Source organism: Zea mays, chromosome 1 (genome assembly GCF_902167145.1).
Source record: "Zea mays cultivar B73 chromosome 1, Zm-B73-REFERENCE-NAM-5.0, whole genome shotgun sequence".
In the NCBI taxonomy this organism is placed as follows: Eukaryota; Viridiplantae; Streptophyta; class Magnoliopsida; order Poales; family Poaceae; genus Zea; species Zea mays.
In genome coordinates this window covers 66,530,890-66,602,978 of record NC_050096.1, presented here as the reverse complement: position 1 = coordinate 66,602,978, position 72,089 = coordinate 66,530,890, and the positions used below count along the sequence as shown (strand labels likewise).

The window sequence follows — 72,089 nt, the reverse complement described above, 5'->3', positions numbered from 1 at the left end:
GGACCGCAGGACTTATAACTCTAGATGCTTAGTCCCCGTCACGGGGTGGCGGAGCATGTAGGCCCACGGTACGGGACCTGGCTGAGCGGCTACACAGGCTCCGGACCACCCTATGGAACGGGGTCCCATTCTCTAGAGCCGACCCCTAGGCTGTCGGACCTCCCTACTTTCGCATCAGGGGCCCTAATCTGCAAGTCTGGCTGTTCAATTCGGATGTCGCCATGTCAGACAGATGGAAACCGTACGGGTGGGTTAGCTGAAAGGTATTATCTGAAAAATTGCAAGATAGGACCATGGAGCAGCAAGATGGAACTATCACAAGAGCATGGCTGAGGGGGTAGTTTCTTCTTCATAACTTATCGTGCATGTGTGCAGACCAATAGTCCAGGTTCATGGGGGCAGACCCACCGGGTTGTCGTACACGTATGTGTTATCTAGTTACAAAAAAGAAGGAAACAGACTCGACCCCTTAGTCTTGCTCTATGGATAGAAATTACAGAGATATTTGGCATCAGGGTAAGGTACTCCTCCAGTCGTAGCTAGATGGTTCCCCCTGGGTCGGTGTACTCCCGTTACCTTGAAGGGTCCTTCCCAGCTGGGGGAGAGTTGCAGAGCCCCTCTTGGTATGGTATCTGTCGTGGGGCTAAGCCTCGACCCAGGGTTCCCATCTGTATTTGACACGGGAGCCCTCGTCTCTGGCTGTGATCACTTCTGCGTATACCTGTCTGCAGCTCGGACGCGTGGGGGGTCCGGAAGGGCCTCCGAAGGAAAGGCGTGCTTCAGCTCCGTAGACCGGGGAACACGGGGTCCCTCTAGGGTCCGTCTAGTTTTCTTCACCGGAGTAGGAGCCTCCGGTGAAGATATCTTTCAGGTCCCCCTCGGGCGACTGGTACCCGAGGCCCTGCTCAGCCGCGGCTACCTCGCCGTCGTCCACCTTCTCTTTGCCGGGCCGACGGCGAGGCGGGGAGCCGTCTTTGGAAGACTGCTCGCGCCGCTCGCTGACGTGTTTTGCGAGGTCAATGATCTCACGACACTCCACGGTGTTGTGGCGACCATGCGGGTGCACATGGCATGGACCGCTGCTACCCTTCCGCGGTCGTGGGCGTTTGTTGCGGTCGCCCTGGCCTCTAGTCGTTGTTGTGGCCACCAGAGCAGTGGACCACGACTTCTGGTAGTCGTGGTCCTTCTTCTTTTTCTTCTTTCTGTCCCGGTGGACGACCCCCGAGCCACCCGACTGGGCAGCTCCAGTTTATGGTGCCGAGTGCCATGCATGGCCCTCGGCGGCTCTGGCGCACTTGTCGGCCAGAGCGAAGAGCGTGGGGACAGTTTCCACATCATGTGTGGCCAACTTCTCCAACATTTTTTCATCATGTATTCCCTGTCGGAAGGCCGTGATGATGGAAGCATCAGAAATACGAGGTATCGTACCTCGCACCTTGGTGAAGCGGGAGATGAACTTCCGGAGGATCTCCCCGGGTTCCTGCCTCACCGCATGGAGGTGGGCCTCCACACCGTGCTGTTGGTAAGCACTAGCAAAGTTCGCAACGAACCGCACGCATAGCTCTTCCCAAGAATAGACTGACCCCAGGGTGAGGTTCATGAGCCAGGTCCGGGCAGGTCCTGACAAGGCCACATGAAAATATGTTGCCATCACAGTGGTGTTTCCACCTGCTGCCGTGATGGCGGTGACGTACACCTGCAGGAACTCCGACGGGTTTGATGTTCTGTCGTATTTTTCCGGCAGGTGTGGCCGGAACTTGGCGGGGGACCAGGATGCCGTGCGGAGATGATCCACTAGTGCGGCGCAACCCACTCCGTCCAAGGGGACACCCGTCTGGGACCGGGTGCCCATTGGTGTCTGCGGTGCAACCGCAGCGAAGTCTTGATCGAGGTCGCGTCCATTGATATTTTGGCGGCGCTCGCACGCCCTTTCCAAGGATACCCGGGCATCCTCTCCCGCACGCCTGCGGTTGAGTTCTGCCCGGAGGTCGTTGGTCCACGCGCCCCTTACTGAGGGCGAGCACACCGATGCTGATGCCTTGTGTTGGCGCCATGATGACCACGCCTTCGACCTGGTCGAGGTAGAATGCGCCATACTGAGCAGTCGGTCGACGTCGTCCCGCCACTGCTTCATGGCTCCTGGTGAACCGTGGAGCTTGGATGGTGTCGCAACAACTCCCTGGCTGCTGACAACGCCCCCGGAGACGCCCTTGATGGAGTCCAGGATGTTTGCGCTACCGTGTGCTGCCGTGCGGCGTGCACAACAGGAGTGACTGGTGCCGGGCGACTGGGAGCCTACGGTGTGGAGGAAGCAGCTTCTCCCTCCACCGCAAAGTCTACCGAAGTCTCAGCGCGGTGCTCTACGATCTGCACCATCATGCTTGGGTAAGGGATCAAGCGAAAACCTAATGCCTGGCCCCTACCTGGCGCGCCAAATGTCGGAGAGTAGATCTGCAGTGGGGTGGCAGAGTGCACCCGCCCTAAGTCCTGAGATGAGGAGGGGCTTAGGCGTTTCGCTTGATCGTTGGAGTGAAGGGGAAGAACACAAGAACACACAAGGGTTTAGAGTGGTTCAGGCCGCCGGAGCGTAATACCCTACTTCACTGTGAGATGTATTGCTTGAGAGCGTGTATGAGCTAGCGAGTCTAAGGTTGTGTGTGAAGTTGCCTAAAGCTAGGACTGAGAGCCTGTCTGTAACGTCGCATGCCTCCCCTTTTATAGCTGAAGGGGGGCATGCACAAAGGGACTGGGCCCCGACATGTGGGCCCAGGGACATAAAGAATATAGTGCTTGGAGCCTACTAATGTCTTGTTGGGGCGAAGGCGAAGACACTACCCTTCGCTCGATGCCTTCGCCAGTCTCGCTGTACCAACGGAGACAAGACGACTGGTAGTCTCCACCCTTCGTCCAATACGCTGCAAGACGAAGGCCTACGACGAGGTCGCTCCATCTCGCGACCTCGTCCAACGCGAAGGCCCACGTAGAATTCGGCCCATTGTAACAGGCCCCGCGTGGCCGCTGCGCATTACGGGCCCGGTTTGTGAGGGCTTTTCTGTAATGACAGTTTGTAACCCTGCTTTATGGGAATATTCCGGGGATGACCTAGGCGCCTGAGGGCACATGCGTCCTTAATCCACGACGCTGGGCACTCAGGCACCTATAAATACCCCCACACAGTGCCCTTGAGAGGCTAGATTAACAGAGCAATTGCCTTCTTGAGCTAAAACCCTGTCTGCATTACTTTCACTCCCCCGTTGGATCATCTTGCTCCGGAGAGCAAGTTCCAACATTTGGCGCCCACCGTTCGTGCTACGAAAAACCACCCGCGATGGCACCCAAGAGAGCTAGCTCGAAGGCAGCCCCATCCGTTGACGAAGCTGCGAAGGCAGCGCTGCTGGCTGAGAAAAAGGGCAAGGCCCTTGTCGACACCACCCACCAAGAAGCCTGCGAAGACGACGCACTTAGCAAGAGACAGCGCAATGAACAACTCACAACCGAAGGCAGTCTCCACACCTGCAGCTCCGGAGGACAACCGCAACCTCCCCCAGGCTTTGCTCAACCGGAGGGCGCGGACGCCACCGAGGACGGCGAAGTCATTGGCGTTTCAGCAGAGGAACAACTACAGTTGTGTGCCTTGCGCATCAAGAACCGCAACTTCCAGAAGCAAAAAGAGATCCTCGATGCCAAGCACCAACATGTGTCTGCACAAGCCAAGGTGCGCCAGATGATACGCGACGAAGAGCAAAAGGCTCAAGAGCTTGAGCAAGAGATCACGCTCATGCAGCGCGAAGGCCAACTCGGTCTACAACATGGCCCACCCCTCCAACAGCGCGCGCAAATCGAAGACTTGTTCATCCCTCAGCGCGGACACGCCATTCTGCACACCGCAGCATTCCAAGGTGTCAACTACCTTGACGAGCGGAGTCCCCTGGTGCCCCACCTGCAAGTGTCACCATAGCCCGCCAACTTCAGGGCAGGGACCTATCCCAAGTACAACGGAAGCACTAACCCAGCACAGTATATCATGAGCTATCAGGTCGCCGTTGCATCATCCGGAGGGGACGACGCCACGATGGCCAAGTCATTCATCATCGCCCTCGAAGGCCCGGCCCTCACCTGGTACACTAGGTTGCCCCCGCTGTCCATCGACTCCTGGAGAAGTCTCCGGGACAAATTCCTGCTCAACTTCCAAGGGTACCGCCCAGACACCGACGCCTTGGCTGAACTTTCACTCTGCAAGCAGCTGGAAAGGGAAACTCTGTGGGAGTACTACCGCAAGTTTCTGACTCTCAAGTCACAACTGCCTTCGGTCGATGACCAAATCGCTATTCACTACGCCATCAGTGGCCTTCGGGCTGGCGTCCTTTACAGCCACTGTATCAGAGATCCGCCTAGGAACCTCCAGGAGCTGTATCAGCTATTCGAAAAATACGCCAGATCCGAAGAGCTCCACCAACGCAAAGTCGAGTCTCAGAGGAAACCCAAAGACCCTCTGCAGTCCAGCCGTACGTGGACGAGGCCTTCGCAGACAGACTCCGGTCGGGACGGTCGCAGTCAGCAACAGGTACACAACATCACCAACCAGCACCCCGCTGGTGAGGCCCCTCGCCGCCAGGAGTATCCCCCCCATGGCCGCGGAAACGGAACTCGTGGTCAGGGCCGGGGACGTGCGCAGCAGCCGCGCAGATTTTACTGCTTATTCCACGGCGAAGACTGCGCGCACCCTACAAGAGACTGCCCAGAGACGAAGGCCAACAGAGACAGGATGGCACGGGCGCAACCAGCCGATAACCCCAGAGTTGTCGCGCACACATATCAACAACCCCCTCCGCCATACAACCACGGCCCCGCTCCGCATCCACCCCACCACGCATACCAACACCACCAGGAGGTACAAATCGTACCTCCCCCACCCCCACCTCCTCATCCGCAACAACAAATCATCCACCACCCCACCACCCCCAAGCCCCAAAGCAAGAAGACTTTGTCGATCAGCCGTATCGCGGAGTCATTCACATGATCACTGGGGGGTCCAGCGTCGACTTCGACATGAAGCGACAGAAGAGAGACCACTACCACAACATCAACCACGTCGCCGTCACTGGTCCAGTCGTGCAGACAAAGTGGTCCCATGTGCCATTGACCTTCGACGCCCGAGACGTCGACCTGCGCAGCGCACCCCACATCGACGCCATGGTTACCAACTGCAGCGTGGCAGGCTGGGACCTGCACAAAGTCTTAGTCAACAATGGCAGCCAGGCGGATATCATTTTCCTCCATGCCTTCGACCGCATGGGCATCAGTCACAGCTTGCTTAAGCCTTCAGACAACCCATATGGCTTCGGCGGCAAGGGCACCTTTCCTGTCGGCAAAATAGAGTTACCCCTCTCCTTCGGTGTAGCGCCCAATGCACGAAGCGAGCAAGTCACGTTCAACATTGTCGACATGGTGTACCCATACAATGCCATAATGGGTCGGGGCTCCATCAACAAGTTTGAGGCAGCCATTCACGGACTTTACCTGTGCATGAAGATCCCAGGTCCGCAAGGCACGATCATAGTCTACGGCAACCAGCAGGCCGCGCGCAACATAGAAAGAGACTTCGTTCCTGGGCAAAGGAATGTACACTGCCTCATGGCCCAGTGCGAGGTCCCCGAGTCTGCCAGCCCAACCGCCAAAGAACATGACAAGGCACAGTTGCAGAGCAACGACGGGACCAAGACTGTTCCCCTCGACCAGGCAACGCCCAAACAAACAGTCACCATCAGCGAAGACCTCACTTCACATGACGAGGAGAGACTCCTCTGCTGTCTGTCAAAAAATAAAGGCGTCTTCGCCTGGTCCACCCTCGACCTGGTCGGAGTTAGTCGCTCCATCATCGAGCACAGCTTGGGAATCGACCCTTCGGTGAGGCCGAAGAAACAGCGGTTGCGCAAGATGTCTGATGAGAAGACAGAAGCCGCCAAGGCCGAGGTACATCGCCTGCTTGAGGCTAAATTTATCGAGCCAGTCGCCAATCCTACATGGCTCGCCAATGTAGTGATGGTGCAAAAGAAGAGCGACAAATGGCGGATGTGCATTGACTTCACCAGTCTCAACAAGGCCTGCCCCAAGGACAACTTCCCGCTGCCTCGGATCGACAAAATCGTCGATAGTGCGGCCGGGTGCGAAGCCATGTCTCTCCTTGATTGCTTCTCCGGCTACCATCAAATATATATGAAGGAGGAAGACAAGGCAAGCACCAGTTTCATAACACCCTTCGGCACGTACTGCTTCATCAGAATGCCGGAGGGACTTAAAAACGCCGGGTCCACATTCTCTCGGCTCACCAAAACGGTGCTCGAGAGCCAAGTCGGCAGAAACATATTCACATATGTGGACGACATCGTCGTCGCCAGCAGAAGGAAGACCATCTGGCTGACCTCGCCGAAACGTTTCCGAACATGCGGGACGCACGACTTCGCTTAAACCCCGAAAAGTGCGTTTTCGGCGTTCGCCAGAGGAAAATATTGGGCTACCTGTTGTCGCACCGCGGGATCGAAGCCAATTCGACCAAAATCCAAGCCATCATCAACATGACGCCCCCACAGTCAGCCAGAGACGTCCAACGACTGACAGGCAGACTGGCCGCCCTCAACAGATTCATCTCCAAATCCGCAGAGCGAAGTCTCCCTTTCCTCAAAACACTCTGCGGCGCAAAGGACTTCGCATGGGGACCAGAGCAAGCGGCGGCCTTCATTTCATTAAAGCAGTACCTGACAGAGTTGTCGATTCTTACAAGCCCCAACCCCTCGCTACCCCTATTGCTATACATCGCGGCTTCGTCGCATGCGGTCAACGCAGCACTGGTTCAAGAGCAGGACAGAGAGGGCACGATCAAGCAATGTCTAGTTTATTACGTCTCCGAAGTGCTCATGACATCAAAATGCAATATGACGGAACTGGAAAAAATCGCCTACGTAGTTGTTATGGCTTCGCGCAAATTGCGCCATTATTTTGAAGCGTTCAAGGTCCGGGTCACCTCAGATAGGGGACTCGGCAAATTGTTTAGAAACCCGGAGGCATCAGTTCGGATTGCCAAATGGGCAGCCGAACTCTCTGGCTACCATATCACATTCGAGCCCAGGACAGCCATCAAGTCACAAGTCCTGCTAGACTTCATCGTCGACTGGACAAGGCCAATAACACAGCCGGACCCGTCCGCAGAGAGGGTGTGGACAATCCATTGCGACGGCGCATGGTGCCATGCAGGGCAGGCGCCGCTGCAGTCATTACTTCACCCACAGGGGTCAAGCACAGATACGCAGCACGCCTCAGCTTTGCTTTGGAGTCTGATAGATGCACCAGCAATATAGCAGAATACAAAGCTGTCATCCTCGGCCTTCGCAAGCTAAGGGCACTTGGTGTCACCACCTGCATCATCAGAACAGACTCCAAGGTAGTCGCCGGCCAAGTCGAGAAAGACTACGCAGCGAAGGACCCCGCACTTATGCAGTACCTCGCGGCTATCCGTAGTCTCGAACGACAATTCAAAGGTTTTACCTTGCAGCATGTAGACCGCGCCAAGAATGAGGAGGCCGACACATTGGCCAAGGTAGCCTCCAAAGGCGAGGCCCTACCCTCCGACGTATTCTACCATGTCATCGGCACACCAGCCGTCCGTAGCCCAGAGGGGCTCCAAATAACCAATGACAGCGAGGGCCACCGCATAGTCAACCTCATCATGACCGAAGACTGGCGGGCACCAATAACCCTGTTCCTGCAGGGGTACTATCATCCAACCGATATCAATGAGGCCAAGCGCCTCAAACATCGAAGCTGGGACTTCGCACTAATCGAAGGTCAACTTTATAGGAAGGGGTCAGTCAACCCATGCTTAAATGTGTCACCGAGACCGAAGGCGTCCAAATCCTGCGCGAAGTCCATAGCGGGACTTGCGGCTCTCACGCAGGGCCTAGGGCCCTAGCCGCAAAGGTGATCCGTCAAGGTTTCTACAGGCCCGCCATGATCTGCGCCGCAAATCGGGTCACAAGGTCCTGCGAAGCGTGCCAGAAGTTTTCTCCACGCTCAGGAAGCCCTTCGCAATTCACAAAGCTAATCGCCCACACATGGCCTCTTTAGCGCTGGGGCCTGGACATTGTCGGGCCCCTACCCACGGCCCAAGGGAACCTCAAGTTCACCTTCGTCGCCGTCGAGTATTTTACCAAATGGATCGAGGCGAGGGCTGTATCCACGATAACATCGAAGACTGCCCAGAAATTCTTCTGGCAAAACATTGTTTGCCGCTTCGGAGTCCCGTCCGAGCTCACAGTTGACAATGGCAAGCAATTTGACAGCCAAGATTTCAAGGATTTCTGCTTCTCCATTGGCACCAAGCTTGCCTTCGCCTCAGTGTACCACCCGCAATCCAATGGAGTTGTGGAGCGCGCCAATGGTAAAATTTTCACAGCCGTCAAGAAAATGCTCCTCGACGACAAGAAAGGCAAGTGGGCCGACCTGTTACCTAAAGCGGTCTGGGCGCTTGTCGGCGTTTCGACCCCGGGGGTCCCAGGACCGACGAGTAAATTGTCGCCGCGTGTCCCAGCCCAGATGGGTCGGTGCGATACGGAACACAAAGGGGGAGAAACAGCAAAGGGGAAACCCACGACCTCCGTGTTGTCCTGCGCCCAGGTCGGGTGCGCTTGCAGTAGGGGGTTACAAGCATCCGCGAGGGAGAGAGAGAGAGAGAATGTCCGCCAGCTCGTTCTCTCGTGTGGCCAACCTTCTCGTACGATATCCCTGGACCTTCCTTTTATAGACGTAAGGAGAGGGCCCAGGTGTACAATGGGGGGTATAGCAATGCGCTAACGTGTCTAGCAGAGAGGAGCTAGGGCCCTAAGTACATGCCGTCGTGGCAGTCGGAGAGGTTTTGGCACCCTGTTCATGTGATGTCGTGGCCGTCGGAGGAGCGCTTGAGCCCTGTGGAAGGACAACTGTCGGGGCTGTCGGATCCTTGCTGACGTCTCCTTGCTTCCGTAAGGGGCTAAGAGCCGCCGTCGTCATGGAGCACGCGGGGTGCCATCATTACTTGTTTACCGGGGCGAGCCAGATGGGACGCCGGTCTTGTTCCCCGTAGCCTAAGCTAGCTAGGGGTAGGGTAATGATGGCCCCCCCTGTGACGTGGTTGGTCCGAGCCTGAGGTCGGGCGAGGCGGAGGCTCCTCCGAGGTCGAGGCTGAGTCCGAGCCCTAGGGTCGGGCGAGGCGGAGTCTGAGCCCTGGGGTCGGGCGAGGCGGAGTCCGTCTTCCGGCGTCGAGGCTGAGTCCGAGCCCTGGGGTCGGGCGAGGCGAAGTCCGTCTTCCGGCGTCGAGGCTGAGTCCGAGCCCTGGGGTCGGGCGAGGCGGAGTCCGTCTTCCGGCGTCGAGGCTGAGTCCGAGCCCTGGGGTCGGGCGAGGCGGAGTCCGTCTTCCGATGTCGAGGCTGAGTCCGAGCCCTGGGCTCGGGCGAGGCGGGATCGTGTCCCTTGAGTGGACAGAGCCTTGACCTGAATCGCGCCCATCAGGCCTTTGCAGCTTTGTTCTGATGGGGGTTACCAGCTGAGATTAGGAGTCTTGGGGGTACCCCTAATTATGGTCCCTGACAGCGCTGAACACGACTGAGTGCAGGGCGACTGGGTTCACCCCTTTCCGCCTTCTATATGGATCGGAGGCCATCACCCCGCAAGAAATAAAACATGGGTCACCACGGACAGTCACGTCAGCCGTCCCCGACGTAGACGAGCCTACTTCGAAGGACCTCATCGACGGAGACCGTGTCTTCACCCTACAGGCTCTAAACAAATACCAAGCTCAAACAAAAGCATGGCGCGACCACACAGTCATCCCGAGGGAATTCAGCGAAGGAGACGTCATACTCGTCCGGACAGCTCGGACAGAGTCCCGGGGCAAGCTAGAGCCAAAGTGGGAGGGCCCTTTCATCGTCAAGACGAAGGCGTCCCCCAGCGCGTACAGGCTAACAACACAATCTGGCGAAGACCTGGAACATTCCTGAAACATAGACAACCTTCGCAAATTTTTTGTTTGACTCCACAGGGCCAACTCGCCCTTGTAATTCCCCAAACAGTTTTATTCTGGCCCGCACTCTTTTCCTCCTGGGGGTGAGGTTTTTAATGAGGCGGAGCCATGTAATATACACGCAAAAAATCCCCCGCAAAAAATTATAACGTTGAAAAAAGACCGCATTGACGGTCTTCGGCATTCGACAAACACGAAGTCACCGCGAGGGGCAGCGCTGGCTACCCTCGCGTGCGACACTCCACGCAAAAGTCGCCTAAGGGTGCAGCCGGACTAGCACAACAAGTGCGCAAAACCGAAGTCTTCCTCAAAAGACTATCCGTGCAAAAGTCGCCTAAGGGTGCAGCCGGACTAGCACAACAAGCGCGCAAAATCGAAGTCTCCCTCAAAAGACTATCCGTGCAAAAGTCGCCTAAGGGTGCAGCCGGACTAGCACAACAAGCGCGCAAAATCGAAGTCTCCCTCAAAAGACTATCCGTGCAAAAGTCGCCTAAGGGTGCAGCCGGACTAGCACAACAAGTGCGCAAAATCGAAGTCTCCCTCAAAAGACTATCCGTGCAAAAGTCGCCTAAGGGTGCAGCCGGACTAGCACAACAAGCGCGCAAAATCAAAGTCTCCCTCAAAAGACTATCCGTGCAAAGACCGACTACAGGTGCAGCCGGACCGACATAATAAACGCGCTAGACCTAGTGCACAAGTCCCCTACGGCCACGGCCGGATCAGCGAAGGCACACAACCTCATCATACAAATTATAGTTACATACGTACAGCGAGGGCATCACACCTTACATTGGTTCAACCTTCGGGATGATACCCATCTCCCTATAGTTAAACAACATTATCCTCAGCTCCTCACCCTCAAAAAGACTTCGCAACTCCCCCTCACCTACACTCGCCCCAACTGGCAAGGACAACAATTCCCGCTTGCCAGCCCTGTCCACACGAAGACGACCACCCTCCACCTCACTCACTCTACGCTTCGCCACCGCCCTTCGCCGCCTACGCCCAGCACTCGGACCGGGAACTTCAGCACCCATCACACGCGGAGAAGCCTCCGCCGCAGCCACATCCAATGCCGCAAAATAATCCAAATCCTCATCCGAAGACTCTTCCGTCCACACCATCGAACTCCCATAATCATCAGACTCAAAAAACTTAGACACAGAATCACCCGAATCATTTTCCGCAACCACGGTCGAAGCCGCCACAAAATTAGCACTTTCAGTAGCGGTTGCGTGCGCATGCCCAAAACCCTGAACCTGCGCAGCAACCGAGGTTCAGTAACACGTAGACAAAATTTACAACCCCCCTGCACCTATCCAACTACTTAGCCACCTGCGAGGGCGCGTCCGCGGCCGTAGGGCCTTCGACTGCCGGCTCCACCACCACCTCCTGAGCGCCTTCAACCGTCGGCACAGGGGCCGACACAGGGTCTTCGCCGGCAACAGCAGGCACGAGTGCGTCCGATGGGCCTTCACCAGCATCCGAGGGCAGCACCGGTTTGCCCTCCGCAGCCTCGGGCGGCGCGCCGACTAGACCTCCGAAGTCCTCGACGTCCTCGGCGCGCTCCATCTGCAGCAACAGCACATTCATTCAGCAAACACCACACACACCCACGCGTAACAAACCACAGAAAAACAATAACTATCACCTGCTCTCTCGCCCGGTCGGATCGCTCCCTGACAGCCTCCCGACCATGCGCCCCCCACATCCTATCAAAAAGTGCCCCCGCTGACTGCTTCACAATAGGGTCTTCGGCCTTAAAGATCTCGCGTTCAAAGCTCTCGTCTGTTTGGTCGAAGACCTCGTAGTGTCTGCAGCCCTCGCGAGACAGCGCGTTCATGGCCCCTTCGCAGGTGACGAGGGAGGCAAAGGACATGAAACCTTCCACGATGGTCGGGAGTACCAGCAATTCCTCTTGCAACCACTCGAGGAAGCGAAGGCCCGCCTCTCGGTCGGGCGCCTCGAAGTCAGCAGTCCGCGCACCCAACTCGTGGTACGAGTCCACGAGCTGTGCGCGCGTCCGCTCAACTTCCGAGTGCGTAGAGGCCTTGGCCTTCTCCACGCGGCCGCACAGAGCGTTGAACCGCACCTCCCATTCCTCGGCGCGTTGGCTGGCGAGACTTCCCTCCGCCCGCGCCAATTTGGCCTCCACCTGCGCAGCCTGCGCCTCAGCGATGGCCTGGTTGGCCTCCCTCCTTTCCTCCACCAGCTGGCGCTGGAGGTCCGTCTTCTCGGCCTCCAGGGCGGCCACCTTCACCGCCAGCCTGCGGCTCTTGCTCTCCGCAGCCGACTTCTCCCGGACGGTGTCCGCGTGCTGCGCCCGAAGTCTCTCGATTTCGGCAGACACATCTGCAGTAAGGGCACCCGACGCCACGCGGTCGGCGAAGTCGGCCGCCTAACAGAAACACATGAGACCACAATCCCCATGAAAGCGGCAAACACCGAAGTCCAGCTCAACTTACTTGACTTAGCTGCTGCGACAGCTGCTGCGACGCCTACCTCAGCCGGCGGGACATGGTGCCCGCCTCGTCCTTGACGGCAGTGGCCGACGAAATCTCGCCGCCAGCGCAGAAAGCGCCACCCTTCACCCCAAGCACCACGGTTGACGCCATGGTTGCCACCGCAGGCGGGACAACAACCATTTGCCCCTCGCCCGACCCTGCAACGTACCACCGGTCAAAAAAAACTTACCGACGAAATAGTCGTCCACGCTAATATTCGTGGCGAAGTCGGCAACGCGTTTTCCCGGCGAAGGCAGCTCCCGGACCTTCGCAGCTTCGGGTGGACTTGGTTCCGCCGGCGACAACGACCTTCGTGCTCTCCGGCACCTTGCTGGATCCGGGTGCGGCCGGTTTCGCGACCAGCGTTGGCTGGCTACCGTCGGGGGCGGCAGCCTTCGCGCTCCCCCGCGCTCTCTTCGCTTCACGACTAGGATCGGGGAGCCTGATGACCGCCCGGCGCTTCTGCGCAGCATCCTGGCGATCCTTGTTCATCACTGCCGACACAACAGCAACAATATTCCGTCCGTAAGGGAAAATCCTCAATCCACGAGCTATACGAGACATAGACATGTCTTCGCCCTCTGCCCAGGCGATCGGAAGATTCTTTGGCCACCGACTCCCGGTAACCTCCAGCATTCGCGCTGAAGACTCCCGGAGCTCGGGCGAAGACATCCTTCCCCCAGGGGCCGCACATGTCCCCATCAACTCCACAGCAAAATTATCAGACACCCCCTTTCCCCCCACTATAGTACCTAATTTTCTCTTCCTAGTAGCCGGGGCAGCCACCTGTGAAGTCCCTTCCTCGGTCCCGCCCATCGGTTTCTTCCGGCGGCGGTCGGCGGCGTCTTCCCCGGGATAACCACCGTACGACAAACAGTTCAATTCGAAGACCCGATTCAGCCTGTCATTGGACCCACGGATATCCCAGCTCCGCAGACCCTCTGTCTTCGGCACGTAGCGCCCCACGATCCTCGTTGCACCGTCTTCCGCTTCATGCACGAATGCAGCGGGATCTCGGCCATGCAAATCCAGTGTGAAGGCAGGACTCCGCACCAGCATCCCGCCACGGGAGGGCATCTGGCGAGGGCATACTTCGCCCAGCGCCCAGCCATGCGCCAAGGGCCATACTCCATACCCGACAAACTCCTCAACAAGGTCGCGCCCGCTACTCATGCGGGCAGCGCACCGAAGGGCCTCTTCGTTTTCATCATCCTCCGCTACCTCAAACTGTGGGTACGCTGCGTAATAATGTGAGCACATGACGACCACAGGGAGCCCTGGATGGTCTTCGACTGTGCCTTCGGAAACGTAAAACCAAAATTCCCACCAGTTGCCCCATTTATTGCGGGCGCAGGGAACCAACTCCACGACTTCCATCAAAGTCTTGCCGGTCTTCAGCGTAAATGTGCAAGATCCAAATTGTGCAATCTTATGTCCAATTTTCCTTTTCTGCCAATGCAGACAATAATGCTTCACGAAGACTTCGACAGAGGGCTGTCCGCCGTACGAGGTCGTCGCCCAGACATATTTTGCCAGGGCCACCACAACATTCAGTGTCAGCTGGTGGACCTAGACCTCGAATCTACGCAGGACCTCCGCCACAAATCGATGCGCAGGCAGACGAAGGCCAGCGGCGAAAAAGGCCTCGAAGACGACCAACTCGCCTTCTGGGTCGGGGACCTCCTCCGCCCCCGGGACACGCGCCACTCCGCCGCCAAAATATCCAAGCTGTTGCATGTCTTGCACGCAGACCGAGGACATCCGCGACGCGCCGAATTCCACTGTGTCGCTAGGATGCAACTCCTCCGCCGCCACGTTGCTCAGCGTGTCCTCGGATAATGCGCCGGCCGGCGGTGTATCGGCAGCAAAAGAGGAAGAGGACGACATGGCTACGTACCGTCGGCGGCGGCGGGCGGTCTGCTTCACACGGGCCAGATCTCCGACGAGCAGGAGCAAGGAGGGCAGGCGAGCGGCCAAACGGTTTCAAAAGGAGGCTAGGGTTTTGCGGCGCGCAGGAAGAGTACCAAACCCACGCCGCCCCGCCCCCTTTTATACACAGGACGCGGCGCTTCGGGAAACCCGCAATCCAACAGTACCGCGTCCGTCAACGGTCACATCAAAAACCCCTGCGGAACCACTTCGAGCGAGGGCAGCGTCTCCACCATCTAGCGATGCCTTCGGCACCAGATGACTTAGTCGAACTGGTCCCTCGGAGGGCAAATGTTGGGGCGAAGGCGAAGACGCTACCCTTCGCTCGATGCCTTCGCCAGTCTCGCTGTACCAACGGAGACAAGACGACTGGCAGTCTCCACCCTTCGTCCAATACGCTGCAAGACGAAGGCCTACGACGAGGTCGCTCCGTCTCGCGGCCTCGTCCAACGCGAAGGCCCACGTAGAATTCGGCCCATTGTAACAGGCCTCGCGCGGCCGCTGTGCATTACGGGCCCAGTTTGTGAGGGCTTTTCTGTAATGACAGTTTGTAACCCTGATTTATGGGAATAATTCGGGGATGACCTAGGCGCCTGAGGGCACATGCGTCCTTAATCCACGACGCTGGGCACTCAGGCACCTATAAATACCCCCACACAGTGCCCTTGAGAGGCTAGATTAACAGAGCAATTGCCTTCTTGAGCTAAAACCTTGTCTGCATTACTTTCACTCCCCCGTTGGATCATCTTGCTCCGGAGAGCAAGTTCCAACATGTCTGTTGCCGAGAAAATCTTCTTGTGCCCTGGCGCCCAAGATCTCCGTATCCTCGGCGTGCAGGGGAAGCTTCTTGTAGAAGAGAGGACGAGTATAGCGCGCCGCTCTGTACGGGCGCACTGTTTGCCAGCAGACCCAGCAGGCGCGCCGCCTGCTGGATGACCTTGACTCCGCCTGCCAGCGGATGGGACGGGACACAATAAATGCTGAGAGGGCACGTCGCCCGTCAGTGTAGTGACAGGCGGCGCGTCCTTTCCTCAATAAATGCAGGGGCTGCACAACTTTACGTCAGGCTCGGCCCGATAGCTTATGTCATGGGCCACAAGCAGCGGGCCTCCGCCTGAGCGGGAAGTGGAGAGCAAGGCCCGGACACATGTCAGCACCGGACCCCTGCTCATACCAGGGTCCTCCTCGTTCCGGGATCCTGCTGGGGTTCGGACCTATCCGGAGGCTCCATACTTATATGTATAGGGGTCCGGTGTCCTTCTGTGGTGGTCCGGACTTACTGGGATATATTGTCTCTCCTTGCCACGTGGCGCCCTTTGTCCTGCCCATGTGGTGGGGTCAGGCGCCATCCCCCGTGTGGCTAGGAGTCATCGCATGGGCGCGACGTCTTCATGCTGTAGAAGAGGGTACCCCTGATTTAGGGTACCGACAAATACGTTCTGAATATTTTTAGCCCCTTCAACCAAACATGGTAGAGACTAAGTTTGAATCACTCAACTAAACTTTAGGGGAACACATCGTGTGCTCAAAGGGGGTATCGTGCTCACATACACATTTTAAATCTAGAACATCCATTTAACATCCAACAGTAATAGCTAATTTTACGAGTAACACCTCTCAGCAGAGAAGGGAGGTGGCATAGATTATTTATAAAATTGGCGTTGTTGTTAGATATAAGATAGACGTTCTAGATTTAAAATGTGCATGTAAGCACGATACACCTTTAAATACAGTGTACATTACCAAACTTTAGTCCCTATATAAAAAAACAAAAGAGACCATATACATATACCTAGCGCCAGCGGTGCCGCACTGGGAGCGCATGAGCTGCTACTGCCAATCATCTTTTATCCAGACTAGATCCACGTCTTGACTACGTTTTTAAGGATGGAACTGTCAACTGTGCGGCATGGGCAGCTAACATTTTTTTTCCTAACCTGGATCCAGGTTGACTAACGTTTGGGTTTCAACCGTTGAGCGAAGCGAGATGCTGCTACTGACAGCTTGTTTGCTAGATTAGAGGGTGTTTGGTTCCCAACACATTTAGAGCCTACTCAATTCCCCAAATCCATGTGAAGAAAAATTTAGAGTATTCGGTTAGGCTGGGATTGAAGTAAAATTGGAGGAGATTAAATCACTTACCAGTCAAAAAATAAATAAGAAGGTAATTTAATCCTCTCAATTCACTTGGATCCATGAGCAACCGAACAAGCCCGGTAAAATTCGTTCTAATCCTCAATTCTCCTTTAGAGATTCGAGGATAGTGAATCAATTGAACACACTTCCAAGATTTGTTCTACTTTTGGAAGACCTTATGTTATATTTCTGGATCTCAATTTTTCATATATAAACGTAACTAACCTATCTCCTTTGTAAAGGATTTTTTCATAATGACCATGAAGAGTTGCTCCTACAGTGGCCAAATAAGGCTTAGCTTCTCTTAGAACAAAGGAGTCCAAATTAACAATGAAAATTTGACCAGATTTTTATGTGTGATTTAAATAGGCATAAAAATTTTCACAAATAAATTGTGCAAGGTGAACTTGTATGAATCCATGCGCTTCAGATTATTAGCCTGGAGTTCGCCACCAGTAGTATAGCCAACCCTACCCTATAACGCCAATCCCACAAGCCTCTTATTCATTCCCATTCGATCGTAGTGGCGGAGTAAGTCAAAATAAAAAACTCACATTAGGTTTATGGATAATTAGGCTCGAACAGATGACTTCCACCACGTCAAGATGACACTCTACCGCTGAGTAAGCAAATTCTGTTAGTACTATCTCTGTTCTCGAATATTTGTCGTCTGTTAGTTTATTTTTAAACTAAACCGCCACAAATACAAAAGAACAGAAGGAGTACATAAAAATAAATAAATAACCTAAACTAACCTTCTCAGTTTTCCCCTTTTTTATTTCTTCTCCTCCTCTCACTCCATGTCGAGTCCAGCCACGACTAGGGCTGGACAAAATATTCGTGAGCTCGCTCAACTCGTAGTCAGCTTGTCTCGGCTTATTTCAATTTTGTCACGAGATGAGCTAACATCTTGGCTCGGTTAGTTAACGAGCCAGCTCGACACGAGGTCGATCCAGCTCGTTAGCTCGAATGAGCTAACATTTATCAGCAAAACAAAGCCTATACTTGTATTGGATGAATTAATAAGTGGTGGACTATGTTAATTTAGGGTTTAAATGATGTGATATATGAAATTATGAGTATTATTAGTCTTTTCTAGTGTTAAATTAGTATGAAATTAACTAGCAATTGATTATATTGTTATATACATACATGTATATTATTTTTTGTTATAGCTCACGAGCTAAACGAGCTAGTTCGAGCTCGTAAACGAGCCGAACCAAGCTGGTTCTGCTTGGTTGCTTAACCAATCGAGCCGAACCAGCTCGTTTAAAATGACCCAAGTCTCACGAAAAACCCAAGTTCGGTAACCCCCCAAGTTTCACTTGCTTCGTTGTATTTATCGTCCTTTTAACATCACATTCACCCATCACGTTAAAATGACCAAGTATCATTCATAAATACAACGACAAAGCAAGTCCGGTAAAAAAACCAAGTCTCACGAAAACTGTGAATCATTGGATTTGTGTCCGCTGCCTCCAAAAACGAATATATTGTTGATAAAGTTAGTAGCACTTTCATTCTGTAATAAAGAATAAAGTCCATTATTAGAGAATACATTATGAGTTATATCATTATAAGTAACAATTAAATATAGGTATTAAGATCTAACAAACTAACCTGTCTTTAGATGCTACTACCACTTATGAAGTGATTTGGTGTATGTTTGCCATATTTACTCCTAATCTCTAGAATATAAAAGTTCAAATATATTAAATAGCTAGAATTGAATATGTTCAACTAGAACAGAGTATAGTTCTATTCACTAAATTTGTACAAATAAACCTAGAAATTGCTAGGTTTACCTAGATTACTAAATGTATCTAGAATCAACTAAGTTAAACTATATTGGCTAAATTAAACTAAAATTGCACAAGTTCATCAAACCTCAACTCCACAAGATCTAAACTATGACAACAACGATGGCTGTGGCAGTAGTCTCACCAGACTTGTTCACCACAACTCCATGTTGTGCAAACAATAGAGGTTATCTAAGACAACTTTAACATGTCTATATATGGTGACCTCTCCCATTGAAGCACATATCCTGCCATAAGGTGGACGATAAGAAACAAAAAGAAGAGTGTCATATATAGAATGAACTAATCTAAATAATAAAAGATGTGCATACCATCACCAGTTGGCACAATTAGAAATTTTCCATCTGCACGTGTGGGCACCTAAAGAGGTGTGATTACATAACTCTTCCTAATATGCTTCCACATAAATTCTGAACAATTAGCGAAATCACCCATCGAGTCCTCATCATTTGCTCTCCACCCTCATACTTCGTCTCTCCACCCTCGTTCTCCTCATCTATGCCATGTGATCTTTGAAGTGCTTCCTTTCTACATCTCAGCGATGCTTGAAAGAACTCCCCTGAAAAAGGTTCTTACTTGCCTTGCTCACTCTATTCATGAATCTCTTTAATTTGTTGCTTTCTTGAACCTACCACTCACCCTATTTAGTGAAATAATAGAAGTTAGTCCAATAATTATATAAATACCATTGAGGAACATAGTAAAAACTAAATAATACATTAGGAAATAAGTTTTACTTGCTTGTCAAAATTCATCAGGATCATGATCAAGTAATCCCGTCTATCCCAAAATAGACCACCTAAATATTTTCTTTATTGGTTATGATTTCTATTTCTAGATAACAGTGGCATCATCGTGGGTCAACTAAAGAAAGCTTCTGTGGGGCCCATGCACAGTTCCTATGTCAAGTGTGTGTTGGCACTCAGCAAAGGTGACCATTTACCGAGTGTCGTGGGGCCATAGCACTTGGCAAACCATGTTTACTGATGGCCTGACATGCTTCGTTCCGTGGCCATAATACTCTGCAAACCTAGTCGTCCTTCATACGAATTCATGAAACTTCTATGGAGATTCTTTGGTTTGTACATATTGTACGTGTCGGGGAAAATACCCCTAGGACCTACCGGTAAGGGAGAGCGCGCGAGGGAAGAACCTCAGGTTGTGAGGGGCCACCCGTTAGTGAGGATACAAGGGAATTGTCTACCTAGAAAGCACCCACCTCTAGATAAACCCTGCGGCACCGAGCCTAGGTTCGGGTGTGGCAGAGTAGCAGAAGGGGGGCTGGGCGAACCAGAGAGAATCCACTCGAGTGGGCTCCTCGCCTGGTCTGAGATCGACCCATCGTATGTAGCCGATCGCATTAACTATGCCTGACATAGGGCTACAGCAAGGAGCCGATCCGCCCCCACTCATGACCTGCGTAGCCCCTCGTCTTACCGTGCACTCATGACCTGCGCAACCCTCTGGTCAGCGGTGCGCTCATGACCTACGAGCCCCCTCGACCTACGGAGCACTCAAGACCTATCAAGCCTAGGCCTGAGAGCATGAACCATCCACAGAACCCGCAACGCGACAAGGCACACAAAGACCCAGGCTAGGGGTCGGCATGGCGTGGAGATGTAATGATCGCGCTAAGGCCCATGCCAGCAGTCTTAATGAGCACATGTAAAGTCGACAAGGCGCATACGGACAAGTCGCTATGCCATGGTAAAGGCGCTTGGTTTTACCACAGAGTAGTGGCTCCTTCTCAAAGGGGCCACCGACCCCTGCCTTCGTCTATAAAAGGAGGAGGTGGGTCACGAGGGTAAGGAGGCTGATAGACGGAGCTGAGCTGGTGAAGCCCAGACGAACCAAGACGAACCGAAGAAGACTCAAGGTAGAAGACACGCGTTCGAAGAGACCTGGAGGCCGGAGCCAAGCCTTAGTGTAGGACTCCAGTTTCGTAGTCTTTAGGGCCACCCCCTCATAAGAGACTTGGGGAGCCTTTCCACCCTCTCTCGCCCGCTTGTAACCCCTACTACGAGCATCGAGCAACAGAGGTGCCGCTAGCGCGAGCCGCCGAAGACTGGATGTCTAGACGTTCTACACGAAATAGTATAAACCTGCGCCCACCGAACACACTGTCCGAAGCCCAGAACGCGCACATAGAAATTTACTTGTCGGAGGTTCGAAACACAAATAGTACGTGACAACTTTCACAGAACATTGACAATTTTACCACAACCTCTACATATGATATCATGACATCTCAACAAGTTTCATGATTTTCTGACTTCATTTGCTTTTAAACAATTTGAAAACAACTGTATCACAAGTTCGTGTTCATGTTTCGTAGACAGGATGTTCGAAATTTCTGGTCTGTTCTTGATAAAGGTTTGAACTTGTGCTTAATAACATGAATATCATTTTTGCATCCATTATCTTCTATTATTTGAATAACTTGCAGTTCAAATTTGAAGTATCCAAAGAAATTCAATGAACTGAAATAATTTTACCAAATATATCAAAAACTTAGAGAAATGTGCCAAAATTCCATACGTAGGTATAGATACTGTAGGAACACGATAGAGAAAGTTTGGAGGGCAAAAAGAAAAAAATGAAATGAACTTTGTCGAGTATCTCTAGGTGACACTTGGCATAGCATAGTTAACGACCGTTAGGTGCCGTCAGCTGCTGACACCGCTTTGCCGAGAGTTAAACACTAAAAAAGCATTATCTATGGAGAGTTCCCACCACTCAGTACAAAATATCTTTGTCGAGTGCCTTATTATGCCGAATGTTCGGCCCTCGGCAAACACTATCTTTACTGAGTGTGATGTTTTGGCGAGAGTGGCACTCGGTAAACACTATTTGTGCCGAGTACCGATATATTGCGCTCGGCAAACGTCCGAGCACTCAGCAAAAAGCGCTCTTCGGTAGTTTGTGCTGTTTGTTTGCCTCTTAATTTATTTCAGCTGTATTAGAGCAACTCCAACAGGGACCTTATATAGAATGGTATTTTAAAATAAAGGGCTTTCTCTAGAAAAAACACCTCCAACAGGAGCCTTATTTTGCAAAAATTTATCAAATCCTTTTAGGACCCAGCCCATCGGTCCTTAGTTTAGGACTCCAACCAACCGGCCCTATTCCATCTTCCCACGTCGACAGACTCGCCGGAAACTTCCAATCGAGTGATCCCTTCCACGCCGCCGCTACTATTCTTCTACTCTACAGCTTGCCGTTCGCCGGAGCGGATGAACGCCAGACCCTCTTCTCCTCCGCGTCCGCGGCCACTGGCCAGGAATCATCGATCTGGGTTGGCTGCTGCTGTAGATGTGATCGGTGGGGTGCGAATGACGGCAGGTGCGACCCGTGCGTCATCTGATCTTGCGTTCAGGCGTCGAGTGACGGCTACCAATGGTGATTCTCGTTTATCGGTGGCGGCGACGACATACCAGTCCACTTCACCGGCGGCGGCTACGTATGAGGCATCTTTGCCAGTTGTGGATGACTACAGGTACCATTCTTTTTGTTCAGTGATTGTTCTCATTCTACCATCGTTTGCATTGACTGAACCATCATCCAATAGTTTGATGTATGGCCGTACAAATTATGACTGTATCTGAACTCCCGAGATTATCAAGATCATGACATTGTTATTTATAGCAGTATAAACTGCTAGACAGTGCAAGTGTTTTTCCATTTTCCCCAGTCTATGCCACTCAATTTCAATTGTTTTGCAGCACAATGCAATCTGGTTATTACACCAGTCTACTGAACCAAGACCCTGAAAATGTTTTCATTTTTGAGGAAAATATGGACAATGCAAATGAAGTCATGGCATCACCCGCATCAAATTGTTTGAATTCACAATCAAAATCTAGAGGTCGTTCTAAGAATTTTAATGAACCTGAAGACATTTTGTTGATATCAGCATATCTCAATATAAGTAAAGATGCAATTACTGGAAGAGATCAAAAGGATGGTAGATTTTGGGAGAGAGTTGAGAAGTACTTTCATGTCAATAAAACTTTCGAGACAGATCGCAATTGGTCTTCGCTGAAACATCGATGGAGTATAATTCAGAAAGAGGTGAGTATTTTTCAAGGTTTCCATGACAGCATAGAAAGGAGGAATCAAAGCGGAAAAACAAGCAGTGATAAGGTAAATTACACTTGTATAAAAACTACTACTTTGAATTTTACATTTCATATAAAGTTTTTGAGTTTTGTTTCTCACTGTTGTGTATGTAGTTAGCTGAAGCAAATGCAATGTTCCATGAAATGAAAGGAAAGGCTTTTTCGTTGTTCCATGCATGGAACATTCTCAGGCATGAACCAAAGTGGACTGAAGATAAAGTATCCAAGGAAGGTCTAGGATGTAACAATGCCATTGGTGGAGCTCAGCCCAATGCTCAAAGGCCAACAGGTAGAAAAGCTGAAAAGGAGAATATGAAAGAAAAAAAGCGCAGGGATGATGAAGCTGATCCTTTCATTGAAGAAGTTAAAAAAATGAGAGAGTCAAGGGAACAAATTGCGATGGGAAGAAAAGATCGTGATGATAAGTTAATTGAGCTTGAAAACAAAAAACTGCAATTGGAGCAAGATCAACATGACGAGAAGATAATGACAACCGACACCAGCAATATGGATGATCAGGCAAAGAAGTACTTTAAGTTGATGAAAGACGAGATTTTAGCTCGTCGTTTCGGAAGTGGGTAGTCATAGATGTTTTGTTTATTTACAAATAGGATAAGACTTTATGAAATTTGTATTAAGACATCTTGCAGCACAATGAATAAAAGAGTGATATTATGGACTACATATGTCTGACTGAAATCTCTATAGCGCGCAACTATGGACAGATCACATGTATGGACATGTATGGCTCTGTTCACTTTCTATGGCGCGCATGTTGAAAAGCTATTGCTTTCATACAGGATGCAAAAAGGGAAACAAAAAAATTACAGGATAAAAACTGGCAAGACTTTAAACTACTGATCTCCTTTCCGCTCCCATAGATGTTCAACCAAATCTCGCTGTAGTTGGTTGTGCAATTTAGGATCTTGGATTTCTTTATGCTTCTTCAAGAAGAATGAAAATTTTGAAGTCCCTTCATGTGAAACCCAGCCACTTGTGTCATCATCTCCCTTGTCATAGGGTGCCTCTTGGCGACCTAATTCACGTTCGTCTTCAATTATCATATTGTGCATTATTATGCATGCTTGCATAATGTCTCTTAGAGTTGCTTCATCCCACATTCTAGCAGGAACTCGTACAATGGCGAAGCGAGCTTGTAATACTCCAAATGCACGTTCAACATCTTTTCTCTGAGATTCTTGAGCTTTAGCAAAATTTCTGTCCTTCAAATTTACTGGGGCCTTGATTGTTTTCACAAATGTGGACCAAGTTGGATAGATTCCATCTGCTAGATAGTAACCCTGATTGTAATTGTGCCCACCAATTGTATAGTGAACTGTTGGGGCCTCGCCTTGTGCAAGTCTGTCAAAAATAGGAGATCTATGCAAAACATTTATATCATTAAGTGATCCTGGTAGTCCAAAGAAAGCATGCCATATCCATAAATCGGTAGATGCCACTGCCTCTAATATAATGGTTGGTTCCTTCACATGACCACAATAACTGCCTTGCCACGCTGTAGGACAATTCTTCCACTTCCAATGCATACAATCAATACTACCAAGCATTCCCGGAAATCCACGTTGTTCACCAATGTTAAGCAACCTAATTGTATCAGCTTTATTTGGAGCTCGCATATATTCTGGTCCAAAAACCTCACAAACAGCCCTCACAAACTTTCGTAAGCACTCAATTGCAGTGCTTTCCCCAATCCTCAGATACTCGTCAACATAATCTGCTAGGACTCCATAAGCTAATTGCCTAAATGCTGCAGTCACCTTCTGCAAATAGGAAAAACCACTGACACCAATAGCATTTTTTTTCTGAACAAAGTAGTTATCGTGTTGTGCTACTTGTTCAGCTATCCGAATGAAAAGAGGTCTTCTCATCCGAAAACGTCGACGGAAAAATTTCTCAGGATATGTTGGATGTTCAGCAAAGTAGTCTTGATATAATTTCATATCATTCTCAGCTCTACTCCGATCATAGACCTGGTGTCCAAAAACTGAACCTCGACGTCTTTTATACTGCTTATTCTTCCTCTTCTTGTACTCACCCATCATAATAAGCATGTCATGGTCAACTTCCTCGTCTGACTCAGTATCCTCAAGGTGCATTATTGATCTCTTCATTTCAGACATTGTTCTACAATGCTCCAAACGAGTGGGACATAATATATTATTAATCGAAGAGGGAACTACAATAATGCATATTTCAATATGTTCAGTAATTGAAAAATTAGACTATAAATTCTGCACTAACATTGCATATTTCGATATATGCAGAATTCAAGCACGTACAACATAAACTATGGATTACCAATTCGGTACATCAAGCCATGTATTTAGGTGTACCAGCCAAAATACTTCTACATGATAAAAGGCAACAGAGTACTGCTAGGGTACCATTGATTTCCTGACCTGAGGTGTTGAGATCTAGCTTGAGGACAACACGATGGATCGAGGAGGAGAAAATCGTGCTGGTAGGACGTCTCTGTAGACGGAGCGGCGTCGTGATGCAAATCTACCGAAGGGATGAGCAACTGGTGGGGCGACGTGATGCCAGCAGTAGATGATTTCAGAGGGCGGGAATCAGGCGCTTGGGCGCGGGAAGAGTGAGCGCACACGACTAGAATGGCGGCAACAACAACTAAAAACAGAATATACGTGATTTGAGGCCCAAGCATTGGAGATCAATATTTTTTCGAGCCCTAACTGAAACAAGACATTAACTAATACGAATTTTAGGGACTAATTTTAGGGCTCAGCGTTGGAGTTGCTCTTATATAATTTGGAGGGCAAACAAACACATACAGCGCAGCCCAAAACTCTCTTTAGCAGTAATATATAGTAAAAAAATATATTTATTAGCTCTATCTAATTTGATCCAAACTTATTACACTATTTTCAGCGCCGTTTCTAGATGCGTCATTGTCTAAGCATGAGCGGTGTTGTAAAAATGTTTCTCTGTAGCTTCTTTTCGAATCATGACACATATTCACCTCTATCATGCAGCTTGTTGATTTTGACTTTTTTTCTCATCTGATTTGATCGTGCTGGGGCAAAAAAGCACCCCCGATTATTTTAGTAGATATATACATGTCACGAATATAAAAGAATATGCAGAGAAACTTCTCATCTCAGCCGGATTTTCCCCCTTTTCGGCTCGTGGTCGTGGAGCGTTAAGAAGCCGTCCCAAACAGGCATCGAGTATTCTTCCAAGAAAGAACCTTTATTAAAATATTAGAACTACTTTACTGTACGTCAATGCATGCATGTGCAAATGGCTGCTACGCGCCTACGCTGCAGTCGTAGAGACACTATAAATAAACACCAGGTTCCATTCGTCTCTGCAGTCTCACCCACAAGAGACACAAACCTAGCGCAACAAGCAATCGAAAAAGAGATTTGGCTACAACCAATTAACCATATTGGCCAGCAGTGTACGTGGGAACGATGGCCCTCATGCAGGAGAGTAGTAGCCAGGATTTGCTCCAAGCTCACGACGAGCTCTTGCACCATTCCCTGTGCTTCGCCAAATCGCTCGCGCTCGCCGTGGCGCTAGACCTCCGCATCCCCGACGCGATCCACCACCACGGGGCCGGCGGCGCCACCCTTCTCCAGATCCTCGCCGAGACTGCGCTCCACCCAAGCAAGCTTCGCGCCCTTCGCCGCCTCATGCGCGTGCTCACCGTCACGGGCATCTTCAGCGTCGTCGAGCAACCACCAGCAGGTGGTGGTGATGATTCAACCGTCCACACGTCGGACGACGAAGCTGTCGTCGTCTACAGGTTGACGGCAGCCTCCCGCTTCCTCGTCAGCGACGACGTGAGCACGGCGACCTTGGCTCCCTTTGTGAGTCTGGCGCTCCAGCCTATCGCTGCCTGTCCGCACGCCCTGGGTATCTCCGCGTGGTTCCGGCAGGAGCAGCACGAGCCGTCCCCGTATGGCCTGGCGTTCCGCCAGACCCCAACGATCTGGGAACATGCTGACGACGTAAACGCCTTGCTGAACAAAGGCATGGCCGCGGACAGCCGCTTCCTCATGCCAATTGTGCTGAGGGAGTGCGGCGAGACGTTTCGTGGGATCGACTCGTTGGTTGACGTCGGTGGTGGCCATGGTGGCGCCGCCGCCACCATCGCCGCCGCCTTCCCCCACCTCAAGTGCAGCGTGCTTGACCTCCCGCACGTTGTCGCCGGTGCTCCGTCTGATGGCAACGTGCAGTTCGTCGCAGGCAATATGTTTGAGAGTATTCCACCTGCAACCGCTGTTTTCCTCAAGGTACCATCCGTCGTCACCGCTCCCTCCTCCATTTCTCATTGTGTTTGCATTTTGAGATCCATGTCAAACTTCGAAGTTTTGACTATCGTTTTGTCTTGTCTTGGGCGAAATGCCTCCCCCGTCCAAAAATAAATTAAAATTTTATTTTACAGTATAGATTAACGATATCTATAACACCGAACATGTATACTATAAAAATATATATTTTATGATGTATCAACGATACTAATAATAATGCTATATTTTAATAGATTTGTTTGACTTAGAACAACTCTGTAATTTAATTCAGACTATGTTTTGTAGTGATTCAGATCTAAATTCCCTCATAAATATTTTGGATAATCAATTAGAATCAGTTTATAAAACCGTTTGGTTTGTAATATTTCCACAAAATGCATTTTATATAAAAAATCGTATAAATGAAAATAAGCTTCAGAAAAATCCTGAAACTAGAAGTAAATAGTTTTGACATCATATACATACATGTTATTATCTTTGAATCCAAACACCAAGAACCCTTTTCTTCATCATCTATCAATTAACTTAATGAAATCTATGCCAGAAAACTCTACATGACTGGGGTGACGATGAGTGTGTCAAGATATTGAAGAATTGCAAGCAAGCCATATCTCCACGGGATGCAGGTGGGAAGGTAATAATCTTGGATGTGGTAGTTGGATATAAACAGTCAAACATAAAGCATCAAGAGACACAAGTTATGTTTGATTTGTATATGATGGCGGTTAACGGAGTTGAGCGTGACGAGCAAGAGTGGAAGAAGATCTTCACTGAAGCTGGATTCAAAGACTACAAAATTCTACCCGTCATTGGTGATGTATCGGTCATCATCGAGGTCTATCCTTGAATGCTTTGTGAACAAAGGCCTCCATAATAAACTGAAGACCAAGAAGGTGTTGATAGTATATTATGAATTGTTATTTGTCCTGTACACTTGATTCTTTGCGTATTTGTAATGACAAGTTGAGTAATTGTGTTTTTGTTAATGTGGTGTTATGAAGCGCATTTCAAGTTACAAGCGTACCAGTGGCGGACCTAGAAAACTTCAAAATCCTGGGCATTTGATTTGCGAGATAGACCTTGCCAATTTTTACTCATGCCAACCTACATTTTGCTCCTTGAATACGTATACTTGTCCACAACATACGATAGACGAGCCCGGACAGCTACACATGGTAGCCGAGCGTTGAATTCGCCACTACCTGGACCGGTTGTACTTACTCCTAGCATCCCTCTAGAACCATATATCATCCCCACAGACCAACACGAGTCTTTTGTGCGCACTTTGTCCTCACTCATGCGCACCGAGAAGATTTCCTAGTCGTTCACCCATCCCAAGATTGCTCTAGGCCAAGCACGTTTAACCCCGAGGTTCTTTCGATACAGGCTTCCGACAAAGAATATGCACCTTGTTTCTATGAGTACTCTATTAATTCTATTAAGCCTTGGGCCATGATATCACCATCCACTAGGGCCAGAATATCACAATCCACCTCCCTTAGAAGACCGACGACCTCGTTGGTCAACCCCAAGCCAGGAACCTCCCCTCTTGGCCATGTCTATGTGTCCAGTGTCATCATATGCCATGGAATGTGATACTCTGGGCCCACATGCGCCATGCGCCATATGCCCGAACCTCTAGCCCACACACGCCCGTGAAATCACGAGGGTTGGCTCTGATACCATTTGTAACACCCCATACACTCCCGGACGAGTGGTACTTACTCATGATAGATCTCTAGGGTCATATATCATCCCCACAGACTAACATGGGTCTTTTATGTGCACTTTGTCCTTACTCATGCGCACCCGAGAAGATTTCCTAGTCGGTCACCCATCCGAGGATTGCTTTAGGCCAAACATGTTTAACGCCGAGGTTCTTTCGAGACAGTCTTTCAACAAAGAAGATGCACCTTGTTAATATGAGTACTCTATTAATTCTATTAAGCCTTGGGCCAGGATATCACCATCCACTCGGCCAGGATATCACACTCCACCTCCCTTAGAAGACCGACGTCCTCGTCGGTCAACCCCAAGCCAGGAACCTACCCTCTTGGCCACGTCTATGTGTCCAGTGTCATCATATGACATGCCATGTGACACTCTGGGCCCACATGCGCCATGCGTCATATGCCCGAACCCCTAGCCCACACACGCTCGTGAAACCATGAGGGTTGGCTCTAATACCATTTATAACACCCCATCCACTCCAGGACCACTGGTACTTTCTCATTATGGCTCTCTAGGACCATATATCATCCCCACAGACTAACACGAGTTTTTTGTGCGCACTTTGTTCTCACTCATGCGCACCCAAGAAGACTTCCCGGTCGGTTACCCATCCCAAGATTGCTCTGGACCATGCACGCTTAACCCTAAGGTTCTTTAGAGACATGCTTCAGAAAAAGAAGATGTACCTTGTTGGTATGATTACTCTTATAATTCTATTAATTCTTGGGTCAGGATATCACCATCCACCGGGGCCTGGATATAACATCGGTGTTGTGCGACCTTAGGCCCCTCCATCTTTGAGGCGATGTGATGGTGGTGCTGGGGAGAGTTATCTCTGAAACCTTGCTAGTTTAAAGTACTTGCATGGGTTGGGCCAAATTAGGTTTTTGGCAACAAGTATATGTCTACTTGTTGAGTTGATCTGCATTATGACATCTACGGACTTCAATGAGTATACCACATCTTCGATCAGTCTAGAGTGATTTTCACAGTAAGTTAAGATAAGTTCCTCACTCATGTTTATGTTAGATGCGTTCAAGATAGATTTAATTATTCTAGTATGTAGATATGCAATTATTTTCTACATATGGTTTACCTATTATTCATGTAGTAATTACTTTAGGAATTAATTTAATCTTAAAAACACCTACTCCTTCCGTTCTTTTTTATTTGTCACGTTTAAGTTTAAAAATGAACTAGCGGTCGACAAGTATCCGAGAACGGAGGTAATAGTTTTCTAACACGATGAACATATTTGAGTTGACTAAGGGTGTGGATGATACTTCTAGGTAGGGCTGAAAAAAGCTCGAGCTCGACGAGCCGGCTCGAGCTCACAGTGGCTTGGCTTGGCTCGGCTCGACGCTTAGAATGAGCCCGAGTCAAACCTATTTTTTGGCTCGTGAAAAAAGCGAGTCAACTCGGCTCAGCTCGATGCGGCTCGCGAGCTGGTTCGTGGCTCGATCTAACAACAATTTATTGCATAAAATCCTAATTAACATATAGTGTTAGTACCCAACACGACATATTTAATGGCGACATTCTCATTAATACGTCTGTGTGGACAACCGACACAGTCAGCCCCGACGTACTTACTTGGCTAAATACGTCAGTTAACCGGCGTACTTAAACTAAGTACGTCGATCTATTAAATTTAGCTAAGTGTGTTAGTCTATTAGAATAAGAATGTCGGTTTCTGGCCAATTTAATCTTTATTGGTTTCTCTGTAGTGAAGTCAATTAAGCTGTATTAATCAGAGAAAACATGATTATTTCAGCCACATCAGTCCGTGCAAATATTTTATTATATTAGTGGCTTCAATATTTGAAGCCCTAAAATTAATATGAACATATGGAATAATACACAACTGACTCATAGCTTCGGTTAGATTTTTTTGTTTTTAATATGCACTTAAAATGTAAGACTAATTGATTAAAGCTCTCTTCCCAACTAATACTAATTAAAGGTATTAATTCTTTAGAACAGTCTAGGATTCGCGCGAGCAGTTGCATCGGGTCCAAGTTGAATTCAAACAATCGAGACTAGAGCCAATACAAAACAGAAGATTGAAAAAAATATATATACACGTACTACACATGCTTGCCTCATGTGTCTAGGGTAGCTAGTTGTGTTCAACTCTGGATAGATACAGATGAACGAACGAACAAGCAGGAAACTCGATCGTATCTCAAATAATAATAATAATAATAATAATAATAATAATAATAATAATAATAATAATAATAATAATAATAATAATAATAATAATAATAATATGTATGTTCAAGCAGCTAAGAAAGCACGCGGAAAGGAACGCCGCGCGCCATGCATGCATCATCGGGAGATCTCCTTTCGTTTCAGCAAACCTTGGGCGGCGCTCGATCGAGGGCTGACCGCGCCATGACCTACCGCAGATGCCGACAGCCCGGCCGCCTCGTCGACACAAAAGCACAACGAACACATGCGTGTTGTCTCCACAAGTAGCAGTTCATAGATGGGTTAGTTAAGGCCTGCAACCATATGGAGCGAGGCTATCTGACAACCATGCAAAATTGATGTACGTTTACGGTGAAACAAATCAACTAGCAAGTTGTGTATCTGTTTATATATATATATATATATATATATATATATATATATATATATATATATATATATATATATATATATATATATATATATATATATATATATATATATATATATATATATATATATATACACTACTGGAAACAGTTGCTTTGCCGAGTGACTAGAAAACACTCGGTAAAGTTTTTGCCGAGTGTGACTCTCGAGAAAGAAGTCTCGGCGAACTGTATGTTGGCAACGGCTTCTTTACCGAATACTTTTTGTCGAGTATACGATTGCGGACAGCCCTTTGCCGAGCGTCACATTTTGTCAAGAGTGTGACACTCGGCAAAGCCTGCTTTGCCGAGTGTCTTTCTATGCCGAGTGTTTCGCCCTCGTCAAACGAGGTCTGTACCGAGAGTCTGAGTTCGTCGAAAGCGGCACTCAACAAAGAATGCTTTGTCGAGTGACGATAAAATGCACGATAAAGCGCCGAGCACTCGATATAGAGTCGGATTCCGGTAGTGATATACATGAAAGATCAATGAGCAAGCTAGCAAAAAGTGCGTCTAGAATTAATAGAGCATGCGACAACAACCAATAGTAAATATTTGTCGCAACGGTATCTATATCAGCCAACCTTTCTAAAATTGACTAGATCTATTATGCAAAACATTAGCAATGCTTGTATCTCCAAATAAGTTTATTAGAAAATATATTATAAATACTACTCCATCCGTTCACAAATATATGACGATGTTGATTTTTTTTCTAAAACTTTCACCAATCGTGTTATTCAAAAAAAATCTTGAGTTATTATTTATTTTGTTGTTATTTGTTACATTACTTAAGGTTATTTGAGTGTGACTTGAAAATTTACATTTTCGAGTAAATATTTTGAATAAGATGGGTGCTCAAAGTTTTAGAAAAAGGTCAAACACTTAAAGAAGAGTGCAACATGTTGGTGTCCAAGGACCGTACATCAAGACCAAACGGTCTCACATACTGTGGGGTGGATATCCCCCGGGTCCTCATGTACACTAAAACGCGTCCTAGGCCGTCTGACGGGTTTTCTTGTGGATCGTCCTACAGGATGGGCCACCTAAACGTAGCTAGGCTCGGCAGGTCTGGTCCGAGTCGATGAAAACCAATGCCCGAGCTAAGTGCTGAGGGGGCTCAGATGTATCGGGCGCTACAGTTGTGATCACCCAACAGGCTAAGCCCTCAGCGGTAGCTCGGTCGAATGGGCGAGAAGGACTCGGATGTGTAGGGATATAGTCTGCTACAAACCAGGAGATAAGCCAGTAGATACCAATTATCATATGTATGGGATAACTCTCCCTAGTCGCGTATATAAAGCCAGGAGGTACACCTACCATATCATCTCATCTTAGCCTTCAACACCAACAACTCTCAGCTTGTAATCCTCACATCAATACTAGAATCACCACAGGAAGTAGGGTATTACGCAACTCTACACGACCCGAACCTGTATAAGTCTATGCGTCACCCCGTCGTGTTACATAACGAACCATCGAGTCACGATCAATGACGCTGTCTCACCCAAAAGCATCACGTGGGTAACCCCATGGTCGTGGTCGGATCACAAATACCGACACATACCAATCACATTCTCAAAAGGTGACCTTCGTCTCAAGGATTATCCGCACAGAGACACCATCTCATGGTGCGTGGTCGAATCACACATGCATTCGAAAAATCTACCACTCCCAGATTTCCATCTCATGATGTTGCTATAGAAAATTAGCGCTAGATGCATCGACAACAAATGGGCCTAAACGATCCTAGCTATTATATGGTATGCTAGTGAACTCATACCCAAGTCAGTCGCTGCCTCCACAACACCTAATGGACACAACAACACCTTTAAGCACAGTTGGACCATCCAGTAACCCACCCCGGACAGTCTGGCACGTCGTCGGACCGTCCTATGACTTATCACGGACCATCCGATGTGCAGTATGTAATCTGACACCATGTTGACAACACGCAACCACACTCCACAGTATAGCAGTATTACCCTCCACAACCTTCGGTCCATCAAACCAAAGCAATCCCGCACCTAGGGTAGAGTACCACCCGACACATAGGGAAATAGAGGGGTTCCCACCACCACGCACCATAGATTACTCTCATACAGACAACCGACACAACAATGCCTGACCATCCAAGCTTCGTGTTTTCGGGGTCTCGTCCTATAACGCCGACAACTATGGATAAAATTCAAGAGATAGCCAAATTATTTCGAGATAGGTTAGGAATTAGCATGCCTAAGTCAGAGTCATCATATCGGAAGCATGATGATCACCGATTTGATACCATCACATACCCACAAAGGACTAGAATACCAGATCTCTCCAAATTTTCCGATGAGTGTGGTAGATGCACACATGAGCACATAGGTCATTTCTTAGTACAACTAGGAATTGGCCGATAGAGAAGCTTTCCACGTTTGTTTATTTTTTGTCCCTTACTAGTACTGCCTTCACATGGTATGCTGCCTTGCCACCTAATTCTATTAGCTCTTGGGGCGCGTTAGAATAAAATTTCTATGATCACTTTTACTCCGGGGAATATGAGTTAGCGAATTTATCATTTCTACAATAGGGATATGATGAATTAGTTAATGATTATATCCAGAGGTTCCAAAATACTAGAAACTGATATTTTAAAATTTAGGTCATAGATAAGCAACTAGCATAGTTGGCTCTCAATGGGTTGTGTCCATACTTGAAAGGAAAATTAGATGGTGCCTATTTTCGCTAGCTCATAAATTCAAGAGTAGTATCTACAATAGGGATATGAAGGCTAAAGCAAATAAATTCAAGAGTCGTCTTGTCATAATGAGCATTGTGACAGTAGTATCTCATATGACGAGCCAAAATAAGTATGTGTCGTTGAACTTATTTGTCCCGCTAAGGCCAAACTTCCGACTTGGTCTTCCCTACACCCGGTTAAAAAGAATCGATAAGGAGAAGTTAAGTTCATGTTCAATGTTGCCAAGTGTGACAACATTAAAATGTCTCACACAATTCCCTTGACGGAGGAGATGAAAAGGTGTGCTTATTGTAAATGGCATAACTCATTTTATCATGCCACCAATGATTGTAATATCTTCCGTCGGCAGATACATTCGGCTATAAATGAAGGTAGGTTGAGCTTTCAGGAAATACATATTTACAGGCAACATTTCCCTATCAACATATTAGACTTAGTAGATAAGAAAGTCTTAGTTTGACCGGATGTGGTCGATAAAGACAAAGGCAAGAACATTGTCATCGGTGATCCTCGCATAATCGATGAGAAAACTCACATTTGTTCCAAGAAAGAAATGTCCCAAAGGACTCCTGACGGGGAGGAGACTCCATGGGGAAAGCACGATCAGAAGCCCGATCGTGATTGCTTGTCCACCATGCGCTGGACGGTCTAGACACTAGGGTTAAACGGTCCGAACCACACATGGACGGTCCGAGAATGACCAGAGACACCCGCGACCCCTGACCATCAAACCACAACATCCAAAAAAGGTACGTGGACGCAAAATACATCTAAAGCATCTGGTTGGCTCCTTAGTGTTAGTCCTACTTTTGATCAACTTCTTTCTAAATACATACGTAAGAAGGTTGTTCCGCACAATCGGTCAACAAAAATATCAAGATCGTCCACAAAAAGGAAGCAATATGTGCAGGGGCAAAGGCCGACTAAACCGGCCCAAGAAGTAGTGCAACCAATGTTGCCTACTCATCAGTCTCTAGGGACGTCATGATACTTTCCACCGGTCTACTCATCGTTGATGTTTTGCGTTGCTCACGTGTGGGATAGTGCGGCAATGAATTTGTATTATGTGTATAGTCCATTTGTTTATTTGGGCTGGGGCACCATAGTTTTGTACCTTTTGACATATAACCAGATAGTCATGGTCGAAGAAGATACAATCCTAAACAACCTTTATGAATTAGAGCTCTATTTAATGGGCTATTTGGTTCAAAGAGCTGGTGACTTGCATCGGGCTAGAGTTCTTATTTCGGAAACAAGACGATTTGTGAAATCTATTGTTTCTCGAAAGACGATGGTAGTACACGTGCTTTTGGTTGGTGACCTCCACCAAAAGGTAGGGGCTTATGTTGAGCACTAAATCTAGCACCTGGACGGTCCGGCCTTATGGTCCGGACAGTCCGCAGGAGTAGGCCGAACGGTCCATGATTAGATTAATTCAGGCTAGGAGCGCTATTTGTCACCGTAGGTGAAGCTTCACCCACTCAGTAACAATAGATTATTACTGAAGACCGTTTCAGTAATTATCGATTATTACTGAAGCTAGTTCAGTAATAATCGATTATTACTAACTCGGTGAAGCTGACGAATAGTGTGTGTGTGTTTATACATTAGGTCTAGATGTAGCGTAGCCTTTAGCTTTCCCAATCTAAATCTTCACCTCCCTACGTGCTTTGGGTGGCCTACGGACCCAAAGCGGCCCTACGATCTCTCCTCCCCAATAGAGGTCCTCCCGGGAGACAAGATATACGTTAACCCGAGAACTCTCTGTGCCATTGCGAACAGTCCGACACCCTATCGTCGACGGTCCGATAACTTATTATGGACGGTCTGGCATCCGCTACCTCACAGAGCCGATCTCAAAGTCATGTATATTTAGCATCAGGGTTCACGATATTTGGCCCCAAAAAAAGATGCCGACAATATTAAACTTAGCACGTGAAAGTGCATTTTTTGCCGTACTAGCTAGAGAGTTAGCGCGGTGAACTAGATCAGATCTAGAAATTTATTGTTGGTGGAATTATTTTTAGAATTTCTTTTAAAATGGATTAAGAATAAAAAAAATCGCTGGGTGACGCACGCGGGATTTTGTAACCGAAGTTGGAGCAACGTGAGTAGGTGCTGTGGGGCCCATGGCAGTCGCACAAGAAGAAGTGCAAACTTGGACCTTATCTGTCGGCATTTTCGTGTAGAGCTGCAGCTTGCTTCATCCAATGGAACTAGGGTTTTCAATTTTACGCTTCATCCAATCCTTCATCCAATCGTCTATTCATTTTTTTAATTAAAATTTATTTAGAGCTCTATCATTTTGTGAAGAAAATCATTTAGATCGTGATCCATTACCACCCCTAAATGGAACACGCACTACCGGAATCGCGTTCTTGCCGATGTCTAAAACACTCGGCAAAGTCTATTTTACACTTAACAAAAAATACTCGGCAAATATTTTATCGGCAGACTAGAGTGCTGAACTCCTCCTGCTAGACTAGAGCAGAGCAACCTACAGCCTATCTAGTTTAGTTTTCTAATCCTGGGTCCTGGTTTACTAAAATGACAAGTCCTTGAATGCAACATGAAGCCTCGTAATTCCTACGCCTCTGCTCTCGGTGGAGTAGTATCGGACAACGCCGAGCACCATGCAGCAGCCATAACATGAAGCCTAAGGGCATGTACAGTCGTGTTTAATGTGGAGGCTCTTAAGGTGTTTAAGGGGTTATTTGCAAAAAAATCTTAGAGCCGTCTCTCCGCGAAGAGACGCCTCTGGCTCGTAAACCAAGTAGCAACAGACGCCTCATTTCCCACTGTACGAATTTGTCGTCTGTTCTATCGATCTGATGCTATACAAATACATTTAATTCTGTATTTATTAATAGACTACGTTTGTAGACACTCCATTGTACAATACAGTCTCTTGGTTGTCTCCTGTGCTTAGAGAACCGTTTTGGTGTCTCTCTACTGTACATGCCCTAATAGTGGCTTGGGATCTAAGAGAATTAAGAGGATTAAATTTGTTTCTGTTCAATTTTTTTGACAACCTTAATAAGTTAATATAGACTAGCAAGGGGTTTAATTTTATCTAAAACGACTCTTCAATCCACTCCTAAATTAATAAACCATGCGTCGCGAGACGCACACCCCTCGTTAATTGGTGCCGACGGGTGTGTTTTCTTCCCAAATATGCTTAGGCTGTCTCCAACCATTTACGTATTATATCTTCTCCTATCTAATCTGCTATTCAAATTTTACTATACAAACATTACAATATACAATACAACATAATATTTTACACGACTATATATATATACTAGATACAACCTTACTATCATGGATGTCACGTCCCATTGTCGTCTTTCGGGGACGGCTGGCGCCCCGTCGCGTTCCCATTACAGCGAACGTACGTGACCACGTTCCTATTTGAATATGTACGTATCATTATGTACTTGACGAGAGGGAAGATGCATGCATACAGTTAAGCAGACCGGGTCAGCGATTCTCTCCTCGATTATCCCGCCCACAAGACAACAGACTATTTTTCTTGTGTACGTCAATGGTCCAGTCGTGGAAGTATTAAAAAAATTACAACTAGCGATTTTTTTTTGTTTTTTGTAGACGGTCCACACGTACGGTGAACAGTTGGCGAGAAACAGTGTACATGCATGTAGACCGTGTCCGCGGTACGTACGTATTACACAAATTACGCATTTTTGTACTTTTTTAAAATATAAAACAAATCACAGTATAGTAGGTGCCAGTGGCACAAACAAGAATAGTAGTAGCTAGCAGGCTGACACCACCAATAGACAGTTGACACAAACAAAAACACATATATACATGCAGCATCACACCGTCTAGTTCTCAGCTTCTGAGTTCTGACACAATGAGTTGGAGTAGATCATAAACGACAGTAGTGCGGCATATATATGACATCACAATTCAGTTCAAAGGGTTCAAACTTTAAACACAAATAAATACGTCAACAAATAGAAATACAGCATCAAAGATCGATCACCATTATTCCATGTGCCGTTTTCTTGCAAACCGAGGGTTCGTTGGCAATGGCAGCACGGTGCATTATATTCCTGAAGCTGGTGACGACGTGGTCCAGCCGGCCAGTGGACGTACGAACGTCACATGGAACGGTGTGTGTGTGTGTGTGTGTGTGGGGGTGGGGGGGGGGGGGGGGGGGGGGTTCTGGCGGCCAGGCAGGGAGCGGGGTCCAGATGTAGCGTAGCTTTCCCAATATCAATTTTATTTAGGGATACGACCAATTAAGACACACAATCCAATTAATTAACGTATTTATGTTTATACATTAGGTTTAGCGTAGCTTTCCCAATCTCAATCTTCACCTCCCTACGTGCTTTGGTTGGGTGGCCTACGGACCCAAAGCAGCCCAACATGGTACAGCCAGTGGACGTACGAACGCCGCATGGAACGGTGGGGGTCTGGCGGCCAGGGAGCGGATCTGCATGCATATTATTATTGTATGTACGGGCGGTGCCGTCGGATCGGGACGGGAACGGGAGGGGGCGGCGTCTGCGAAAGGGAGGGGGAGTTCGCCATTTTCGAAGCTCCCAAAAACGGGCCGCGCGTCGCGGGAGCGGGAGGTCCACGCGCTGGGAAAATCAACATGGCGGGCGGGCGGGCGCGCAGGACAACGCCACGAGAGAAACGGGCCCGTGTGGTTCGTCCCTGCGTGTGGCAGGCAATGGCAGTCTGGCACCCAGCGGTGTCTCGTACCGCGTGCGCGCGTGAACGGCGTGGGCGCGGCGTTGGGTTGGGCACCGTGTGGGGCGCACCCGTCACGGGATACGTGCGGAGTAGGTGTTCCGACCAGAAAAAAGCGGGATGTTGTCTCAACTCTTATCTCTACTACACCTTGAGGCTCGAGCGAGGGCGTCCACCGACCTCACCGTGCCCCCGCTCCAGCCTCCACCCACGCCGTCTTCCTTCCTGCAATCCCGCCCCCGCCCGTGCCGTCTTCCGTGCATCATCCCGCCCGCGAGCCCGCGCCGTCTTCCCTGCATCTCGCCCTCAACCGCGCCGACTTTCTTCCTTGCATCCCGCGGCGACCCCGCGCTCCCATACGCTACCCATCCATCTCGCCGCTGATGGCGCCCATCGTGGGAGGCAGGGTGGGCGAGGTCGCGCGTGTGTCTCCGGTCGTGGTCGTTTCGTTTGGACCGACCGTGGGGCGATACTGTTTTCATCCTCCTGCTCTGACTTCTCTGCTTCATCTGATCCCCTCTCCCCCACCTGCCAGACTCCCCGCCGTCCACCGCTCGCCGCCCCCGGCTGCCATCCAACCGCCGGTACAGGGCTCATCCTCCCGGTCGCAGCCGTGTCCAGTTCCTTCACGAAGATAGGCGCGTAGACTGGGGAGCTGGAGCGAGGACAAGGAGACAAGGGAAAGGATGCAGCAGCTGCGCAACCGAAGCAGATGCACTGGGTGAGGGCCGACTCCTCCGACTTCGGAGGCGACCGTCCCGCCCCCGCAGGTATCCATCCAGCTCCTCCTCCTCCTCGCCGCCGCCGCCTCAATCCCGTCCTGGACGGAGTCTCACCCTACCCCTCTAACAAAGTAACGACCTCACGATTTTGCGATTTCGTGCAGCGGGCACACTGCGGTTATCTATCGTCACATGCACCCACCGTCACGGCTCCTCCTCCGATGCTTGCCTCTGACTCCCCGATTACTCCATGCGACTTCTTCCATGCAACATTCATCGCCCCTATGTGGCCTCCCAGTCACCAGCGCCACGACGCCTCTTGTGAAGAGGACGATTTGTACGGGTATGGGGGCATCGTCAATGAGTGGGGCACGATTGGGCTGTTGCTGCTCGAGGCGGCAGCCGAGCGGATTGTCGGGGATGGGGCCCTCGAGACATGGGGTGTCGCGGATAAGGCCACTCGTGTGAAGCTCTGCATGTTGGGTGAGGATCTTTTTGTGTGTGTGACAGTCCCCGGCTCCTTCCTCTCGCCCTCCGTAGCTCCCTCCCTCGCTCTCTATCTTTCTATTGTTTTTTCGCTTTTGCAGGTGTCCCTGTGGGGGTCCAGCGCGAGGGAGATCACACGCGCTGCACCACGCGGAACGTGTTCGAGGAGCGCCAGCTCCATAGCCACCTCCATCGTGTCGCCGTGGCTGCCCTCTCCATTCAGGTACCTCCCACGCCACCATGAAAGGTCTTCCGGGAGCACAGGGACAAAGAGCCCTAGGATTCCATCATGCCACCGGTAACCAGTCCCACAGCCAAAGATTTCTTATCTGACTCAACCTTCATGTTAGTTGTGGCCTTCCTTCTGAAGCGGGTCCGACAGAACGGAGGGCCCCAACCATAGCGGGTGCTCCTATTGCAACCAACTCAGATGTGAGTGTGAGTGGAAGTGGTCCAACCAGCGAAGCCTCTGGTCTCCAGCAACGCACCAGGTGATTGGAGCCAATGCCGGCACTCCATGACCAGCTAATTCGTCTGCTGGTTTGTTGTCGTCCTAATGGAAAGATTCATCCGAATACCTTTGTGATGATAAAAAATTACCAATTTTTTTATGCACCTAAATGTTAATAGTTCATACTTGTGCTGGTTTGATTCAGCCATTCAGGGTGTAGTAGTTGGGACAATCACATATCTTAGTAACTTGTATGGCATATGACTTGCATATATTCTTTTTTAGTTTTTTTCTGAATAAATGAATCTGATTCACAGTGATGCCCTATTTGTCTGCCAAGAATCAGTAAAGAGCATCACTGTGAATAACAATTTATTCACCTTTTCTAGATTTCATGAATGAAGAATTTGTGCATTTAATCCATTCTTTATTGTTATAGGTTCCAGATTAACTCCTTGTTGAAAGGGTGGTTGGAAGATACTTGATCTTGTAACAGGGAAAATTTATCATTTGAAATATTCTCTGCCAAAGAATGAAGTGTTTCAAGGCTTACACAAAGGTTTGACGACAGAGAAGAAAAGGCGTGTATTTGTACAGGTTATGGGTAAGAGTAATGTCAAATGCAATTGTTGGGTCTTTCATTAAACATGATATAATTTCTTATATAGGTACTCCCACCATTCATTGTTATTTGTTGCCGGTTAGTACAAAATTGAATAAAGTGGCGTCAAATAAATAAAAATGGAGGTAGTATACATTGTTATTGTGAAGTGTTTTTCCTTGCTATTCTACTAGGCAAGCAAGATCAACATGTTTTATGATGTGCCTACTGGCCATATCTAAACTATTCAGTGCATATATGTTCAAATCCACTAACACACATGCATTTCCATTTGAGAGGTAGAAGCACCACATCTATGGTATTAAGATCCTACATTTGTAGTGTACTAGGTTCCGCTCTGATGGTCAGGTTTTTTTCACTGTTCCATGTTCTCGTGATGGTCTACGTTATGGTTTCATGTGGTCGAGTACTGATATAAGTTTGGTCTTTTACAAGAAATGAAATTAAACTCTAGACCACTACTTTTCGTATTACTTTTGTCTTTTCCCTGCAAATGTTGTTTAATTACAAATAGTAAATAATTTCTGCTAAGAGCGGCAAAGACTGCTCGATTTTACTGAATTTCTGGAAATAAGGCGACAATATAACAAATAGTATTGTTCTATTTGCTCTGTTCTGGATTCATACGCGCCTGGAAGAGCTTGGAATCAGTTCGAACAATTTTTCAGAGGACAATGTGAGTTAGTAATTTAGTATGAAACATCAGCGTTTTGCAATATGGGCAAACATAACTTCCTGGTGGCGATCTATTTGACCTTGAAATATTGTTTGCAGGAGATTTGGCATTCTAGAGTAATTCAGTACTGGAAGCACTTGAAGTTCGAGATACAAAAGGATTCCTTTCGAAACGTTATGAATATGAGTGCTAACCTTGGTGGATTTGCAGCATCTCTGAAGAAAAGAATGTCTGGGTTATGAATGTAGTTCCTTTCACGGAATCTGGAAAGCTGAAAATTATATATGATCGTGGTTTAATGGGGACTACCCATGACTGGTAAGGTTTTTTTTGACATACTTCCCATCTATTTTTTTACTGTTTCAAGGTGGAATTTGCATCCCTAGAAATTAGAACTATTACATTTGTTTTGTCTTGTGCTATACAGATAAGAGTTTCATTGTGACTATAGTCTGCAATTAATTATCCATAAATAAATTCACAAATTGTTTTCTCATGGTTGTCCATATAAAATTCTTAACTCGTGTGGAAGGGAGTGATATTATCTTGTTTGATTTCTAAGATGCAACCGCGTGTAAACATGGTTTTTCAGAAATTGATGTAGTTTGGCTGTCATATTTTGGAATATGGATGTAGTGTTTGAGCCTTGAGGCCAATACTTCTGCCCATTATAAGATTACCTGCGTTGTTATTGTTATTATAATTAAACAAAACCGAGAAACATGGGTCCTCGCAAAAAATGAGGCCTGTCAACATATCTGATATAGGTGCCCCCATTCTGTTGCTTCTTTCCAGTTTTTAAGACCATTCTTTTCATTTCTAACCTCTTCACTACTGAAGAAATTTCTTGTGCATTGTCCTGTGTGTCTGTGTCTGCCTTACTTCCCGTTACACAGGGCTGGCTGATGCTAATTTTCCTTATTTATGACCTGTTTAACTGAAGGTGTGAATCATTCTCGACATACCCGCGCACCTACGACCTCCTTCATGCCTGGCTCCTGTTTTCTGAGATAGAGAAGCAGGGATGTAGCCTGGAGGATCTTCTGATCAAGATGGACCGCATCCTAAGGCCTTATGGTTACGCCATCATCAGAGACAAAGTTGATGTCGGTACCTACATCAAGAAACTTTTACCAGCGCTAAGGTGGGACGATTGGACGTTTGAGATGAGGCCTAAGAAAGATGCGCTCACGACAGGTGACGAAACAGTCTTGATCGTGAGGAAAAAGCTCTGGAATCACTCGGTGCAAGATCTGTCGTAGCAGCCGTTTCTCTTGTTTTGATCCTAACTGTAGCTAACTCTACACCGGCGTTGTCCTAATCCTCAAATGTAATGTAGTATTCGACGCCTTCTGTTTTCTCATGTGGTGAAATGTCAACAGTAGATTTAATATCAGCTTCAGACACAGGCTTCAGCCCTTTTGATATACATATTACATAGTCAGTATAGTTCTCTTTCTTTACTTTTTTATAAATCCGATTCTCCACTTTGTTCTGTGAATAATATTTTTTCGCAAAACTCTTGCGTTATTCACTTTGTCAGTGGCTCAACTGTCACACCCAGATTTTTGGTCGGTAGGATGTGAAGTTTTTCGAGAATCTAGCTGACTGTTGGGTTCAGCTTTTCTCCGAGTAGCTTTTCTAAGAATCTAAATGTAGGAAGAATCTGACTATAGAGAGAATTGGCTATAGAGAATCTGAGTATCATAAAAATTACGCGGAAGAAGATAAAAAGGTTCATAGAGTTTATGGCGTAGAAAATGATGGTTTCCTACTATCGATTCACTCAATTTTGTATTCATATTGACTAAATTAATTCTCATAAGAATGGACTAAGTTAATAAGGCTAAAGGCAACGAATTACTTCCCTGGCCACAAAGGCTCACATCACCACCACCGCGCCTGGAAGAGCTTGGAATCAGTTCGAACAATTTTTCAGAGGACAATGTGAGTTAGTAATTTAGTATGAAACATCAGCGTTTTGCAATATGGGCAAACATAACTTCCTGGTGGCGATCTATTTGACCTTGAAATATTGTTTGCAGGAGATTTGGCATTCTAGAAGTACTGGAAGCACTTGAAGTTCGAGATACAAAAGGATTCCTTTCTGCTAAGAGCGGCAAAGACTGCTCGATTTTGCTGAATTTCTGGAAATAAGGCGACAATATAACAAATAGTATTTTTCTGTTTGCTCTGTTCTGGATTCATACTTAAAGTCTAGACATTGAACTGTGAAAGGCGAGAACTGTTATTTGGCTGATATACTTCAAACCATTTCTAGAATTTGGTTTGGACTGAATTATTGAGATTATGTGCTCAGATGTGTTCATGAGTGTTGTGAGGGCCTGAGGGGTACTTCCGATGGAAATAACTCACTGTGAGGATTGCCACATGTAAATTTTATTGCCTTGGAAATTGTTTTCAAGAATTATTCTTTGGTTTATTCATATTGGTCAGGGTACATATAGTAATGTTTACAGAGCCCGTGATCTTGAAAAGGAGAAGATTGTTGCTTTGAAGAAAGTGCACTTTGATAATTTGGAACTTGAGAGCGTAAAATTGAAGGCAAGGGAAATTCTCATTTTGAAGATTGTTGCTTAGATTTTTAGAAGTGTATTTTGTCATAGGATTTCCAGTAACTTGAATTATTGTTTATTAGCATGATTCCATATCCCAATTTAGATGCTACTTCAAACATGCATATGTTTTTGGACTGAAGTGGTAATAGCTTGCAATTCCATTTTTTTATTAAATATGACTGATAGTACACATGGCGCTGGAGCTGAGACTTTGTACATTGCAACCCAAAGACATGAAATGTTTAACCAGAACGTCTGTGACCATAAATGATTGTTGCAACATGACCATACTCTAGGAGTGGAGTTGTCTATATGAAGAGTGTAGGTAGAGGCAATTGGTAATAGTTTACATGTTCAGTTTGCAGGGTCGTAGCAAAAGGGGTCAAAGACGTGTGGTTGATAGGGCGGGTGCTCAGCTTGACGAGAGGTGGGGAGTTCCATTGTTGGTTTAAGTTTCTGAAGTCCGGTCGGGTGTCTGTATGTGTTACCCCTTTTTGATTTCATTTCATGAGAATAGATTGTTATCCGTTCCTTGAATTGTACTTAGCAGTATTCAAGCATAAATGTTTTGACATGGTTGTTCAACTTCTTATAATGTTTGTTCGATATCATTTTATTCTATTTGAGTTGGCGTATTTATAATAATATTATATATTTATATCGTCAATATAATATTAGTGGTACAGTAATATTTTATCACACGGATTTTGTATATCATAGTGATATTTGTCGTTCCGTATCTATGGTTTATACTAATTTTTAACTCTCGTGGCAATGATTTTGCGATTTTGTTGGGTTCATGTTGAATGTATTTTTTGAAATGATTTTGTTTTTGGTGCCTGTAAAAATTATGTGAGCATGTTAGTTGATTCTCTGCCTGGCGTGAGTTTAGGGAATGTCTGCCTATGTTTGCATAATGTTTGCTTGGATAACAACTTGTTTGGATCCATTAGCCCTAGATGCTCCTCTATGCCACTGGAAGTGAGTAATTATGTCGCCGTCACAATACATGGGTATTATATCACGATGCACGGGCATTTTTCTTGTCTCGTGGCAACGCACGAGCACGTACCTAGAGCTCTGCCAGGGCTCTAAGTCCGTTAGAGGCTCGCAATTTGTGTTCTGTGGCATCGCACGGGCACCCACCTAGTCACTCTTTATGTTAAATCTGGGTTTGGTTGGAGAGCCAACTGGGATCAAGCGGCTCTATTTTAGTTTCTAAGAATTGATCCATTTTATTCTGTGTTCGTCAAACAGAACGGAACCGTTCCATTTTTTGTTTGGTTGAAGAGTAGAATAGAGCGGAGCCGTTCCGTTTATTATTTGGTTGGAGAGCCATATGACTGTTGAGTGGAGGAGAGGGATGAGAGTGCTCGCATCCAGTCGTTTTGGTGGAGCGAGAGCATTCCAAATATTTGCTATTTATAAACTTCAGGAGCCGCTCCGCTCTCCTCCATGGTAACCAAACATCAAAAAAATAAGAATGGAGTCGTTCCATTCCCTCCGCTCCTCAAGCAAACACTAGATTAAACTCCACTTTTTTAAACAATATAGTCTATAACGCAAAACATTATTTTGTACGTCTATATACAAGCTATGCTGAGCACGGTCTAATAACTTGTTTGCTATAGCTTAGTTTTAGGTTTCTTTCAGCTTTATATACCTCTAGCAGTGTCCTTTATATCTCATCCTCCATACATTAAATACTTATATTAGAGACATATTGTGTTATAGGTTTTTATACATACATATTGTCATTGTTTCGAACTAGCACCACCGAGTAAATTTGTATATGCCTTTTTTAGGTCTGGTCGGTGGATGAGAGAGTTATACAGAATGTCCCTACTTGCAGTCTTCGATTGCTCGCGCTATCGCTACCAGCACCTAATTACTCGTAGTAGGGGTTACAAGCAGGTGAGAGAGGGAAAGATCCTATGTCTCTATGTGTTGTTGGTCTAAAGGCTATCCTTATCTTGCTAGCGGTTCTTTGTCTTCTCGTATCGTATGGTTTTTTCTATCTCGGGGACCCTCCTCTGAGGCCAGCCCTCCCCTTTTATAGATCAAGTTAGGGTAAAAGAATGATTTCACCCCTAGTAAATACTTGTCATGTGTATATATAGGATGGAATAACTTTCTCTATGTTTATATCACTGTTTAGAGGACATTATTGGAGAAATATAAGAGAAAAATCTCCCCTAAAAATAGAGTTCATGATCCTTTACATGTCTTTGCTGGTTAGCCTCATATAGATATATAGAGGAGAGCATGTTTCTCTCTCTCTATATATATATATTTATATATATATATACTTATTAAGGCTATAAGGGTAGCCTACCTCCTTTGGTTCTGCCATCTGTGAATCTAGACTGTTGGCTTCATCCACGTGCGATCCGACCGTGCTCCGCCCCCTCCCCCGTCCCCGCCTTCGCGCAACCACCCCGCTCCCACCCATCGCCGTGCAGGCACAGCCCCGCTCACCCCTCGGCGTCGTCGCCCACGAGGTCGATCCACCTCCCCCCTGACGCGGTCGAGGCCCAGGCTGATCCGCCACACCGTCGACCCCAACCGTACCCCCGCCATGGCTTCGAGGCGGACACAAAGGCGAGGGTGGGATCGTGCTAACGAAGCACAACAATGGGTGACACGCAGCGACCGCCGACGGGCGATGACGCGCCTCCACGAATGGCCATGAGCGCCTACGCTTCTCTCGCCTCCTCCACCACCAACGGATTCTCCAACAACGGTGGTTGGGCACCGTGTGGGGCTCACCCGTCACGGGATACGAGCGGAGTAGGTGTTCCGACCAGACAAAGCCAGAAAAAAGCGGGATGTTGTCTCAACTCTTATCACTCTCTGTTTTAAACTCCACTTGTTTAAACAATATAGTCTATAACGCAAAATATTATTTTGTACATCTATATACACGCTATGCTGAGCATGGTCTAATAACTTGTTTGCTATAGCTTAGTTCTAGGTTTCTTTCAGCTTTATATACCTCTAGCATTGTCCTTTATATCTCATCCTCCATACGTTAAATACTCATATTAGAAACATATTGTGTTATAGGTTTTTATACATACATATTGTCATTGTTTCGAACTAGCACCAACGAGTAAATTTGTATATCCCTTTTTTATGTTTGGTCGGTGGATGAGAAAGTTATACAGAATGACCCTACTTGCAGTCTTCGATTGCTCGTGCTATCGCTACCGGCACCTAATTGCTCGTAGTAGGGGTTACAAGCAGGTCAGACACTACAGGAATCCTAATGATTCCCGTCGGCCAGGTTAATTCCCGTCGGCCAGGGACAAAGCCGACGGGGATAATGTAACTCCCGTCGGTTAAATCTCAGCCGATGGGAATAATTTAACGCCCGTCGGCCAGAGCATAGGCCGACGGACGTTAAGTTAACTCCCGTCAGCCAGAGCGTAGGCCGACGTGGATTACTTAACTCCCGTCGGCCAGAGCGCAGGCCGACGGGGATTAGCCTTTTATGAGCACGGGTGAACCCGCACGGGCTCATTCTTTCTGTCTTCCTGGCCGCGCCGCCACCTCCTGCCCCAGCCGATGTCGCTGCCTCCTGCCCTAACCGCCACCGTCGCCGCGCCTCCCCGAGTGCCACCGCCTGCCCCAACCGCCCCAGCCGTCGCCGCCTGCCCCATCCTCCGCCGCCGTCGCGCCTCCCCTACCAGCCCCGCGCCGCCCCAACCGGCCGGCCGGCCACCGCGCCGCCCCTGCCAGACCCCGCTGCCGCCGCAATAGCCTCTAGGCCGACGCCTCCCCCGCCGGCCTCCTCCACCACCGCCCATCGCCCCGATCGGCTCTCCGAGCACCGCTGCAGCCCCCAAGTCCGCCGTCGTCTCCGATCGCCTCCCCGAGTGCCGCCGCCGGCCCCGACCGCCTCCCGAGCGCCGTTGCCGCCTTGTCGTTGAGGTATAGATCCTTAACTGTGAATGCGAGTGTGATTATAATAGTTAAATATGTGTGTAGATGTTTATTTTTGTCGGTTTTTTATGGCCGACGGGAGTTAACTTTCATGTGATTAGAGTTAGTTTAAAATTGTTAATTGTTTATTGATTAGATTTAACTTATAATATTAGGATGTATGAAGGTTTCGATATTGATAAATTTGATGTTATAATTAATAAATTTGATGTTCTGAAAATATTATTTAATTTAATGGATTTAATGTTGCAAATATTGTTTATTTTCGTCGGTTTTTATGGCCGACGGGAGTTAACTGTAATGCAATTACAATTTATTTAATATTGTTATGGTTAATATTTTCATCGATTTTTATGGCCGACGGGAGTTAACTGTAGTGATGTTATGTATATATATATATATATATATATATATAGTTGTACTACTTACCTATAGTTGTATGTGTGACGTGTAGAAACATGAATGTCTCACACACACTTCTTACTCATACACACAGCCGCAATAATGGGTGATAAACGTGATCACTACATGAATTCTACTGATTCCCGTCGGCCAGGGTAATTCCCGTCAGCCAGAGCGAAAGCCGACGAGAATAGACTAATTCCCTTCGGCCACCAAATAGCCGACGGACATTATATTAATTCCCGTCGGCCTCGTCCCAAGCCCACGGGGATTAACTAATCCCCGTCGGCCATGTGTTCTGGCCGACGAGAATTAGTTAATTCTCGTCGGCCCCGTATTCTAGCCGACGGGGATTAATCTTTTTAGAGCCAGGCCGCAGACGCGCGGGCTCATTCCTTCTCCGTTCACTCAACGGTCAAACTTCCGCCCCGAGCGCCGCCGTCCCTGCCCGAGCGCCGCCCCTGCCCGAGCGCCGCCCTGCCCGAGGCCGCCGTCGAGGCCGCCCCCTCCCCCTCCCGAGCCGCCCCGCCCGAGCCGCCGCCCTGCCCGAGCGGCGCCCTGGCCGAGCGCCGCCGCCCTGCCCGAGGCCGCCCTGCCCCCGAGGCCGCCCTGCCCGAGGCCGCCCCGCCCGAGCGCCGCCGCCGCCCTGCTCGAGCGCCGCCTCCGCCCTCGGCCCGCCCCGGAGCGCCACCGCCGCCACCCGAGTGCCACCCTAAGGTCCCGAGCTCCTCGTACCCCGAGCGTCGTCGTCCCCAGCCCGCCGTCGTCCACCGTCCGCTCGTGCCCCGACGCGCCGGTCAGCCACTGAGGTATAATCCTATCTATATGTAAATAAGTATGTGATTATTTTCGTCGGTTTTTTATGGCCGACGAGAGTTAACTTTCATGTGATTAGAGTTATTTTAAAATTGTTAATTTATAGTGTTCTTAGTTTTCATATGACTTTATGCATTATTGAATGTAAATGCGAGTGCGATTGTTGAATGTAAATGTGAGTGCGATTGTTAAATTTGTGTATACATGCTTATTTTCGTCGGTTTTTTATGGCCGACGGGAGTTAACTTTCATGTGATTAGAGTTAGTTTAATATCACATGTGATTAGAGTGTGATTAGAGTTAGTTTAATATCACATGTGTGGCTTGATGTTAGGTAAGTATTAATTCTATTATTATAATAGATTTAACTTATGCTATTGAATTGTTGAATTTGATGTTATTTAATAATTAGATTTAACTTATAATATTAGGTTGTATGAATGTTTCGATATTGATAAATTTAATGTTATTTATGTATATATATAGTTATTTATATATATATAGTTTTACTACTTATCTATAGATGTATGTGTGACGTGTAGAAACGTGATTGTCTCACACACGCTCTTTACTCGTACACACAGCCGCAATAATGGGTGATAGACATGATTGGATGTATGAAGGTTTCAAGAAGGGTGGGTGTCACACAAGTGAATGGTTTGCCAAGACGCAGATATTTCTGGACCATGCAGCTGCTTTGTCACAAATAGATAATATTAGGTGTCCATGCAATAAATGTAGAAATATGACGAGCCACACCAAGAGGCAGGTCACACTACACATGTGCTAATATGGTTTCGTGCCAGGCTATAAGGTCTGGTATCTCCACGGTGAAGATGTTGAACGAGCAACAGAAGTAGAAGTTGATGATGGTGAAGATGATGTTGATAGGATGGACCAGATGCTTGAGGATCTGCAGCCTGAACTAGCACCAGATCATCATGATTCACCTACACCGGAGGTTCAGAAGTTCTTCGACCTACTCAAAGCGTCAGAAGAGCCTCTTCACGGGCACACTGACGTGACCGTACTCGAATTCGTGACCCGGCTGATGTCAATCAAGTCCAACTTTGCATTCTCAATTAATTGTTACAAGGAGCTTGTGGATTTGATTAGCGAGGTTCTTCCTACGGGTCACAAGATGCCCAAAGACATGTACCAGTCCAAGAAATTGCTTGAAGGTCTTGGTATGGAGTATGAGAAGATTGATGTTTGCCAAGACATATGTATGCTTTTTTGGAAGGAACATGGCAGAGAACAGAAATGCTTAAAATGTGGGAAGTCGAGGTACGTGGAGCTTGTAAATGAAGATGGGCAGAAGGTGGTGACAAAGGTTGCACATAAACAGCTTCGGTACATGCCTCTCACTCCTAGAGTGAAACATTTGTTTCTCTCGAGGAAGACCGCTATGCACATGAGGTGGCATAAAGATTGTACGGACAGACAAGATGGGTTAATGGTGCACCCGTCAGATGGTGATGCATGGAAGGCTTTTGACAAATTTGATCCAGATTTTGCCAGCGATGCAAGAAACGTTCGTATCAGCTTGGCAACTGATGGTTTTACGTCGTTCAATATGACCGCTGCGTCGTATTCATGTTGGCCTGTCATTGCCATACCGTACAACCTTCCACCTGCTCTTTGCATGAAATATGAGTTTATGTTCCTATGTCTTGTTATACCTGGGCCTGAGCATCCTGGCGTACGCCTCAATGTGATGCTTCAACCACTGATTGAAGAGTTAAAGAAGCTATGGCAAGGTGTGGAAGCCTATGACTGCTTCAAGAAGCAGAAATTCAATCTTCGTGTTGCATATCTATTCTCGGTTCATGATTTTATGGCGTATGGTATTTTCTCTGGATGGAGCGTGCATGGTAGATTGACGTGTCCTTATTGTGCTAAAGATACAGATGGTTTTCGTCTTAGTGCTGGTGGCAAGATATGTTACTTTGATTGCCATAGATGTTTTCTACCCTTCAATCACCCCTTCAGAAGGCAGAGAAAGGAATTTAGGAAGGGCACCATTGTCACGAAACCGCCCAAGCAACGTAGTGGGATAGAAATTACAGAAGAGCATATGAAACTTGTCCTAGACGAGAGTGGGAAAAGGTATCAAGGTTTTGGTGAGGAGCATAACTGGACTCACATATGTGGCTTGCGGGAGCTTCCTTATGCTAAGTCATTGATTTTGATGCACAACATCGACGTCATGCATAAAGAGAGTAACTTTTGTCAAGCCCTCATAAATACATGCATGGATTTCCCTGATAAAACGAAAGACAATGACAAGGCACGCATGGACTTAGCAGTGATATGTGATCGTCCAACCCAAGTGCTTAGAGAAAACGGAGGCAAACCAAAAGCTGACTATTGTCTGAAATCTAAGCAACGGAAAGAAGTGATGAAGTGGATGAAGGATATTAAATTCCCCGATGGTTATGCCGCTGGTTTTAGAAGATCTGTGAACTTGAAGACAATGAAGATGAATGGACTGAAGAGCCATGACTTCCACATAATTATGGAGAGGCTCATGCCTGTAATGTTTCGTGGGTACATTTCCGAAGCTGTGTGGAAAACGTTAGCTGAAGTTAGCTATTTCTACAGACAGTTGTGTGCTAAAGAAATCAGAAGAGATGTGATGGAACAGCTGGAGAAAGAGGCACCGATGCTTTTGTGCAAATTTGAAAAATATTTCCACCGGGTTTCTTCAATCCTATGCAGCATCTCTTTGTACATCTTCCATATGAGGCTAAGGTCGGTGGTCCTGTTCAGTACAGGTGGATGTTTCATATAGAAAGAGCATTAAAGAAGCTTAGAGCAATGGTGGGCAATAAGGCAAGAGTTGAAGGATGTATTGCTGAACAATTTAAACTAAAGGAGGTAGCACACTTCACAAGTTGTTACTTTGCAGAAGAACATAATGTATTTGCTCGAAAGAAAATGTACCATGATGATGAACGAGAGATGCCTCCGTGTAGTGATCTTTCAATTTTTCAGACAAACGACAAAGCCGTTGGTCCACCCAAGGCATATCACCTTAGTATGGAAGAACAGAAGTCTGCTTTACTGTACATGTTCACGAATATGCCTGAGGTGGAGAAATACTTGGTGTAAGACTTATTTTCTTAAACTGTTCATATGTGAATTAGTTTATGTTATCAAATATCTCATGTCATAAAATAATATTTGACAGCGAGTTCGATGAACAAAACATGAGGTGTCTCGGTAGGCCAACAGCGAGAGACATAGACAAATTGCGACGCGATGGTATGCATGGGCGACCTAATTTCATTATGTGGCTTCGGGGCCGTGTAAGTCTTAATTATTTGGCTCCGAGAGCCAATTTCAGTTAACTCATATTACAGAATTTGCTAATGCTTTGTGGCATAATTGACAGTTTGGGGAGGAAATGAATTTGAATGATGACTTACGTCAGTTATCTATTGGAAGCGTAACTGCCAAAAGTTATGGACGTTACGACGTTAGTGGATATCGCTTTCGTTCAAGCATTTTCGAATCAAGTCATCCTATGGCCGCCACTCAAAATAGTGGAGTCGTTACTAGGGCAACCGACATGGAAGGACACGAAGCCTGCTATTACGGGAAAATCAAAAATATAATCGAGATTACATTTGCTGGAAATAAGCCTTTAGCGCTAGTTTTTTTTGAGTGTAAATGGTATGACCCGAAGTATTATAGGACCGAATTTGGGATGACACAGATCCAACCTGAAAAATTGCTTGAAGGACACGACACGTATATCCTTGCCCATCAAGCAGACCAAGTTTATTTCTCGACATATCCATGCAAAAAGTTGTCTAAATGGAGGGTTGTGTACAATGTAAATCCCCGCGAACGCCTATACACTCCTGGTGAGGACGAATATCAAATTGGTCACCTTGAGCAGGTTGATGAGGTGTTTCAAGAAGAAGAGTTGCCAACTAGTTTTCATATTGATTCTGCACCGGCATTAGATTCACTAGTTGCAGACGTTAACGACTTAACTTTTCCCGAGAGACGGAGAAGACAACCTGTTAGGAGAAAAGTTACATGGCGACCTCTGCATAGAAGAGAACAAATAGATCCTGATTTTGATGATATTTAACAAGTAAAGTTGTTTTGTTATTTCATTTGTTTATATTTTTAAGTATTATGTCATTTTTGATGCACTAATGAATAATTTCTTATTTTTTATGCAGGATGCCGCCAAAATCAAAGAAGTCAGTGAAGGGGCTATTCAAGGGCCTGGGCCTTTTTCAGGGCAGTTCTTCGAGCAGCAGCAGACATCGAGAGCTGTTGAGCGCGGTACATGGAGATGAGGTAACATATCTTGTACAAATAAATTTGTTTACATATTTACAAATAAATCTTGAGTTGTATGTACCAGGATGAGCAGCACACTGAGGAGCAGCACATTGAGGAGGAGGAGCACAATGAGGCTGAGCAGCACAATGAGGAGGTGGAGCACGTGACATGGGACCAGGCCACACAGCATCACCAGCCATGGGACCAGTGGGACCACCAGAGAGAGCAGCAACAGGCGTGGGACCAGTGGGGCCAACAGGGCGAACCGACTGACAACCTGATGGATGATGGCACGGGAGGCTCTTCAGCGACACGCACACGTCGCTCAAGAAAAAGCCACTCAATAAAGCCTCGTCACGCGATAGAGCGAGAGGCTGATAGGACTTTAATCATGCCACATGGAGACCGATGAGTGTAATATATTAACTTATCTCATATAACTATTATGTGTATTGTTAATGTTTTTGTGTAATGCAGGAATTGGGAGGACCTGTCCTTTGACGACAAGGGACACCACACTCAGGTTAACCTTACGTTGGGTTCTCTTTGCCGCCTTCACTACCCTGGTATAGTGAAGGTGTCAAACGGTGATACCGAGGATGAGGTGCTCGTCAGTACCTGGGACGAGTACAAGTTTAAAAAGGAACGAAACCACACCGATAGACAGGAACTTGTGCGTAATGACTTTTGGGTATGAATTTTTTATTATTTTTGTTATGTTTCTTAATATTGTAAATCTATGACTTATACCATTGTATTTGTATTCTTTATGTTGTAGCTTCGATATCGGTTGCCTGACGGAGAGGATTACATGGGGCACGCTGAACGTGTCTTCCAAAACAATGCAAAGAAGCTGGTGAAGGATGTCATATACTATGCGAGAATTCAGGCTACAAACCTGTATTTTCAAAAGCATCCGGAAGAAGCAGGCCCCTTGAATAAAAAGGAAGGGTCCTCAAAGATATATTTGACTGAGGATCAATATCGTGAGGTTAGTATTCAATTTGTTTTACCCTTTATATTGATTGTTGTGATTGATATAATATGTAACATTGTGTGTGCAGGTGATGGTTCCATGGATGGCGCCCGTGCCTGATGCGTACTATGCTTGGTGTCGATATTGGGCTTCCGAAGGCTTCCAGAAAGCGTCAGCGCATCACAGACAATGTCGAGGAACCAATCCTAATCATAAGTTTGGCGGTGACGACATGATACGAAAAGCTAAAAGAATGGTAAGTTTGATCTATCTATGTCGATCATCAAATAATACGATTGCTTATGAATGTTTTTTATTTATACAGGAAGCTACGAGTGGCCAAAAGCCTAGTGATATTGAGGTCTACCAGGAGGGCCACAAAGGACCAGACCCGAACAACCCTGACCAGCTCTGCAGCCAGACAGCCACGGATCGACTGGTGAGTTTTGGCCAAAAAGTACAAACGTTCAAAGTATAGAAATTCCTGCATTTGTAAGGTTGTGAATGATGTATAGGCGGCATATGGGGAGGAGATGGTTCGTCGCCATGGCCCTGACTTCGATTGGCGCCATGAACCGGTGGATCCCTCGGTGGTGTACGCAAGTGGTGGTGGCAAAGCGCATGGACGGTAAGCTCTAACTTATGAAATTATATGGTTGACACTAAATTGACTATGCAGTAATCACATTTTTTGAATCACTTATAGATACGCACTCTTCGACGGATTCATTGACTCGTCGTCGGTGAGATCTCAGAGGACATGTTCATCTTCCCGTAGCTCATGCTCTCGTCGACCGAACGAGCAGGAGTTGGAGATTATGAGGATGCGTGAGGAGATGAGACAACAACGAGAATTTATGGAGGCATGCAATGCACATAACCAAGCGATGTATCAAGTGAGTATACATAATCCGAACTCTAAATTATTCTATTTCAATACAACATCTTCAATATTAACACATATGTTTAACAGTTAATGCAGCAACAGGGCATGGCAACAAATTTTCCACCACCACCACAATGGAGCCATTTTGCAAACACACCAGCTCCGCCACCACAGTTCAACACCCCTCCGACACATATACCTACACCGGAGATAGGGTACGTTTGATAACTGTCGATTAATTTATACACTTGTATACTTTTTGATATTTGCATTTAACATGTTGATATTTGCTAACTTGCATAGGTTACGCCCGAAGCTGGTGGTAGTGGGTCTGATCCCGTAGCAGGGACTGGATTTGTTGACTCGCTCTTCACGTTCCCTCCTCCTGGTGGTGGTGGCGGCAGCGGTCAAAGCTCTAACCACCCAAGTGGTGGTTATCCCTAAACACTTGAACTCGTGCTCGTTATGTATTTTAACTCGTGGACGTTATGTTTGTGTAACCACTCTCGTATCTGAAATGTTTGTGATGTGTGAATTATATCAATGCGTTTGTGATGTGTGATGTCATTAATGTGTATGTGTGATATCAATATGTTTGTGATGTGTATGTTTTGTGTATTTATGTGTGCAATTGTGGAGAAATCTCTAATTTGGTGTTGCTGTTGTAGAATTATAGGTTAACTCCTGTGTGGGGGATAGATATCCCCTGGGTCCACTAAAGAAGTAAAAAGCCTCACGAAAGGCCCAAGGGCCCAATAATTCGTAAGGTCATTCTTTCGTGGGCCTGGGGAAAGACAACCAACAAAGAAGAGAAGACGTGAGACCGGATTGGTGCAAACCCGGACGGCCCACAACGTCGAACGAATAAATCGCAACAGAGACCCGACTTTCCCGCGCTGAAACCCCCATGCAACGGAGCCATGCGAGGATAAGTCGGCGAGGGTTACGTAGGGATAAACTCAGGAGGTTCACTATCTTTTAGCTACTTGTTGTTATCATATCCACATGTACTGCCCCACGGTCGAGTATATAAGGCCTAGGGGGCACCCCTTCAGAACGATCGACCCTACTTTGTTTAGCCACCCACGTAAACTCTCTGTGCCTTCCACCCAGAGAGTCCTCTTGTAACCACACTCGAATACTCATCAGGACGTAGGGTGTTACGCATCTCTAAGCGGCCCGAACCTGCAAACCTTGTCCATTGTCCCTCGTGCGATCAGCACGAACCATTTTGCTACAGTCGTCGACACCGTCCTACTCCTAAAAACATCTTGAGGGGCAACCCCGGGTGTGCGGTCGGACCCAAAACACCGACAGCTGGCGCGCCAGGTAGGGGGTGTGTCGACGATCCAAGCTAGCTCAATGGCCGTCACCTTCCGCAGCAAGATCACCGTGCGTCCCGGATCTGTATTCTGCTTCGGGACAATCTCATCTGTAGCGGATGAAGAGGGAATTCTACACCGCATCGCGGATCTGCCGGAAAAGAAGTTTCTTCCAACAAACTCCGAAAAAGCTGGAAAGACGCTACCTCCGGCTCTTCGGAAAAAGATCGTCTCCGGGGAGGCTGGAGCTAGAAGCTCGCTGACCCAGAAGACTCCGCTGTCTACTTCCCCGACGAAAGAATGGACACGGGTCGCGAGAAAGAAGGAGACCAGGGAGAGGCAAGTCGTTCTTCCCGTTCCTCCGGCCTCAAAGGAGAACGGAAAGAAAGTCGCCACGACAGCAGTACCATTCTACCCCGACGTCCTCTTCATCGGGAGAGTGGAGTCGCCCGCCGTCTCTGACGACGAACCGACCGCGCCTGGGGAAGAACCACCTCAACGAGAATCCCGCCGACGGAGGAACCGACGCAGGAACGTTCGACGACATCACGCGGCCGGAGAACGGGATCCGGAGCAGCCTGTCTCGCGAGACGAGGTCTCGGAGATAGGGGAAACTCCGGAAGAACGTGTCTTCAGGGAACGAAGGAACTCCCGACGACGTGATCGCCGACGGACTCAGGAGCAAGCCGAGCAAGATGCAAGGCAACGCCGGGAGAATCCGCTCTTCGGGCGCAACCTGAACCCCGACTTCGCCCGAGCTATGAACACGCCAAGCGAGGTCGGAGGCGTTCTAGCTCGGATAGCTGACGGACTTCCTCGGACTCCCGACGCCGAGGGATACCGACACCTGTTCACTCAGGCGGCCAACCATCTTCTACCGCTCGCTCACCCGCCGAACGATTTGCGACACGCCATCAACAGTCGCCGAGACGCACGAAGCTCTATCAATGCTTCGCACGAACGGCGGCATGAAAACGAAATTCGCCGTCGGGAGGAGTATGATCGAGATCACGGCTTCCCGACTCAAAGCCAGGCCACCAGGACTGAGTCGGCCACAGCTTCAACTGGCGGTACCACCCGGGGACGGTCGAGGAACCATCACCACCACTCCCCTCCCCGGGACAGACATCGTCCCCGACGACAGGAAGACACGTGCGGAGTATCCGCTCTTACTCCGCGCCTTAGGGCCATCCAATGGCCCCCCAACTTCAAGGTATCCAATGTCGACAAATATGAACCTAAGCAGGATCCAGGGGGTTGGTTAGCCGTCTACACCACCGCTGCTCGGGCTGCCGGAGCATCCGAAGACGTCATGACCGCGTATCTGCCCATCGTCCTTGGGCAAGATGCGCTGCAGTGGCTACGACATCTACCCCGACACTGCATCGACGACTGGGGAGACTTCAGTCGACGTTTCACCGCCAACTTCTAGTCTCTCTCCGACAAGCCAGCGCAACCATGGGACCTCAAATCCATCAAGCGCCGGGGGGATGAGACTCTCCGGTCATACCTCAAAAGGTTCCAGACCATGAGAAACCGCATCCCCGAGGTCACGGAGGCAGCCGTGATCGAGGACTTCTACAGAGGATCCAATGACTCGGCTTTCGTCCGAGCCATACTACAAAAGGCGTCGACTACCTCCGAGGAGCTGTTCCGGGAAGCCGACCTCTACATCACCGCCGACGAGCGGGCCCAGGATCTCATCGGAGGAGCAAAGCCTGCACCGGCAGCACCACGACGCGACGCGAACCAGCCATCCGACAAACGCTGGGAGAAGAGGCCTCGTGAAGAAGTACACGCCGCCGGACCACCCGCCTCTCGCGCCCGAGGAGGACCTCATGGAGGCGAGCGCACGCTGGACGACATCCTCGACGCCCAGTGCCCGTACCACAAGGACATGCGCCATACTCTCCGTAACTGCCGGGACTTCAAGCACTCCGTCGGGCACGGCCGACCCTTCCAACCTCTTCCGCCTCCTCCGCCGAGGGGAGGACCAGATGAACCACGACAGCCCCATCAGCAGGAGGAGGGGGGAGGAGGAGCTTTCCCACGCGTTGACAGGGAGGTCAACGTCATCTTCGGTGGACATGGGTCGCAGGAGAACAAAAGACAACAAAATCTCAACGACCGCCAGATACTGGTGGCGGCCACCGGACCGCCCGCCCCATACCGGTGGTCGGAGCACCCGATCACTTTCACTCGGGAGGATCAATGGCTCAACTTCGACCATCCAGGCAAATACCCGCTCCTCGTCGATCCGGTGATCCGAGAGAGCCGGGTAAAGAAGGTGCTAGTGGACGGGGGGAGCAGCATCAACGTCACCTTCCCCCGTACGCTCCAAGGCTTGGGAGTTCACCTCAAAGAGCTCCACGAGTCAGACACTCCTTTCTTCGGCATCGTGCCGACGGAAGGGGAATACCCGCTGGGCCACATCTACATGCCGGTCACCTTCGGGACTCCGGAGAACTACAGAACCGAGTTCCTGAGGTTCGAGGTGGCGAACTTCGACTGCGGGTACAACGCCATCATCGGGAGGCCGGGGCTGGCCAAATTCATGGCCATTCCGCACTATACATACATGATACTGAAGATGCCAGGACCGCAAGGAATCATAACTGTGCGCGCCGACTTCCAAGGCGCCGCAGAATGTTTCCGAGTGGCCATCCAAGCAGCCCTCACCACCAAGCCGTCAACGGTTCCTCCTACGCCGGCGAACTCTAAGCCTGAGGAAGACCTCGCCGTACCGGCAAACGAAGCTCAGGCCGTGACCTCTATGCGGCCGACTTAAGAAACCAAGCGGATCAACCTGGGGTTTGCTGATGAGCGCAAAACGGCCATCATCAGCTCCAATTTGAATGACAAATAGGAAAGCGCGCTCGTCCAGTTCCTGCAAGATAACCGAGACGTATTCGCATGGCAACCTGCGGATATGCCGGGAGTCCCAAGAGAACTGGCCGAGCACAAATTGAAGGTCTATCCTCAGGCGAGGCCGATCCGGCAAAAGCTACGTCGTTTCACGCCCGACAAAAGAGAGGCCATTCGGGCCGAGTTAGCTCGCTTGGTCGCGGCTGGATTTATTAGAGAGGTATTACACCCCGAGTGGTTAGCCAACCCTGTTCTTGTACTCAAAAAGAATAAAGTGGATTAGCGCATGTGCGTCGACTATACTGATCTCAAAAAACACTGTCCGAAGGATCCCTTCGGGCTCCCGAGGATAGATCAAGTGGTGGATTCCACCGCTGGATGTTCTGTGCTGTCTTTCTTAGATTGCTATTCCGGGTATCATCAGATTAGTTTGGCAAAAGAAGACGAGGAAAAAACGGCGTTCATCACCCCGTTTGGTGCTTTCTGTTATACCTCCATGCCGTTTGGCCTCAAAAACGCTGGAGCGACTTATCAGAGAGCCATTCAAACATGCTTAGCCGATCACTGGGGCAAGCGTGTGGAGGCTTACGTTGATGACGTGGTGATCAAAACAGAGAATTCGGAAAACTTCATCGAAGATTTACAGCTGGTTTTCAACAGCCTGAGAAGATATAGATGGAAGCTCAATCCTGAAAAATGCGTTTTCGGGGTACCAGCAGGAAAGTTGCTCGGATTTATCGTCAGCCACCGAGGAATTGAGGCTAATCCAGATAAGATTGAAGCTATCATGAAGATGAAAGCTCCTCGGTCACAAAAGAAGGTTCAGCGACTCACTGGATGTATGGCTGCTCTGAGCAGATTTATATCCAGACTGGGAGAGAAAGGTTTGCCATTTTACAAGCTACTCAAGAAGGTGGACAAGTTTCAGTGGACTTCTGAAGCACAAGAAGCTCTAGATGCACTGAAAAAATTCTTGACAACACCGCCAGTATTGAAACCACCCCGGCGAGCTACGCCGACTCAACCGGCTGAAGATTTGTTGCTGTATATCTCTTGCACGACTCACGTGGTAAGCACTGCGTTGGTAGTCGAGCGAGTAGAAGAAGGACATGCCTATCCAGTACAACATCCTGTTTACTTCATCAGTGAGGTTCTAGGCCCCTCGAAGAAAAAGTATCCTCAGGTTCAGAAGCTATTATATGCAGTACTTCTAACTGCCCGCAAGCTGCGTCACTACTTTGACGACCACAAAGTCATAGTAGTTACTGGTTTTCCAATAGGGGACATTCTTCACAACAAGGAAGCCATTGGCCGAATAGCCAAGTGGGCTTGCGAGTTTGGATCCCATGATATCGAGTTCCGACCTCGCACTGCCATCAAAACTCAAGCACTGATTGATTTCGTATCAGAGTGGACAGAACAGCAAGTTCCAGACAATCCAGAGACGACAGAAGTATGGCGAATGTATTTTGATGGCTCGCTGAAGCTGCAGGGAGCAGGAGCAGGGATTCTCTTCACTGCACCTGGAGGCGAACACCTCAAGTATGCCCTCCAGTTGCTATTCCCGGCCTCTAACAACGCAGTCGAGTATGAAGCTTTGATACATGGATTAAACATCGCCATATCACTGGGCGTCAAGAGACTGATGGTATATGGAGATTCCCTGGTAGTCATCAACCAGATAAACAAGGAATGGGATTGTTCAAGTGATTCAATGGGAAAATACTGCGCTGCCATCCGAAAGCTGGAAGATAAATTCGAGGGTCTGGAGTTTCATCATATAGAAAGAGATCGGAACACGGCAGCCGACGTACTGTCCAAGCTCGGATCCGGTCGGACTCAGGTCCCGCCCGGGGTCTTCATGCAAGAAATTCTCCAGCCGAGTATCTCGACGGATCAAATAGAAGAGTGCAACATCATAGATCAACCCGAGTCAGACTCTGACGATTGGAGACAGCCGATCATTAAGTATATAAAGAATGAAGAAGAACCAGATGACAAGAACTCGGCAGAGCGTATTGCCAGACAATCGGCTCACTATACACTCATTGGGGAGGTATTATACAGGAGGGGCGCGTCAGGCGTCCTCATGAAGTGCGTTCTCCCGTCCACCGGGAAGCAACTTCTGGAGGAAGTCCATGCAGGGCAGTGTGGAGTACATGCAGCATCCAGAACACTAGTCGGGAAGGTTTTCAGGTCAGGATTCTATTGGCCAACGGCGAAGAACGATGCAGCCGAGTTAGTTCAGAGATGCGAAGCTTGCCAATACCTGTCAAAGCAACAGCACATGCCAGCACAACAGCTACAGACCATACCAGTAACTTGGCCCTTCGCTTGCTGGGGATTGGATATGATTGGACCTTTCAAGAAAGCTCAAGGAGGATATACCCATGTATTGGTGGCAATTGACAAATTCACTAAATGGATAGAGTTCCAGCCCATTGCTTCTTTAACCTCTGCTAAAGCCGTGGAATTCATACAAAGCATAATATTCAGATTCGGGATACCAAACAGTATCATCACTGACTTGGGATCCAACTTCACCAGTTCAGAATTCTTTGACTTCTGCGAGCAAAAGAGCATTCAGATCAAGTACGCATCTGTAGCACATCCAAGAGCCAACGGGCAGGTTGAGCGAGCCAACGGAATGATATTGGAGGCACTCAGGAAAAGGGTCTTCGATAAGAACGAAAAATTCGCAGGAAAATGGATAAGAGAACTGCCTTATGTTGTTTGGAGCTTGAGAACCCAACCTAGCCGGGCCCTGCATGGAAACACTCCTTTCTTCATGGTCTATGGGTCAGAGGCAGTGCTACCTGCTGATCTCAAGTTTGGGGCGCCAAGATTGATCTTCGAAAGCATAGCAGAAGCCGAAGCCACCAGGCTGGAGGATATTGATGTACTTGAGGAAGAACGACTGAATGCAGTAATCCAATCGGCACGATACCAGCAGACTCTAAGGCGCTACCACGACAAAGCTGTGCGGCAACGTTTCTTTTCGATAGGGGACCTCGTCCTCCGCCGAATTCTAACGGGGGAGGGACGACACAAGTTATCACCCTTATGGGAAGGGCCATTCATAGTAGCAGAGGTCACTCGGCCCGGATCGTATCGCCTCACCCAGATGGATGGCACAGAAGTTGGGAACTCCTGGAACATAGAGCACCTCAGAAAGTTTTACCCCTAGCTGTATTTCAAAACAGCTGGAGCGACCATGTATTTTGTAAAATGGAAATACGTCATCAATAAAGAGAGATTTCAAAGATACTCGGCTCGTTTACGGTTGACTTGCATTCTTACTTAATTCGGGGTGACCACTATGCCCTACAAACGGAGCAATCGACTTAAGTCGGCAACGACTTGAGGCGGTGCAACATGCTCACGCTTACTTAATTCGGGGTGACCACTATGCCCTACAAACGGAGCAATCGACTTAAGTCGGCAACAACTCGAGGCGGTGCAACATGCTCACGCTTACTTAATTCGGGGTGACCACTATGCCCTACAAACGGAGCAATCGACTTAAGTCGGCAACGACTTGAGGCGGTGCAACATGCTTGCCCTACAAACGGAGCAATCGACTTAAGTCGGCAACGACTTAAGCCGGTGCAACATGCTCACGCCTACTTAACCCAGGGCGACCACTATGCCCTACTAACGGAGTTATCGGCTAAAGTCATTGATGGCTTAAGCCGGTATAGCATACTCGCGCTTATGCAATTCAGGGGATGACTTCCATATCCCACAAACAAACTTCATAATTATCGTGCAGCATTACCACAAACTTGCGAACTAATAAATTCTGATACGATAAGAAAGTAATCATGACATTCGAACGATAAGCTGATATCCTCTAATGAGTACTTGATCATACTAACCGCGCGCTCATGGCACGCAAAATGTTTCTCTATTTTCCAATATCTTTCTCAGGAACGACCGACGAAGAAGGGTGATTCGAGGAATCGGGGGCGGCATGCACGTCGGCCTTTATGTCTTCAGGAACTACCACTCCGGGTCTCCTCATCAAGATTCGTCCCGCTCGAATAGCCTTGTCCATGGCTTTATCGCGCTGGGCTTTGAGAGTAGCAGCAGTCTCTTCGGCGACTTTAGCGGCCAGCTGAGCAGTTTCTAACTCCTGAGCAATGGATTTCTTAGAAGCTCGAAGTCCCTTGATGGTGGCATCCTTCGCTGATACCAATTGCTTAAGGCGGGTCACTTCGTCCGCAGATTCTTGCAGCCGGCGACGCTGATTGTCCAGTTCTTCCTGAAAGGGAAATGTGCCCTTGGGCCATTTCTAAGTATTTTGGTGATTAAGTGCCAACACAAGTGCTTAAATGTGAATTCATGCCCATGGATGAACAAAGTGCAAATCATGAGTAAAGGTATGTTTCTAAGCCTTAGTACATTGGTTTTGTGTACTAATATACTTGTCTAAGTGTTAGAAACAGAAAGAAGAAGAAAAGAAGAGAGAGGAGGAAAAAGCTTGGCTGTGTACAGCCAAGACTCAGCTCGGTCTGGCACACCGGACTGTCCGGTGGTGCACCGGACAGTGTCCGGTGCGCCAGGCTGCCCCGAGCGAAGAGGCCGCTCTCGGGAATTTGCCGACGGCGTACGGCTAAAATTCACCGGACTGTCCGGTGTGCACCGGACTGTCCGGTGAGCCAACGGTCGGCCGGGCCAACGGTCGGCCGCGCGATCTGCGCGGGACACGTGGCCGAGCCAACGGTCGGAAGGGGGCACCGGACTGTCCGGTGTGCACCGGACATGTCCGGTGCGCCAACGGCTCCCTGATCTGCAACAGTCGGCTGCGTTGCTTAAGGAAGGAAATCGGGCACCGGACAGTGCCCGGTGTGCACCGGACTGTCCGGTGCGCCCGACGACAGAAGGCAAGGATGGCCTTCCAGATTTGTTCTCAACGGCTCCTAGCTGCCTTAGGGCTATAAAAGGGACCCCTAGGCACATGGAGGAGAACACCAAGCATTCCTACAACATTCCTAAGCACCAAGACATCGATCTTGCGCATTCGTTTCATTGTGATAGCATATAGAGCTCTTGTGGAGTTGTGAACTCTTTGAGTTGTGTTGCGAGCTCTTGTTGCTACTTGTGTGCGTGTTGTTGCTCTGATCTTTTGAAGTCTTGTGTGCGTTGCTCATTCCCCCCTTTGCTCTGTGTTTCTTTGTGAACTTCAATTGTAAGGGCGAGAGGCTCCAAGTTGTGGAGATTCCTCGCAAACGGGATTGAGAAAAAGCAAGCAAAACACCGTGGTATTCAAGTGGGTCTTTGGACCGCTTGAGAGGGGTTGATTACAACCCTCGTCCGTTGGGACGTCACAACGTGGAGTAGGCAAGCGTTGGTCTTGGCCGAACCACGGGATAATCCACTGTGTCATCTCTGTGATTGATCTCTTGTGGTATTGTGTTGTTGAGACTCCTTTATAGCCACTTGGCAATTATTGTGCTAACACTTAACAAGTTTTTGTGGCTATAAGTTTAAGTTTTACAGGATCACCTATTCACCCCCCCTATAGGTGCTCTCACTTCCATCGTAAAACGGTGGCTCCTCTCCAAGATGGTTAGCGAGTTGCTGGAATCTCGATACAATCTGTCCAGATTGTCGCGAGAAGCAGCAAGGATGCGTTTTTCTTCCTACAAGCAAAAATCAACTCATTCAGAATCCAAGCATGTAATAAGGCGAAGCACGGTTCTGTAAGTTACCTTTTCGGAGTCAAGCCGAGCGTGAAGAGAAGAACTCAGAGCGTTGGCATCATCCAAAGCAGCGGAGACCTGATTCAGTTCAGTCTGGCTCTGAGAATACTTATCCTCGAAGTCAGCACACCGTTGAGCCATTTCAGCTTGATCTCGGGAATGTTTTTCCTCAAGGACTGCGATCTGCCGAGTCATTCCTATCAAGAGGTAATCAAACGAAATGAGGACAAAAGGTAAAACAGTCCACGAACAAAGGCATAGAAGAAGAAGAAGGGCACTAACCAGAATTAGTTGCCTCCAACTCGGATACACGACGATGAAGCGATACCGGGTTCCAACGCTCAAGAGATGAAGCCACTTCTGGGATGGAAGCACCCTGCGACCTCAGCTGGCTGGCCATCCCATCCACCAAAGCCTGATGGGAAGAACAGATGAACATAATGACAAAAATTCATGCAAATGTAAAGATCAAGCTAAAAGTGCAGCACAGTACCTGGAGATTGGAAAAGAACAAAGGGATCCCCAAATCAGGAGAAATCAGCTGATAATCAGATGCCAGACCACCACCCGGAACAGCTTGCAACAGACCAGTAGAAACGAGCTCAGTGCCTTCAACAGAACCAAACGCCAGACCAGTGGGGACGCTGCCCTCTAAAGCGACTCCCTGATCCAGAATTTGGGCCACCACCATGCCGCCAGATTGTGGAGGTGAACCCGCATGAACATCCATGGAAGTGCAGGAAGGAGACCTTGCTCGGACACCCTCGGGGGCTGGGTCACAGTTGGCACTGCCCACTTGAGCCGGATCATCCCCGGCAACACCCTCGGGGGCTGGGCAGTGGCTTATACTCTTCACCCGAGCTAAGTCTCCCCCAGCGACATCCTCGGGGGCTGGGCACGTGTTAGCACTATTCAAAGGGTCCAAGCTCTCTGCCGTAACCACCTCTAAGGTTGACGGGCCTTCAGCTACTTCCATGGGACCAGGACAATCCAAGTCAGCATCCCGACCCTCGAGATCATGCTCTAAGGTCGACGAGGCACGGGATGACCTCAACCCAGCATCGGGCACGGCTGCACAAGTCTCTGTTGCATCAACATCCACAAGCTCTGACAACAAGTTCTCCGGGACCATATCCTCTAGAGTTTGATCAAAGTTGGCCATGGACAGTTCTTGCAGACCAATAAGGGCAGACAAAGCAGGAGAAGGAACTCCACTACTTCCACCGCTGGCGACGAACTGCCGACTGTTTTTCCGAGTTAATGGAGCTTCATTTTCTCCCTCCTCATCCTCCACAGTAACAGCGCAAACAGCATCCTCATTGGGGTCAGCAGCAGGTGGAGCACACCCATTGGGATCAATGTCAGCAAGGCCAGTTGCAGTCATTTCTTCAGCAGCAGGAGCTAAGGTACTGGCGTCCTCGTCAAAGCTGGATACTCGCCGGAGGCGTCTTCTCTTCTTCTTTTGCTCATCAGCAAAAGGCTCAGGCTGACTAGTTCGGCTAGGGCGCCTCGGGCGAGTACTGACAGGTTTCGGGACATCCAAAGTTGTATCAACCTCTGGAAGGGGCACCACTGCCAACGTACCATCAGGAGCAACATCAGATGAATCCTCAGCTAACAGATCAAGCATGTCATTTATGTCTGCATCACTAGGGTTCAGGGGCACTTCAAAATAAACCTGCCGTTCATCATCAGGAATCTCCCCGAGCGAAGCAACCAAAGTACGGACTTCTTCAGCAGAGGGTCGCACTCTAAGACCCAAATTGCTATCAGTCAAGGGCGGATTGGACACAAAAAGGGTGAAAGCTTTGGGAGGAGGTAGGTTCCAAGCCGAGTATGCCACTGGAGCACAAACATTTGAAACTTTACCCCTGAGGATCATCTCAAGTCGGCTTACCAAGTCAACAGAAGGAATTCTCCTATTGATAACCCGGGTTGAGTCGGCCAGCCCTCGATACAGATATGCCGGATAGGCCCTGTCTTTCAGCGGCTGAATGTTCTTGAAAACAAAATCTGTGACCACAGCTTCGACAGTCAGACCTCTCTCTTTCAGTAATCCGACTTCAGTAAGCAACACGCCTGCCTCGGCCACTTCCTGATCCGTGGGAGACTCAGTCCAACTCGGAGTACGAACGTCTGGCTGTCTTCCTGACCGGGAGGGGAGAGAATTTCCATAATTATCAACTATAAACCACTCCAGACGCCAACCTTTAATTCTATCTTTGAGGGGAATCTCGAGATACTCGGTCTTCCGCCCACGGCGCATCTCCAAACTGGCACCTCCGACCAGCTGATGTTGCCCCCCGGCCATCCCAGGACGGCAGTGATACAGATACTTCCATAAACCGAAATGCGGCAGCACACCGAGGTAGGCTTCGCATAGGTGAACGAAAATGGAGATTTGGAGAATGGAATTAAGGTTCAAATGAGTCAAGTTGATGTGATAAAAATCAAGGAGGCCACGGAAAAAAGGAGAGATGGGAAGGCCGAGGCCGCGGAGAAGGAAAGGAGCGTAAACTACTGACTCGTGGGTATCTTCGGTTGGGACAGTAGTCCCGTGGCAAATCCGCCAAGAACAGAGTTCCCGCGGAGGAAGAACCCCGATGGAGACAAGACGGAGAAGCTCAGCTTCAGAAATAACAGACATATGATTACCTGCGAAGGGTAACTGACTGTTGGGGTCGATTGCGGGGATCACTGCAGCAGACGAGTTCGCAGTTTTCCTCTTGGGCGCCATCTTGCTTCTCACTGGCGAACAGAGTAGGAGACGAGTGGCAGAGAAGATTCAGATGCGGAAATGCAAGAACTAGGGCACGGAAAGCAAAGGCGGCTAAAAGCGCAACTCTTATGGGATATTCTTGAGCCAGATACCGCTTCAAAAAGTGCCCAGTCATCATCTGGCAGTTATTTCCGAAAAAGTCGACGTGCCACCTCATCACTCGGATATTATCCTCAAAGTAACCCGCGCGGCTGGCTAGTACTCAGCGTTGACTCTAAGACGCTGACCCCGTATTCAATCGCTCGACATTACTTCTAAAATGCCGACGCCGACCTTCAAATCACTCAGCGTTGACTCTAAGACGCTGACTTCGTATTCAATCGCTCGGCATTACTTCTAAAATGCCGACGCCAACCTTCAAATCACTCGGCGTTGCCTCTAATACGCTGACCCCGTATTCAATCGCTCGGCATTACTTCTAAAATGCCGACGCCGACCTTCGAATCACTCAGCATTGCCTCTAAAACGCTGACCCTGTATTCTATCGCTCGGCATTACTTCTAAAACGCCGACGCTGACCTTCAATCACTCGGCGCGGTTTCTAACACGCCGACCTCGTGTTCAATCGACTCGACGTTACTTCTAAAACGCCGACGCCGACCTCCAATCACTCGGCGTTGCCTCCAAAACGCTGAACTTGTATTCCATCGCTCGGCATTACTTCTAAAATGCCGACGCCGACCTTCAGTCACTCGGCGTGGCCTCTAAAACGCCGATCTCGTGTTCGATTGCTCGGTGTTACTTCTAAAACGCTGATGTCAACCTTCAATCGCTCGGCGTTGCTTCTAAAACGCCGATACCGACTACAATATTACTCGACAGCTACTTCTGGAAGCGTCAATGTGATGCGCAAGTTATTCATCTACTATATCAAAAGAACCAGTTCAACAATCAGAGAAAGCGAATCATCGAGATGGGGCCAACGACAGTTCTTCATTAAGGGGAAGTTAATAAGTTTACAAACCAACTCTTCGCGAGTTGGTGCTTCCCTACTTCTACTCTACACTACTACTACTACTAAACTACACTATACTACTCTACATTACTACTACATTATTCTAACTATACTAATATCTAAAGACCAGTGGCGTTTAGCCACTGGCCTTGCTGCTGCTACCACCGCCGCCGCCCCTGGTGCCGCCTTTGCTGCCGCCGCCTCCGGTGCTGCCCACGCTGCTGCCGCCCTTGGTGCCGCCCTTGCTCACCTCGCCGCCGCCGCTGCCACCGCCACTGCCGCCGCCATCGCCGCCGTCGTCGTATTCGTCGTCGTCGTCATCCTCCCCCTCGTCGCCGTCCGAGTCCTCCTCTTCCGAGGAGAACTCCGACTCATCCGAGCCCTCGAGCCCAGAGCGCTCGACGGCCCGGATGTACGTCCAGACCTCCGCGGCAATCCCCTGGGAGTCGTCTGAATCATCAGACGACGCCGGGGGAGAGACGGTGAAAGGGAAATGTGCCCTTGGGCCATTTCTAAGTATTTTGGTGATTGAGTGCAAACACAAGGGCCTAAATGTGAATTTATGTACATGGATGAACAAGGTGAAAATCATGAAGTAAAGGTATGTTTCTAAGCCTTAGTACATTGGTTTTAAGTACTAATATATTTGTCTAAGTGTTAGAAACAGAAAGAAGAAGAATAGAGAAAAGGAGAAGGGACTTGGCTGTGTGCTGCCAAGACCCAGCTCGGTCTGGAGCACCGGACTGTCCGGTGTGCACCGGACAGTGTCCGGTGCGCCAGGCTGGCGCGACTCGAAGAGGCCGCTCTCGGGTTTTTCTCCGGCGACTTCGGCTAAAATTCACCGGACTGTCCGGTGTGCACCGGACTGTCCGGTGAGCCAACGGTCGGCCAGGGCCAACGGTCGGCCGCGCAATCCGCGCGGGACACGTGGCCGAGCCAACGGTCGGAAGACGGCACCGGACTGTCCGGTGTGCACCGGACATGTCCGGTGCGCCAACAGAGCCAGATCTGCCAACGGTCTGCAACGGTCGTCTTCGCCGTTTAAGGAAACAAATCGGGCACCGGACAGTGTCCGGTGTGCACCGGACTGTCCGGTGCCCCCGACGACAGAAGGCAAAGATGGCCTTCCGGATTTGCTCTCAACGGCTCCTAGCTGCCTTGAGGCTATAAAAGGAGCCCCTAGGCGCATGGAGGAGATACACAAGCAACCTTTGAGCATTCTTGATCATCCACACTAAGTCTCTGCGCATTCGTTTGTGTTTCTAAGTGATTCGAGCTCTGTTCTAAGTGAGAACTCTGAGATAGTCTTGTGAGCTCGATTCTTGGCCGTGTGTGTGCGCTTTTGCTGTGGATTTGTGTGTGTTGCTTCCCTCCCTTACTCTGTGTTTCATTTGTGATCATATACTTGTAAGGGCAAGAGACTCCAATTTGTGGAGATTCCTTGCAAACGGGATAGTGAAAGGAAAACAAAACACCGTGGTATTCAAGTGGGTCTTTGGACCGCTTGAGAGGGGTTGATTGCAACCCTCGTCCGTTGGGACGCCACAACGTGGAGTAGGCAAGCGTTGGTCTTGGCCGAACCACGGGATAAAACCACTGTGTTACTCTGTGCTTGATTCTCTTGTTGTACTGTGTTTTGTTGAGATTGTTGAGACTTCACCTTAGCCACTTGGCAATAATCGTGCTAACACTTAACAAGTTTTTTGTGGCTTAAGTTTGAAGTTTTTACAGGATCACCTATTCACCCCCCCCCTCTAGGTGCTCTCAATTGGTATCAGAGCCGTTCTCTTCAAGAAAGGGACTAACCGCCCGAAGAGATGGATCCTAAGGGGAAGGGAATTGTGATCAACGACAAGGAGAAGGAGTCCTTCGTCAACGAGCCAAGGGATGACAAGTCCAATGACTCGGGCTCGGGCCACAAGCGAAGAGATGGGAAGAAGAAGAAGACAAGACGCATCAAGGAGATCGTCTACTACGACAGCGATGAGTCCTCTTCTTCCCAAAAGGACGACGATCACGACAAACAAAGGAAACCGGTTAATTCGAACTTTTCATTTGTTTATTCTCGTATTCCACATAGTTCGAATTCGCATTTGCTTTCCATTCCTCTTGGTAAACCTCCACATTTTGATGGGGAGGACTACGGATTTTGGAGTCACAAAATGCGTAGTCATTTATTCTCTCTCCATCCAAGCATATGGGAGATTGTAGAGAATGGAATGAAATTTGATAGCTCGGATAGCCCTATGTTTATCAATGAACAAATTCATAAAAATGCACAAGCTACTACTGTTCTCTTAGCATCTTTGTGCAGGGAAGAGTACAATAAGGTGAGCGGCTTGGACAATGCCAAGCAGATATGGGACACCCTCAAGATCTCTCACGAGGGGAACGACATCACCATGCTCACCAAGATGGAGTTGGTGGAGGGCGAGCTTGGACGATTTGCCATGATAAGGGGAGAAGAGCCAACTCAAACTTACAACCGGCTTAAGACCCTTATCAACAAGATAAGGAGCTACGGAAGCACGCGTTGGACGGATCACGACGTCGTCCGCCTAATGCTCAGGTCATTTACCGTTCTTGATCCTCACTTGGTGAACAATATACGTGAAAATCCCAGGTACACCAAGATGTCGCCCGAAGAAGTTCTTGGGAAATTTGTTAGCGGGCGAATGATGATCAAGGAGGCGAGATATGTGGACGACGCCTTGAATGGTCCGATCAACGAGCCGCAACCTCTCGCTCTCAAGGCAACACGAAGCAAGGAGGCGCTACCTAGCAAGGTGGCACAAATTGAGGCGGCCGGACTCAACGATGAGGAGATGGCTCTCATCATCAAGAGATTCAAGACGGCGCTAAATGGTCGCAAGGGGCAGCCAAGCAAGACCAAGACCAAGGGGAAGCGCTCATGCTTCAAA

At 48.4% G+C, this 72,089-nt stretch overlaps 2 protein-coding genes across 2 annotated transcripts; both read left to right on the top strand.

Moving 5' to 3' along the window:
* The first annotated feature begins 25,916 nt into the window (after positions 1–25,916).
* Positions 25,917–27,840, top strand: LOC103635822 (5-pentadecatrienyl resorcinol O-methyltransferase-like). The gene is made up of 2 exons (NM_001319735.1): positions 25,917–26,838; positions 27,401–27,840. The coding sequence occupies exons 1-2, from the start codon at positions 26,014–26,016 to the stop codon at positions 27,701–27,703; spliced, it is 1,128 nt and encodes a 375-aa protein (NP_001306664.1). The 5' UTR covers positions 25,917–26,013; the 3' UTR covers positions 27,704–27,840.
* Positions 27,841–38,860: 11,020 nt separating this feature from the next.
* On the top strand, positions 38,861–40,593 carry LOC100381770 (uncharacterized). Its single transcript, NM_001174571.1, has 3 exons — positions 38,861–39,446; positions 39,563–39,881; positions 39,986–40,593. The coding sequence occupies exons 2-3, from the start codon at positions 39,620–39,622 to the stop codon at positions 40,126–40,128; spliced, it is 405 nt and encodes a 134-aa protein (NP_001168042.1). The 5' UTR covers positions 38,861–39,446; positions 39,563–39,619; the 3' UTR covers positions 40,129–40,593.
* The last annotated feature ends 31,496 nt before the right edge of the window (positions 40,594–72,089 follow it).

Coding starts and splice junctions, on each gene's coding strand:
- LOC103635822 (NM_001319735.1), top strand. CDS start 26,014: ATGGCCCTCATGCAGGAGAGTAGTAGCCAGGATTTGCTCCAAGCTCAC. Junction 26,839..27,400: donor CAACCGCTGTTTTCCTCAAG/GTACCATCCGTC, acceptor AATCTATGCCAG/AAAACTCTACATGACTGGGG.
- LOC100381770 (NM_001174571.1), top strand. CDS start 39,620: ATGCTTGCCTCTGACTCCCCGATTACTCCATGCGACTTCTTCCATGCA. Junction 39,882..39,985: donor TGTGAAGCTCTGCATGTTGG/GTGAGGATCTTT, acceptor TCGCTTTTGCAG/GTGTCCCTGTGGGGGTCCAG.